This window comes from Enhydra lutris, unplaced genomic scaffold (genome assembly GCF_002288905.1).
Source record: "Enhydra lutris kenyoni isolate GAN:26980312 unplaced genomic scaffold, ASM228890v2 scaffoldscaffold24, whole genome shotgun sequence".
Taxonomy (NCBI): domain Eukaryota; kingdom Metazoa; phylum Chordata; class Mammalia; order Carnivora; family Mustelidae; genus Enhydra; species Enhydra lutris.
Genome location: NW_019154108.1, coordinates 26,164,144 through 26,236,232, shown reverse-complemented (window position 1 = coordinate 26,236,232; position 72,089 = coordinate 26,164,144). Strand labels below are relative to the sequence as shown.

General features: G+C 40.3%; 1 pseudogene; it reads right to left on the bottom strand.

The window, feature by feature from the left end:
- Positions 1-30,917: 30,917 nt before the first annotated feature.
- On the bottom strand, positions 30,918-50,891 carry LOC111150696 (annotated as a pseudogene).
- Between the last annotated feature and the right edge of the window lie 21,198 nt (positions 50,892-72,089).

Below are 72,089 nucleotides of genomic sequence, written 5' to 3'. Positions count from 1 at the left end.
GAACACAGCTCAGTCAGAACCTCGATTTAATGTGGATCTGATACATTTCTAGCACAAAACAAGGAAACCTGGCCGTTAATACCCCCCCAAAAATGTGCAATTTCTGGTAGTTTTTTGGAATATCAAAAATTGAATACAGATTTTCATTTTCCATTTTAAGGATCCTCAAGATTCCGGGGGATACAAATTAGAAACAACAGGGTAATTTTCGGTGCCCCTTCCAGCTCTGTCATCCTGTGGTTCCTAGAGGGAAAGATCCCAGATTTAATTCTGTCCTGTGAATTGAAGACCTTTCCCTAGGAACCTTTATCCATGCTGAAGGGACAGAACCAGGGAAGGGCCTAGATGAAGGCCCAGCAAAAAGACCTAGCCTTTCCTCTGAGCAGTGTTCCATCAAAAAGCTGTCATCCTCAACTTTGACTTTACCGCTTACCTTACTATTACCAGCTCACGTTTCTGATCAGAATATGATATAGGAATGAGCTTATCAGATCTCCAAGAATCACCCTCCTTGTGTGAACATTGCATTACCTAAACACTTAATTTCACTTTCAAGATCCATCTGAAATATGAAGCCTTAAGGACACCTCAGCAGAAATATTTACACTTCACTTGGTGCTAGGGTATTTTTTTTCTTTTTTGCACTTATAACATTGTTATTTTCCTGGTTTATGTGTGATTCTCCTCTGCTAGCTTATTAGCTTCAGCTTTGTATTCCCAACATATAATATACCTATGATAGGTGCTTATTAAATATTTCTTGACTAACGAATAAAGCAATTGGTCTCATTTTTAGTTTAATTATTTGCTTATGGTCCATTTTTCCAACTAAATTGTAAGCTCTATCAAAGACAGGACCATATTGGTTCTCATTGGGGAGTCAATAATTTCTTGATGAAGGAATGCATTAATAAGTAAGTGTAAAGAATCTGATGAATATTTATCAAGTACTTAGTATACATAGACCTACACTGGGCAAGAAAGAGATAAAGAAGTTTATAAAACATTGTTTCTGCACTCAAGAAGCTTAAGGAATAATTGAAGAACTAGAAAAATGAATACAAAGATAAGTAACACTACCAAAGAACACATACTACGTGCTTAATGAGTAAAGCAGAGAAACACCATAGGAGCAGAAACAAGAGCACTTGCTAAAGGCCAGCCGTGTGTGGCATTGGAGGAATGTTTACATCAAATTCAGATACCTGTTTTATAGGGGGGAAAGCTTATTCAGCAAAAATTCATCTGGGGACCAGACTGTGAAAGCCTTGAATCCACTTCTGGAAATAACCTACAGGCAATTGGAAACAATGAAAGCATTGCAAGGGGGTAAAATATATTCAAAGTGTTGTTTTTAAGATTAAGTTTTCACCAGATTAATCTTTCAGAAGAGGTTGGAGATTAGGACCAAAGAAACTAATTAGGAAAAAATGATGGCAGTCCAAACATAGGTGAGGAGATTCTAGATTAGTGTGATGACAAAGAAAGGGAGTATTCTGAGAAAAATACTAAAGAATCTATAGAATTAAGTTACTCTTTATAGAAGAATCTTCACCATCCCTGAGGGCATGACCCATGATCTGTCTTGTTCATTATTCTTTTCCCCAGTACTTGGCACAAAGGCCATTAAGTCGATTAAGTAAAAAATGATGGAATACAGGGGCACCTGGCTGGAGGAGAGAGTGAGAGTGTGACTCTTGTTTTCGGGGTCATGAGCTCCAGCCCCATGTTGGGTATAGAGATTACTTAAATAAAACTATTTGTTAAATGATGGACTACAAAGAAGAATGACTGTAAAGATGAGTCCAGGGATTTCAGCATGATGACAGAATTGGAGAAGGCCAGTGGCCAGTGGATGTTTTAGTTTTGGACGTGTTCAGTAAGTGGATGAAAATATATTCAAGGGGGCACTGCAGTGACTCAGTGGGTGGAGCATCTGCTTCCGCTCAGGTCATGATCCCAGGGTCCCAGGGATGGAGCCCTGCACTGGGTTCCCTGCTCAGGGGGAGCCTGCTTTTCCCTTCTCCATGGCCCCCAACTAGTGCTCTCTCTCTCTCTCTTTCTCTCTAATAAATAAATAAGATCTTTAAAAATACATGTGTGTGTGACTATATATACATATATATATATATATATTCAAATAAACAAATCCAGGCAGTGACCAAAAATTCAGGTTAAGACACAGGAGAAAGTTCAACACATGAAAAATAAAACTGCAGGTTCCTGAGATTCTGACTCTAAGTCTGGGGTGGACCTATGAATATGTATTTTTTTTTTTTTAAGATTTTATTTGTTTATTCGATACAGGTAGAGATCACAAGTAGACAGAGAAGCAGGCAGAGAGAGAGGGGGAAGCAGGCTCCCTGCTGAGCAGAGAGCCTAATGCAGGGCTCTATGCGGGGCTCGATCCCATGACCCCGAGATCATGACCTGAGCTGAAGGCAGAGGCTCAACCCATTGAGCCACCCAGGCGCCCCTGAATATGTATTCTTTTTTTTTTTTTTTTTTTTTTTTTTTTAGAGAGAGAGAGGGAGAGAGAGCAAGCACAGGCAGACAGAATGGCAGGCAGAGGCAGAGGGAGAAGCAGGCTCCCTGACGAGCAAGGAGCCCGATGTGGGACTCGATCCCAGGACGCTGGGATCATGACCTGAGCCGAAGGCAGCTGCTTAACCAACTGAGCCACCCAGGCGTCCCATGAATATGTATTCTTAACAGCACCCAAGTGAACCTAACGCTTTGAGAAACACTGATCATTCTGTAGGGAATGCCCGAGAAATATGTAAAATGGTCTCTTTCTTCCAAGTAGCTTATTGAAGAGACTTCTTAGCTGAGAAGCCTCCTAGAAAAAAAAATCATCAGTGCCTAGTATTACCTCTTTGGGAACTAGGTTCAGTAAAATCTAAATTTAAGAAAGGAAATGGAGGGAATAGGAGATGTGATGCAATGGAATTTCCCTTTCATATCAGTTAAATCTATAAAGACTGTTCTCAAAGTACACAGTCCTTATTCTTTTCTACAGGCAAAATGTTCTGGAAAAGCAGAAGAGAAAAGAGGAAGCATGGCAAAACACACACACACACACACACACACACACACACACACACACACACACCAAGGAATTCAGACATCAGGAAAAGAAGCAAATAGAAGAAGACAAGAAAACATTATGAAAATGAAAGTAATGTAAAATAAAAACTAAGCCTTAATAATTGAAAGAACTCCATCACATTGTTAATTAACCCTATAAATGACAAAAATGACAAGACAAAATCCAAGTCTTTTATGAAAATGCTGTTACCGAAGTAAAATACAAAGGAGTTAAGATGGAATGGAATTACCAAAAAGATTAAACTTCGAGACCTATTTCCAAAGGGGCTAATCCAGGGGTGCCTGGCTGGCTGAGTCAGAAGAACATATGACTCTTGATCTTGGGGTTGTGAGTTTGAGCCCCACGTTGGGTGTAGAGACTACTTAAAAACAAAATCAATCAAAAATAAATAAATAAATAAATAATATCGATCAATCAATCAGTACAAAGTAACTTATCCAAGTATAATCTGTTAGGGCAGTAAGACTGCTGGTTTCTACCTCCAGCTAGTCCTGCCCTTTGCTAACCAATCTCTCAAAAAGATCCTTTCTAAAAAGCTTTATCTGCCTGATTCACCAGAAGAGTTTGCCGCCTGTTTGCCCTGTTTGCTGTCCAAGCAAATCTCTTAGTGAATAATAGTTTCCTGTTAAGTTTTTTCTTTTTAATTTAATGGGATTACCTGTTCTAAAAAAAGAGAAGAGAGAGATGTGAAGTAAACATGGTATTAAAAAGCTGAACTAACAGAGGAAAGGAGAAAATATATTTTTTTGTTAGTGTTAATGGACAGGAGAAAAATAGAAAGGTTTCTATAATGCAATAGCATAATAATACATCTAGAAGAAAATAATCCATCATCTGCTGGTAAAATGAAAAGCTCCAATTTATAAATTAAAACCAGAGATAGGGGCGCCAGGGTGGCTCAGTGGGTTGAGGCCTCTGCCTTCGGCTCGGGTCATGATCTCAGGGTCCTGGGATCGAGCCCCACATTGGGCTTTCTGCTCTGCCTGCCTCTCTGCCTGCTTGTGATCTCTCTCTCTCTCTCTCTCTGTCAAGTGAATAAATAAAATCTTTAAAAGAAATAAAAAATAAAACCAGAGATAGACAGTTACCTATGGAGAACTATAATTTCTTAAGAGTTACTGTTCGCAAACAACTTTTTTCCGAAAACGTGTATCACACTGTTTTCGTTGCTAGAATGGCATTGTCAGCTTTTATTCTGTTCTTCCAGTCTTCTGTGTAAAATTGTAAGCATTTTTTAGGGAAGATAAGCTAATAGCACTGATACCTTGGTAAGTCAGTCAACATATTAAAAGAAGTTCATTTCCTGGGGCACCTGGGTGGCTTAGTGGGTTAAAGCATCTGCCTTTGGCTCAGGTCATGATCCCAGGGTCCTGGGATCAAGCCTGGGATCAAGCCCCGCATCGAGCCCCGCATCGAGCCCCGCATCGAGCTCCTCATGGAGCCCTGCATGGAGCATCGAGCATCATCTGGCTCTCTGCTCAGCAGGGAGCCTAATTCCCTTAATCTCTCTGCCTGCTTCTCTGCCTACTTGTGATCTTTGTCTGTCAAATAAATAAAATATTTTTTAAAAAAAGAAGAAGAAAAAGAAGTTCATTTCCTTTATTAAAGCACCTCTTTGGCAAGCTACTGCTAGCAATTTTAGTCAAGGCAGTTGTAAAAATATGTCCTGGACCAATCAGAAGTACTCTAACAACGAAAGATTATAGGCAGAGCTGTGTGAATGTGAGTGCAACTTACTGAATAGGGTTAGTCAGTTTCCAAAAAAAAAAAAAAATTGCCCGAGACTGGGAAAAACCATTTTGGACTAGAAAAACATTTGTTCGGGTGCCTGGGTGGCTCAGTCAGTTGAGCTTTCAGCTCAGGTCATGATCCTCAGGGTCTTGAGGTCAAGTCCCGCATTGGGGCTCCCTGCTCCAGCTCTCTGTCGCTCTGTCTCTCTCACTCAAGTAAATTTAAAAAAAAAAAAAATCCTTAAAAAAAATTTGCTCACCTGATATATGGCAATATGTATGTATTTTATGAATATATGGGTAGGTTTAGATCCACTTGAAAGTAATAAAACAAAACAAAAGGAGGTCTATTGAATTCTAATGAATTCAAAAAAGAACAATTGGAGTCATCTTGAGGTAGAGACCAGGTAATAAAGGGCAAAAAAGGAAAAAAAAAAAACAACACTTTGTGTTGAAATTAAAGCATGTAACATAGTGAATCTTTTGCTCCATGGATTTAACCACTCATGCATGCAATGTAGCATAACTAAACAATCTGGGAAAGCGTATATAGCTAGAATCAAGCACTGTTTAAAAGAAGAAATTATTGGGGCACCCGGGTGGCTCAGTGGGTTAAAGCCTCTGCCTTCTGCTCAGGTCATGATCCCAGGGTCCTGGGATTGAGCCCTGCATAGGGCTCTCTGCCAAGCAGGGAGCCTGCTCCCCACCCCCCCACCGCCGCCTGCCTCTCTGCCTACTTGTGATCTCTCTCTCTGTCAAATAAATAAATAAAATCTTAAAAAAAAAAACAAACAGCAAATTGTTCACTGTGACTTGCATCAAGACTCCTTCCTGAAAGAATAAATGAAACAAGATGGGATCGGGAGGGAGCCAAACCATAAGAGACTCTTAATCTCACAAAACAAACTGAGGATTGCTGGGGGGGGGGGGGCGCAGGGGGTGGGGTGGTTATGGACATTGGAAAGGGTATGTGCTATGGTGAGTGCTGTGAAGTGTGTAAACCTGGCGATTCACAGACCCGTACACCTGGGGCTAATAATACATTATATGTTAATAAAAAATTAAAAATTAAAAAAAAAAGAATTTGGAAAAAAAAAAAAACCCTCCTTCCTAGACTGCAACTTTCTTTCTGTCTAGTACCCTGGGCATTCGGGCAAGTCATACTGTGATATCCACTGCAACACATGCTCCTATCATCTTCTAAATTCTGTTAAAAAAAAACTAAGAATGCTAAAGTAGCTCTGGATTGTGAAATTGTGTAACCAACCTAGAATGAAGGGTGAATAGTATTTGGTTATAATCATTGTAATTAGATTTATACCAGGTTGCAAGAGAAGTTAGTGTGGGAACCTATTGTTAACCTTATTTTTTTAATTTTTTAAAAATTTTATTTATTTATTTGACAGACAGATCAAAAGTAGCAGTGGGTGGGGGGAGCAGGCTCCCCACTGAGCAGAGAGCCCAATGCAGGGCTCAATCCCAGGACGGCGAGATCATGACCTGAGCCGAAGGCAGAGGCCTCAACCCACTGAGCCACCCAGGTGCCCCTATTGTTAACCTTTAAAGGTGAGGTCAAATAAAACAAGGATTCATTCTGACCTATTTCCTCTTATTTCCTGAGTCCACATGGTAATTCTTACATTTTTAATTTGCTCTATTCGGATAACAACAAGTATTTCTTACCTCAGCCTAAGTCCTCCCACCCAGAGCCTCAGGCAGATATCTTCCATTAAACCAGTTCATAAACTGCCTTTGCACTTATCAATTCATTGTGAGATAATAGAAACTGGTATTATCTCATCTCCAGTTGGGAAAAATGAGGTCAAAGCAGTAAAGTTGCTGGCCAAAATTCTAGCACTCCACCCAGTGTTCAAGGACTGAGGGTTGCCCAATCTGGGTAATCTCTGTCCAACAGTAGTTCGACAGATAGAAGAGTGTATGTTAGTTCTGAGTCATTACACCAAAGTCACAAGTAATTGAGTATCATACACCACGCCTCCTTCTTTCTTCCTTCACTGTTTGATATGACCTCATTCTCAAATACTTGATTTATACCAAGATATAATCAGTGTTAATAATACATCTGAAGAAATTACAAGCTGAATCCCATCCTAAAAATTGAATTCTGTATTGATATCCACTGCAGTGTCAACAGAAGTGTATTATTTTCCATTGTTACCATAACAAATTACCACAAATGTAATAGCTCAAAACAACAGAATCTAGGCTTGCTGGTTTCACTGTTGAATCTCACAAGATTCAAATCAAGGTCTCAGGGGAGCTGCTTTCCTTTCTGAAGGCTCTGGGGAATCATCTGCCCCTGCGCTCCTTCAGATTGTTGGCAGAATTGAATTTTGTGGGTCATAGGATTGAAGTCTGTTCTCAGCTTCTGTGCACCTGCATTCCTTGGCCGGTGGCCCCTTACCCCTCTCACCAGCAACAGTGAGTCAAGACCTTCTCACACTGCATCTCTCTGATTTCTTCTGCCTTCCTGCTCCACTTTTATTTATTTATTTTTTAAAGATTTTATTTATTTATTTGACAGAGAGACAGTGAGCAAGAGCATGAGCGAGGAGAAGGTGAGAGGGAGAAGCTGACTCCCATGTAGCTGGGAGTCTGATGTGGGACTCGATCCTGGGACTCCGGGATCATGACCTGAGCTGAAGGCAGTTGCTTAACCAACTGAACCACCCAGGCACTCCCTGCTCCACTTTTAAAGGGCCAATGGGATTACATTGGACCCACCCAAAAAATCAGGGAAAAATGTCTCTAAAAGTCAGCCAATTACATCTACGAAATGTCTTTGTCTTGTAACATAACATATTGGCATGTTCCAGGGATTAGGGTATGACATCTTTGGCAGGGCTTTTCATCTGCCACCTGGGTGGCTCATTTGGTGAAGAGTCTGCTTTCTGCTCAGGTCATGATCCCAGGAGGCTCCCTGTTCAGTGGGGAATCTGTTTCTCCCTCTCCCTCTGCCCCTCCCTTCTTTATCTCTCTCACTCTTTCCCAAATGAATAAATAACATCTCTAAAACACTACAGTCTTGGGGCGCCTGGGTGGCTCAGTGGGTTGAGCCTCTGCCTTCGGCTCAGGTCGTGGTCTCAGGGTCCTGGGATCGAGCCCCACATTGGGCTCTCTGCTCAGCAAAGAGCCTGCTTCCCCATCTTCTTCTGCCTGGCTCTCTGCCTACTTGTGATTTCTCTTTGTCTGTCAAATAAATAAATAAAATCTTTAAAAACAAACAAACAAAAAACCTGCAGTCTTTAGTTAATAATACTGTTTCAATATTCACTTCATCAATCATGACAAATGTAGCATACTAATGCATTATGTTAATAATAGGAGAAACTGCTGGCAGGAGGGCAGATATGGAATTTATGTGTACTCTTTGCTTAATATTTCTGCAAACTTAAAACTGCTCTAAATAATGAAGTCCATCAATTTTTAAAAAAGATGAAAATTTTAAAAATGAAATTTTCAGAGGTTTGAAGAATAGATAAAGGAAAATTAAAGGGAGAAAATAGAGGAAGAAATGTTTTTTTGTTTGTTTGTTTTAAAGATTTTATTTATTTATTTGACAGACAGATCACAAGTAGGCAGAGAGAGAGGAAGGGAAGCAGGCCCCCTGTGTTTCTCATACTCCAGTAACCCCCAAATTGTGTGTCAAATCAGTGTTCTCCTTACTCTTCAATGCTATTTGAAGATATTTTTTCCTTTTTTTCCTTTAAGATTATTTATTTATTTATTTATTTGACAGAGAGAGAGAGAGAGATCACAAGTAGGCAGAGAGGCAGGCAGAGAGAGAGCGGGGATGTAGGATCCCCACTGAGCAGAGAGCCTGAAACAGGGCTCGATCCCAGGACCCTGGGACCATGACCCAAGCCGAAGGCAGAGGCTTTAATCCATTGAGCCACCCAGTTGCCCCTCTTTCTAAGATTCTTATGTTGAAATCCTAACCCCCAATATGATGCTACTAGGAGGTGGCTCTTGGGGGCTGATTAGGTCAGAAGGGGAGAATCTTAGTAAATGGGATTAGTGCCCTTATAAGAGACACGAGAGCTTGCTGCCTTTATCTCTCCTCACTGCCATGTGAATAAACAAGGAGACGACCATCTCCAAGCCATGAAGTGAGTGCTCCCCAGATAGGAAATCTACCAGCATCTGGATCTTGGACTTCGAAGTCTTCAGAGCTGTGAGAAATAAATGTTGTTTAAGCCACCCAGTCTATGGAGATGGTTGTGGCAGCCAGGCTGACAAAGGCAGATGTATTATAAGCAACACTAGATGTTAATAGAAAAAATGCCTACACTGTTCTGAGGGAAAACTTTTTTAAGCCTAAAATTTTAAAACCAAACTATGAGTCAAGTTTGAGGGCAGAACAAAGTTATCTTCATACATAAAAGTGCTTAAAATGGTTCCCACCTATATCCCAATTCCTTTTGCCTGGCCCAGTCACCTGGCTGCTGAGTACAGTCCGCTAAGGCCTTGTCCTACGGACGATCGCCCTTGGGTGGCTGGAGCTGGGAGTCTGCTTTCTAACCTGCTTCTCTCCTTCCACCCACCTCCCAGGCCAATAGCGAACAGCCGAGCACTGACACAAGGCTACCCAAAACTCCAGCTTCCTTGGGACCAACCTTGCAGTGTGGTTAGTGAGCCTTGGCCCCCTGGAGAACTAGACTGCGATTAGTCGCCACATGAAAACTCATTCTGGCCCAGCTTCCTCCCTGAGCCCCATCCTGCTTCCCTTGCTCCCCTCCTCCCCAGGGAAAACCCTCATTAAATCACTCTCCTAAGAATTCCCATCTCAGGCTCTGCTTCTAGGGAATACGATATAATCCCCTACACATTCCTTGAAAAAGACTGCTTGAGAATGATCTCCAACTTACAAAATAACAAAAAAGAATCCAAGGGACCTCTACTTCTTTTTTTTTTTTTTAGAAGATTTTATTTATTTATTTGACATAGAGAGAGACAGAGAGAGGGGGAACACAAGCAGAAGGAGTGGGAGAGGAAGAAGCAGATTTCCCACTCAGCAGTGAGCCTGATGCCTTGATCCCAGGACTCTGGGATCCGAAGGCAGATGCTTAAGGACTGAGCCACACAGGTGCCAACGGGACCTCCACTCCTGACCAATATGGAGTAACAAGGACTAAGTTTTCCCTCCCACATAAAACCACTGAAAAAACAGGCTCACTGTGTGAAACTGTACTTTTAGACATTGGATAGCGGGTAACACAGAACCGTGAACCCTGCAAAAAAGGGTGAAGAAATGAGGCGAGCCCTAGAATTACTCCAGCTGAGTGCTTGAAAAACATCTCCAGTCCACGCCACTGGGAAAGGGGACCCAGGAAGTGCCAGATGGTCTCTCTTGATTGAGGAAACGTAACTGGAAGTCTGAGAAGTGGCTAAAAATGCAGTGGCTAGAGTTTTTAGGGCAGAGCTGCAGAAAGGAAAGAGCTATACAGAGACAGAGTTCCAGAGACCTAAAGAATATCTTTAGGGGTGCCTGGGTGGCTCAATGGGTTGAGCCTCTGCTTTCGGCTCAGGTCCTGATCTCAGGGTCCTGGGATGGAGCCCCAGGTCCAGCTCTCTGCTCAGCGGGGAGCCTGCTTCCCCCTCTCTTTCTCTCTCTGCCTGCCTCTCTGCCTACTTGTGACCTCTGTCTGTCAAATAAATAAAATCTTTAAAAAATTTTTTAAAAAAGTATGTTTAAATCTTCGGCTGAATACTGATTCATGACTGCATGTGAAAGAAAGCCTGAGGTTGGGGCAAGAACCACCCAAAGGGGCAGGAGGAATCATCCCCAAAGTTCGCCCTGATCTAGGAAGAGTCACTGAAATGTGAGGGCTGTTTTTTTGCCCCAACTCGTGCAAATTACTCCAGCTAATTCACAGGAATTTTATCATGGTCTTTAATTCCTAGCAAGCACTGAAAAAATTTAAAAAACTAGACACATACATATTAGACAAAGAGGCAGTGCTATCATTATTTAATAAATAGTGCTAGAAGCATGCTCCATTTAGAAAAATTATAAATTAAACCTCAGTTTGTGGCATGCAAAAACATATATTCCAAATAAACTAAAGTTTCAAATATAAAATAATAATGATCAAGTAATATTTCTGAGCTTTCATATTGAGCCTAATATAATCTTTACCACATCTTTATTTTTTTTTTTAACATTTTATTTATTTATTTGACAGACAGAGATCACAAGTAGGCAGAGAGGCAGGCAGAGAGAGAGGAGGAAGCAAGCTCTCCACGGAGCAGAGAGCCCGATGTGGGGCTCTATCCCAGGACCCTGGGATCATGACCTGAGCCGAAGGCAGAGGCTTTAACCCACTGAACCACCCAGGCGCCCCTTTACCACATCTTTATGAAATCAGTATGCTATAACATTTGGATCATAGTGGAGTGGGATGCAGGCTTAGGAGTAAGACTGTGTCATTCCCCACCTCCAGCCCTCATTCTCTTTTAGCAGTGAAACCTAAGATCATGTCCTTTATGCATATCTCTTTTTTTTGCCCCTGTAAGGGCCTTTTCAATCCGAGTTATTTTTTTTTCCTTTATTCTGGGAAATGAATCTTCACAACATATTATTTCATCATATAGTTCCTCCTTTTTCTTTCCTTTTGAGATTTCAATTAATTGGATTTGGCACTTTTGTTTCTCTTCACTCTACCCTTTAGTAATACACACAAACACATATACATAAACATACAGATAGTTAAAATTTGTGTATCTATTAATATACACACATTATATATATATATTTATATTTATTTATATATGTAAAGTTCATATGTTTTGTATATATCTATAATTTACATATTTATATAATTTATATATTTATATTTTTTCATTTTTTAATTTTCTAATAGAGTTTCTCAATCTTATTTCACTAATTTGCATTTATGTGCGTTCATGTGCTATTAGCCTATCAATTATTTTTTTTTATTTTCTTTTTAAAGATTTTATTTATTTGACAGAGATCACAAGTAGGCAGAGAGGCAGACAGAGAGAGAGAGAGGGGGAAGCAGGCTCCCTGCTGAGCAGAGAGTCCGATGTGGGGCTCCATCCCAGGACCCTGGGATCATGACCTGAGCCGAAGGCAGAGGCTTTAACCCACTGAGCCACCCAGGCGCCCCTAAACTATCAATTATTATGTTCTCTACCAAATAGTTCCACTTGTTTAGTCTTCATTTTTTTAAAGATTTTATTTATTTATTTGATAGAGAGAGAGAGAGAAAGAAAGCACAAACAAGGGGAGCAGCAGAGGGAGAGAAGAAGCAGGCTCTCCACTGAGTAGGGAGCCAATGCCAGGCTTGATCCCAGGACTCTGGGATCATGACTAGAGCCCAAGGCAGATGCTTAACCAACTGAGCCACCCAGGTGCCCGTGTTTTTGTTTTAGTTTTTTTTTTTTTTTTAAGATTTTATTTATGTATTTGACAGAGATCACAAGTAGGCAGAGAGGCAGGCAGAGAGAGGAAGGGAAGCAGGCGCCCCACTGAGCAGAGAGCCCAACGCAGGGCTTGATCCCAGGCCCCTGGGATCATGACCTGAGCTGAAAGCAGAGGCTTTAACCCACTGAGCCACCCAGGTGCCCCATTTTTTTTAATTATTTTTGTTCCATGGGCCCCTGGCTGGCTGTCAGAAGAGTACGTGATCTCTTGATCTCAGGGCTGTGAGTTTAAGCCCCATGTTTTACTTAATAAAAGTGAAATAGTAATGATTTCTGGTTCCTGAGAGACATATGATTAGCAGATAATATCCAATCATAAATTATTTACTCATTTGTAGAAGATTCAGTGGGTCAGTCTTCCTCTATTCTTCAGGAAAAACATTTATTCATTTAACAAACATTTATTGGATACTTCCCATGTATCAACAACTGTATCAAGTTCTAGAGACGTGGTAGTTACAGGAGTTTCCCTCCTCCTAAGCTTTATTTGCTAATATATTAAGTCAGTAGATAGACTCTGTGAAACAAAGTTCACTGTTAGAAGTGATATTTTGATTAAATTGGTCAAAACCATTTCTAAGACTAATGTTTGACCATAGACCTGAATGAAAAAAGGAAGTGGGCCAAAGGAACTGTAGGGGAGGATCATTCTAGGCAGAGATTATCATATATATGCAAAGGGCCTTTGTAGGGGGAATGCTTGGTAGTTGAAGCTCAAAAACCAATGTGGGGGTGCCTGGGTGGCTCAGTGGGTTAAGCCTCTGCTTTCGGCTCTGGTCGTGATCCCAGAGTCCCGGGATCGAGCCCCGCATTGGGCTGTCTGCTCGGCGGGGAGCCTGCTTCCCCCTCTCTCTCTCTGCCTGCCTCTCTGCCTACTTGTGATCTCTCTTTCTCTCTATTAAATAAACAAAAATCTTTAAAAAACACAAAAAACCAAAGCGCTAGAACAGCCTGTGGGAAGTGTGGGGGAAAGGGAGAGAAAGAGAGAGAAAATATAAAGTCAGAAAGGTGGTGTTGGGGCACCTGAGTGGCTCAGTTGGTTAAGTGTGTGCCTTTGGCTTGGGTCATGATCTTGGACTCCTGAAATTGACCCCCATGTTGGGCTCCCTGCTCAGTAGGGAGCCTGCTTCTCCTTCTCCCTCTGCCCCTCACCTGTCCCCATGCTCTCTCTCTCTCCCTCAAATGAATAGGTAAAATCTTTTAAAGAAATGAATAGGTAAGTGGCACCTGGGTGGTTCAGTGGGTTAAGACTCTGCCTTCAGCTCAGGTCATGATCACAGGGTCCTGGGATCAAGCCCCACATGGGGCTCTCTGCTCAGCAGGGGGCCTGCTTTCCCCTCTCGCTCTGCCTGCCTCTCTGCCTACTTGTGATCTCTGTCGGTCAGATAAATAAATAAAATCTTTTAAAAAAATAAAAATAAAAATAAAAGAAATTAATAAGTAAAATCTTGAAAGAAAGAAAGGTAGGTGGTGTTACAGGCTAAATTGTAACACCTCCCCCCCCACACTGCCCCACATTCATATACTGCAGACCTTAATCCCCAGTCCCTCTGAATGTGACTACCTTTGGAGATAGGGTCTTTAAAGAGGTGAGTAAGTCAAAATTAAGGTCTTTAAGATAGGCTGTAATTCAATCTGACCAGTATTTTTGTAAGCAGAGGAAATTTGGACAATAGAGGGATACCTGGGGCATGCACAGAGAAAGACTGTGTGAGGACACAGCAAGAAGGTGGCCATCTGCCCGCCAAAGAGGTAGGCCTGAGGAGAAACCAACCCAGCCAACACCTTGATCCCAGACTTCCAGCTCCCATAACAATGCGAAAACAAACACCTGTTGTTTAACCCACCCAGTCTGTAGTATTTTGTTATAGCAGCCCTAGAAAACTAATACAGGAAGCCAGGAGCCATTTTTAACAGTCAGCTGTTACAATTTAATTGAGATTTTATTCATAGAAACTATACAAAATGATATGTCCTTGTTTTAGTGGTGCACTTGGTGAGACTTTCTTGAGAATAATATTAAGACTCTGTAGGGGCCGAGGGCAGGCTGCCCCCAAATATGTCACTTTGACATATTGATTATTTTAAATAAAAGTTACTTAAGAGATAAGTTATGCCAAAAGGACACTCAGACCTTTCTCCATCGCTCTGAATGCAGGAAATAAATTTCCCATGTGAAAGGTAATCTCCCTGTACCAGGAGGTGAAGAGACATCCTTCTTACCAGAGATAGGAAACTGAGAACTCAGAAGGTTGTATAAATAACTCTTATTATTATGTTTTTTAGAAGCTTTTTTTAAAAGATTTTATTTTTAATACACCTAATATGGGGGTTGAATTTATAACCTCAAGATCAAGGGTCACATGCTCTACCAACTGAGCCAGCCAAGCACCCCAACTCTTGTCACTCTTTACTAATTTACCACCCAAGCCCAAATTCTGTTTAGAATTTCTTACTAAGCAAAACTCCCTAAGTAAAGGGTTTTGTTTTGGTTTTAATCCTGTCAATTCAATTAATTGTTTTTCTGACTTAAAAAGTATAAAAACTGCTTGCCTTGGTCATTTCTTTAGGGCTTGATTTCATTACTGGGCCTCTGGGTACACCTATTAAAACTTTTTTTTTCTCCTGTTAATCTGTCTCATGTAAATTTTATAATGTTCAGTCCAGCTAGAAGACCTTGGGAGTAGAGAAGCATTTTTCCTTCCCTTCAACTCATGGTTTGTTTCCATTTTTTCCCCGTGAGAAAAGAAAACATAACCAGTAGTGTGGTGAGAATTGGCTAAAGGTCCTGAAGTAACGACAGAGATTCACAGAGACTCACAGAGAAAAAGATGGATGAATTTAACAACAAGAAAAATACAAATTTAACTCCTATATTTCAAAAATTAAAGTAAAAAGGCCAATATAAAAAGGCAAACCATAAACTGTGGGTAAATTTTTGTAGTAACTAAGAATGACAAAACATAGATAGTCTGTAATCTACAGTGATTGTGTTTTGAATACCATCATCTGTTTACCTTACCTCTGGTGACATGGGGAGAGCTGTGTCCAGTCTCATTTTCAATCCTTGTGATTCGGGAGAGAACCCAAACCCCAAAACTCCAAGTTTAACATATAAACCAGACTTAAGCCAGTCAGCGAGTCACATTCTTAGCGCCTCTCCCTTCCCTCCAATAAGTATGATTGGTTCAGGAATGGATGAATTACTGAAGAAAGAGGAGATTTTGCCGGGACATCTGGGAAGGAGAGCTTGTTTTTTTTTCTTGATGGCTCTGAAGTCAAAGAGGTCATAGAGAATGAAACTGTTGGCACCATGTTAGTACCATCTTGTTATCATGTGGAATCCAAGAAAGAGACCAGTACAGGAGAATGCAGTATTAATACATGGAGAGAAAGTAAATTCTGATCACAGCATTTCAGTCTTGAAATCTAGTTCTGATATCAGCACTAACCCCAACTATTTATACAGGCAATAAATCCCTTACTGGTCATTGCTCTTAACATTGAAATTGTCTTTTCAACTAGATTGTTGGGTTCTTGATTGCAATGACTCTCATTTCTGATATATTCCTAGCATCTGGCAAAGGGCCTGGTATATTGAGGACAAGGTACATAGATTTTTACTAAGCGGATATTAAATTAAGATGCTATCATTAAAAAAAAAGATGCTGTCATATTTTAAATTTGCCTTAAAGACTACTGCAACTTCCTACGTGATTTTGACTTTTCACAACATCATGAAGATATTTTCTAGTCTAAGGTAAATGCATGACTCACAGAGAACTCACTAATATTCTCTCAGTATCACGACTCCATATTTTTGGTGGGCGATACATTTGATACATTTCCAAGCACCCCCATAGCAACTAAAGTTTTAAAAATACACTCAAAATCATATTTTTATCCTTGTCAGCTCATATACTATATATCATCTCAGATCGGAAGTCCTGGTTTGCCTTCCTCCTACTTAGGAAGGAACACAATCTCTAGGGTTTCATTATTAAGTGAACATTATTCATTTGTTCATTTATTCATTTGTTCATTCTTTCCTTCATATGTTCACTGTATTATTAATCTACTGCTGCTACAATCTACTACTGCTAATACCCACAAACTTAAAGACTTAAAACAAGACCACTTGGGGCACCTGGATGGCACAGTGGGTTAAGTGTCTGTGGATGAATTAAGCTACTCTATAATGATCTTAGCTGGGACACCAACAATCCATTCTCATTATTCCATCCTGAGCGTTAACTCAAAGTTAACCATAAAATATAAAACCCTTAGGTTCAGGATGTCACAGGGTAGGCGATATCAGGAGAAATTAGTGATAAGACTGGAATAAAGATCAAATGTGAATTTAATGAAGGTGAGACTGTATTCAAAAGTATTATTGTGGGGTGCCTGGCCAGCTCAGTTGGTAGAGCACATAATTCTTGATCTCAGGGTCTTGAGTTTAAGCCCCACATTGGGCATCTGACCCATTTTATTTATTTATTTAGCTTTTAAAAAATTTTACTTAAAAAAAAGGAAGAAAAGGATTTTACTTAATTATTTTAGAGAAAGAGTGCACGGGAGGAGGTGTAGAGGGGGAGCGGCAAAGACGAAGGGAGAGGAACAAGTAGACGCAGTGCTGAGCACGGAGCCCTATGTGCGGCTCAATCTCACAACCTGAGCCAAAATCAAGAATCGGATGCTCAACCAACTGAGCCACCCAGGCATCACTAGCCTGCTTAAAAAAAAAAAAGTGTTATTGCAAGAGAAAGATACCGACTACTGCAAGCGGGGGAGGCCGATTATTGCAACATGGGGAACGTTTTGACCACAAGGTGTACGAACGACACTCCAGACTTAGGCAGAAGAGAAGAGTAAACAAAGCTAGAAAGAACTAGCTGTGGGGACATGGGGTGAATGGGTGATGTCAAATATAATCATGAAAACTTTACTAAAAAGGCATCAGGAGGTTTCAGCCCCACTACTCACAGTCAGCTGCAGACCCAACAAGAGGAGAAAACTTGATTTTAAGACCTGACCATTCACAGACTTGACCTTGCACATGCATACTACCCTACTACTCCAGCCAGAAGAAGAGATGCTTTCCTCCCCGGCTCCCCTTCCCCTGCGACAGCTCAGTCAATGAGAAGCCGCCACACTTTGAGCTCCCATTTTATCCCAATGGATTTCTCATTTATAACAGCCTTCCCAACTTAACCCCTTTTCTCCTTTAAAAAAAAAAAAAAAAAAAAAAAGGTGCATTGAGTGAGTGCCCGAGTGGCTCAGTTGGTTAAGATACTGCCTTTGCCTTAGGTTATGGTCCTGGAGTCCCAGGTTTGAGTCCTTCACGCAGCTCCCTGCTCAACAGGGAGTATGTTTCTCCCTCCTACCCTTTCCTCTCTCATGTTCTCTCTCTCTCAAATAAATAAGTCAAATCTTTAAAAAAGAGAGAGAGAGAGAAAGAGAGAGAGAGAGAGAGAGAGAGAGAGAGAGAGAAAGGTGCCTCTCTTTTATTCCCTGGAATAAATCTTGGGTAAGGTGTTGCTACAGCTTGTTTGTTCCAGATTGTATTTTCTTTTATTCCCAAATAAACCCATCTTTGGATGGTAAAGTAACTGGCAGTTTTTATTTTTAAGGTTGTCAGTGGCACATTCAAGTAGTAGATCAGAGAATAAGCTATTTTATCCTCAAGGGAATGTATACTGGTCAGGCTGAGGATGGCCCAAAGTTTAGGAGCCTGGGGTAAGGAGACAGAGTAACAGGGGAAAAAATTTGTTTTTAAGTTATGTTTTAATTACTGAATGGGAGCCCCTGAAAGATATGAGACTCAAAAGGGGGACTAAAGGATTGGGGCTTTATATACCATCATGAGCCAAGGGAAGATTTAGGGGTTTGTGGCTTCAAAGACAGGAGGGTGAGTCACAGGAAGTTGAGAAAAAGTGTTTGGTAAACAAAGATTGTCCTGCCAGGCAGGTAATAGCTCTCTAGTAATAGCTCTCTTCCTGGTACAGACCCCCTTTCTTATGTAAATTACCTTTATAATGTAGCTTTCTCTTACAAAAGGGTAATTCCAGTTTTCAGAGCTCTCCTGGGCCGACAGTTTCTTCAAAATAATCAGTTCAAAATAATCCTTCTGCCCAAATAGCACATTTTGGGATGGCATATTCTCCCCTTCAAATTGTTAAATTGTTTTTATTATAATAAATCTCAGAAAGTCTTATCTTTTAGGGATGGATAAATACAATAAAGTCTGGAAGAAAGGTGATCCCTCATTCTGGTAAGTAAAAGCTTTGCATGTCAGTGAAGATATGATTATTTCATACTTTCCAAAGGAAAAAGGCAGGAACTTCTTCCAGCCTACATTAAGTTAACTGAAGCATTTTTGGTTGTGAGGAGGGAATGATTTTTAAATGTGGACATCCTGATGGCAGTAGGCAGAAAGAGAATGAACTAAGATGTTCTATTAATATCAAGGGAATGTGTGTGGGTGTCTATGATCCTGCTGGGAGTTAAAGGACTGCTGACTTGGGGGGTAGAGGCCACTGGGTGAGTCAGGTGTAATCCTGGGCCTCAGTCACAGCATGCTGAAAGGACTGGCATCCAATAGTTACTTGTCACACCTGGGGAGCAGTGGTTCCATGTCCGGAGAGGCAAGCCAAGGGGATCTCAGGCTGCTGCTTTCCCCACTTCACTGAGCACTCAGCACCCACAGCAAAGCTGGCACTTTGAGAGAAACATGCACTGTTCCTAACCCCAGCTCAGAAGTGTTGCCTGGGAAGAGAAACTTGTTCCTCATCTCCTCCTCAGGAGGAGCTGGAAGCTCCCAATCTGTTTCCAAAGGAGCTGACTGCATTCTTAACAGGGCTTGCAGAAGTTCAAGCCTAAGGGCTTCAACAGTGGAGGTTGTGGTGAAAGGCAACTGGAAAGAGATTCGTGCATTTAATGAGGATGCAGACTAGGCTTGTGGGCTAGAGAGAACAGAACAATTGGACAGCTGGGAGGAATTCTCTTGGAGACAGAAAAATATATGGAACACTAACTTCAGAAACTATGCCTTTAAAGGAGGCACGATTTGGGACACCTGGGTGGCTCAGTTGGTTCAACACTGGACTCTTGATTATGACTCAGGGTCCTGAGACTGATTTGTGCATCAGGCTTTGCATTGAGTGTGGAGCCTGCTTGAGATTCTCTCTCTCCCTCTCTCTCTGCCCCTCCCCTCCACAGTCACGATGTGTGTGCTCTCTCTCTCTCTTTCTCTCTTGCTCTCTCTCTCAAAATAATAAATAAAAGAGACACAATTTTATTGGATTACTTTGCAGAATAATTTAAGCTCATGGACAGACCCCCCCCAAAAAAAATCAAATAATAATAGAGTAATTGGCCAGAAATTAGTGTTTAACAGCTGAATGTGGGCAGGGAGAGAAAGGAAGAATGCAGGTGATTGTGATTGTAGGCTGTACCTCCTTCAGGAGCAGTATGAGAGGTTCAACACTGTGTGTATGTGTGCATTGAGGGGTGGAGTGGGGACTAGACTTCCCTAAAATGATCTCGCAAATTATTGAACAAATCAAGGGAGAGGTGCTTGCTTGACTAGGGTTGCTGCTAGCAACCTGGACCAGCACTGTGGCTGAACTTCATGCCCTTCTAAAGGTAGAAAAATTAGGGTACAAATACATGACAAGTGGGCAGAAGGAGAAATAATAGCTGAGCATCAAAGAATGCATAAGTGGGTTATGAAATGAGCGAAATCCAGCATTGTATTAATGCCTTGAGAGAGAGGCTCAGGGCAAGAAAATAGTATTATTAAAATCTTAAAAAAAAAAAAAAAAAAGAAAAGAAAATAGTATTATCTCTTAGCATGATTGTACCAAATGTCCCGAAAATCGAAGCTATGTTTGAGGCTACCCCTGCTTTTGGAACCTGCCCAGGTCAGATGAAAAGTCTACAAACCTGAGTCTGGGAGACATTATGGTTGTACAGTCTATTGATGAACTAGAGCAACTGTTAATGACTACATTGAACTCTAATAGTGGGCTCGCATCTTTTGACTAGTATTTTCAGACAACATCTACTACAAAGGACATCATTTGGCAGAGAATTTCAGAGAACCGCTTCCTGTGGAGACCTTAAGCTATGTGGTCTGTTGCTCCCAGCACACTGATGCTGTGGAACTATAAACCCCCAGGATCAAATGCTTGCAAGGGTTTCTGGTTATAAAGGAAACAATGTAATGGTTGTGCCCAACATGCTACAGTGTGTTATGCACACACACACACACACACACACACACACACACACACAATCATCCTTATTTGGGGGGTTGGAAAGCTATTAATTAGAATAGAGGGAAACAATGGGCTCCTGAGGAGATGAAAACAGTGGCCATCTGAGATCCCCGAAGGAAGGGCCCCACCCTGACACCTGAAGGCAATGGAAGGCCTTAGGGCATACTCAAACTAAATTACATATGGTTTTGACTACCACTCATTTTTTTTTTTAAGATTTTATTTATTTATTTGACAGCGAGAGATCACAAGTAAGCAGGGAGGCAGGCGGGAGGGTGGGGGGGAAGCAGGCTCCCTGCTGAGCAGAGAGCCCGATATGGGACTCGATCCCAGGACCCTGAGATCATGACCCGAGCCGAAGGCAGAGGCTTAACCCACTGAGCCACCCAGGTGCCCCTGACTACCACTCATTTAACCCTTGCATGGGGTGCCCAACATTTTGGGACAGAAAATTTGTATGCTAACCACACCCAGCCATTAGTACATAATGGCAACAACCTACGTGGTATATTCAACAATGGCCCACAAGTTAGAAAAGAGCCTTAGGGGAGATAGATGCCAGTCTAGGTATCCTGGGACAAGGAGAATTTGCTTTTAATGAAAAGCAGCAAAAAAAAAAAAAAAAAAAAAAAAAAAAAAAAAAAAAAAAAAAAAAAAGCAACAGTCAGAGGGAAAGGATTAACTAGAATTCGCAGACTAGAGGGTGTTCTCTTCTTGGAAAAAAGTGAAGGATAGGAATCACCCTGGAGATATAATGAAGCATTAGCAGAGCAGGTCAGGCAGACTCAAAAAATAATGCTGGATAACACTAGGACGTAGCTTTGGGAAAGGGCCTATACACTGATCCAAAAGGTCCTCTTGACTAATTTAATACAGAGAGAAGCTGAAGTGGCTGTGGGGAAAGGGATCCTAGCCTGGGGTTTAATGGGTGCACTTGTGCAAATCTTAGGACCTCCAGGCTTATGGAAGTTCTCTAGGGGCACCTGTAATTTACATGGATGTGTCATGACGGCTCATGCCCCCAAACAGGTTGAAATAAAACATATCCTGCAGGATAATTAGTAGGGATGACGTAGTTTTGGAATGTTGGTGAGGTCAAGAGGTGACCGCCAAGAAAGAATTCTTAAGATGTCTTTGGTACAATGAGGTGATTTTGTTAAAGCATGGGGGAGAGCTGCTGCACTGGGGGGTGTGAGGAATGGCTGATTCTGTACTCTGGGGTTGGGGGAGATAAAGAAAAAGGGAGGTTTTCAAAAGGACTTTGACATGTTAAAGAAGATCCTCGGGATACTGGAGGCCTTGCTATTATCAGGCTAAGGTTGTTTTCTCTCTAGCAAAGCATTAAGAGAGCTGGAAGTTTCCTGGAGGAATGTCACGCATATCCTGGGAGAGAGAGGTTCCAGTGTTAAGTCAGCCTGTGCTTTGTCCTCAGTTTGCCTTCTGCTCCCTCATGAGGGATAGGGAAACTGCTATAGAAAATGTAAAAATGGGTGCATATTAAGATGGACACACTAATGCTTCAGGAAAGCTCAACTTTAAAATGAATGAATTTTTCTCTGCCTCATTCTTGAAGCCCCCACCCCTTCACTTGCTTTTCTGTAGAATCCTTTGTTCCAGGTACTTGGTATTAATGTTGATACTTAGTAAGGAGACTCAGATGGCTGGTGGCCGCACCAGTCAGGAGACCATCTCAAAGACACAAGGAGCCTGGTGGGCAATATGTACCAGATCCTATCAAAACCCAGGGGCACCTGGGTGGCTCAGTTGGTTAAGCATCTGCCTTTGGCTCAGGTCATGATCCCAGGGTTCCTTGCTCAGTGGGGAGCCTGCTTCTCCTTCTCCCTATGTCTCTTTCCCCAGTGCACTTTCTGCCAAATAAATAAAATCTTAAAAAAACCCAAAAAGCAAAAAAAACTACCCAAATCCTGTATTGTCCTAGAAAATCCTTCAGCCTTTTAGCTTAGGCTAGCTTTCGGTCTTAGAGGCATCAGCCTGCTCCGGTCCCCTTTGCCTGGCACAGTGACGAACTATCTTCCTTTTTTATATCCAAATGTCGACTTCATGTTACGTATGTGAGCTCCGGACACAGAGGTCAGTTTCACAACCGTAGGAACTATTTGAATTACTACATATATCCTACTGTTGGAGGAAGGTGGTCCCCACTGTATTTACATACGAAAACCCGTCTCAGTGTAAGCCTATGAGATGAGGGTGATTGACTTTTTCTTAATTAAATTGAATTAACCCATGTGAAGCTGAATAAGGAAAACCTTATTTAAAAGGGATTCAGGAGGGACACCTGGATAGCTCAGTCAGTTAAGCTCAGGTCATAATCTCAGTGTCCTGGGATCAAGTCCCGCATCGGGCTCCTTGCTCTGTGGGGAGCCTGCTTCTTCCTCTGCCTCTATCTGCCACACTGCCTGCCTGTACTCACTCTCTCTCTCTCTCTCTTACTCTAACAAATAAATAAATAAAATCTTTAAAAAAAAATATCTGTTAGATGGGCAAGGGTAGATTCTGCTGGGAATGCAAAGTAAGTACCTCTTACTGATTTGTTTGGTAATGAACCCAAATCACACTATGACCATGTGGCAATAGGGTATAATGTGGCTATTGTTGGGAAGATGTAACTACCTCAGTTAATACTGACTGATGGTCAAATGTATTGGGAGATTGAGTCAAAGCCTACTCAGATTGTAATATCTATGGAAAATGCCCAGAAGAAGGAAGGAATTAGACCTAGGAACCCATCAGTGGGTATCCATGCTAAACAGTTCTGCACAGGTTTAGGGGCGGAAATCAACTAGTACAAGAATATGAAAATGTTTATAATAGCTTTGTAGGAAAAAATAAATGTTTCTTTTCTTCTTCTTCTTTTTTTTTTTTAAGATTTTATTTATTTATTTGACACAGAGAGACACAGGGGAAAGGGAACACAAGCAGGGGGAATGGGAGAGGGAGAAGTAGGCTTCCTGCCAGGCAGGGAGCCTGATCCCAGAACCCTAGGGTCATGACCTGAGCCGAAGGCAGATGCTTAACGACTGAGCCACCGGGTGCCCCTAGATATTTCTTTAAATCTATCCCTGGCCTCCCCAAATGTTGGGCATATTTGTATTGGTTCTATTGCTAGATCTGTCCTATAAATGCTATACCCAATATAACTGTTCTGATAGGTATGGCTCATTTTGCTGTCAGGAATATGTGCTAAAAAACAAACAAACAAACAAACCACCCAGGGTGTGGTTTGTGATACTGTGAGATATAAAAAGAAGTATGTATTTTGTCTTCATCTGTGGCTCCTGGCTCATAGCTCACAAGACCCTTGTTATTTCCCAAGAGGTTAGAGCAGTCAGGGAATCTTGTGTTATGATTATTAGTTTTTTGTCTTTGGTTCCTGAAACAGTTTTAGAATAGTGAATTTTGTTGTTGTTGTTGTTGTTGTTATTCATAACAAACCCTTTCAATCAGACTTGAGTTTATATTAATGAGGTGATGTTGGAAAGCCCCTAGGTAACCTAAGGGTAGGAGCTGTTGTCAGGGGAATCCACCAGTGTGATTAGAGGGTTGAAACTTTTTTTGGGAGGGGTGTTATTTATTTGATTGAGAGAAAGAGAGAGGGCGCACAGGCAGGGGGAGTAGCAGGCAGAGGGAGACGGAGAAGCAGGTTTCCCGCAGAGCAAGGAGCCCAATGTGGGACTCAATCCTGGGACCCTGGGATCATGACCTGGGCCGAAGGCAGACGCTTAACTGACTGAGCCACCCAGGTGCCCTAGAGGGTGAAATTTTAAGCCTCACCCTCCAGCCTCCAAGGGGAGAGAACAGGGGGTTACATCTTTTAATGGCCAATGATTTAATCAGCTGTGCCTTTGTAAGAAAGTCTCCATGAAAATGTTAAAGAATGAGGTTCAGAGAGCAGGTTGGTGAAAAAGAATGCATCCATATGTCAGAAAGATGGCGCACCCCAAACTCCATGGGTACAAAAGCTCCTGAGATCAGGACCCTTCAAGACCCCACCCTATGTATCTTCATCTAGCTATTCATTCATATCCTTTAGTATCCGTCTACAATCAACTGTCAGTCTAGTAAGTAAATGGTTTCCCCAGTTCTGTGAGCTGCTCTAGTGAATTAATTGAACCCGAGGTGGGAGTTGTGAGAACCTCTGACTTATAGCCTATTGGTCAGACGTACAGATAATAACCTGGACTTGGTGATTGGTGTCTGGAGTGGCATGTGGGTGGTCAGTCTTGGGAGACGGAGCCCTTAACCTGTGGCATCTGATGCTACAGTAGGTAGATAATGTCAGCGCTGACTTGAACTGTAGGGTGCCCAGCTGGTGTTGCAGAATTGCTCCGTGTGGGAAAAACTCCCATATAGTTGATGACTGGAAGGGAGGTAGTACCGACAATACAAGAGTATTTTGTGAGTAGTAAGAAAACAGTGTTTTCTTTACACAATCAAACAAGAAGATAACAATAACAGGCTGGAAAGGGGGCAGGAGGACCAGTATGAGAGTTGCTAAAATGTATTACCAAAAATGTCCATTTGCAGGGCGTCTGGGGGGCTCAGTTGGTAGAGCATGTGACTCTTGATCTTGGCGTCATGTGTTTGATCCCCATGTTGGGGCTAACGTTTACTTAAAAAAATAAATTAGAAACAATTTAGGGGAGCCCGGGTGGCTCAGTGGGTTAAAGCCTCTGCCTTTCACTCAGGTCATGGTCCCAAATCCTGGGATCAGACCCCTCATCGGGCTCTCTGCTCGGTGGGGCGGGGGGGTGGGGAGCCTGCTTCCCCCCAACCCTGCCCCCGCCTGCCTCTCTGCCTACTTGTGATCTCTGTCAAGTAAATAAATAAAATCTTAAAAAAAAAAAGAAAAAAATTTTAAAAAAATGTCCATCTTCCAACAGAAATTTTGAGGCATGCAAAGAAACAGGAAATTGTGATACAGGCCTGCAACAGAAACTGCCTATGAGACCTACTAGATGTCAGATGTAATAGAAAAACACTTCAAAGTGGCAAAATATGTATTGAAGGAAAGCATGATGAAAGAAGGAGGACACGACAACAATGTTGCGTGAAATAGAGAATATCAGTCAATAGAATGTAAAAGAAAAACGAAATGCTAATTCTGTTTGAAATTAAAGTTGAAAAGTTGAAAGAGTAATTAAAAGATGAAATAATAATTAAAACAAAAATTGACTACAGGGACTCAAGAAATTTGAATGGTAGAATAAAGAATTAGCAAAGTTACAGATTCTTGGTTCATAACCCTCCTGGGAGCTTCCCAGGTGTAATCTGAAACTGGCCCCCATGTTGGAGGGCAGGGAGAGACGGAAGAATGAGTGGTACGTGGCAGTTTCAAGAAGCAAAGGGAACTTAGCTATGAGGTTTATACTGGGCAGTAGAGAGATGAATGGATCTCCCTACCTGCTCTCCGAATCTTAAGTTAATAAAGAGGCCCTAACTCTTTCAGTCACGTATGCAATGCAGGTGTTTTCAGCATGTCACCATCTCAAGGCTCTGTCCTTGGAGCAGCCTCTGGGAGCAGGAAAGACAAGTGGAACCCATATTCCAGGGACAGGGGAAGGAGTTAGGAGCCTACATTTGAGTTCCCAGGCCCAGGTGATGGGTCAGTCAGTGGTCACATCTTTTTGATGACCCTCCCCAACAAAGATAGATTGATAAACTTCCTCTAAGTACTCTTTAGCTCTATCCAAAACATTTGATGTATGTTTACTACTAGTTTCAAGTACTTACCAATTTTTCATATGGTTTCCTTTCTGGCTATTTAGAAATTGGTTGGGGTACCTGGGCAGCTCAGATGGTTAAGCGTTTGCCTTTGGCTCAGGTGATGCTCCCAGGGTCCTGGGATGGAGTCCGCATTGGGTTCCCCACTCCTTGGGGAGCCTGCTTCACCCTCTCCCTCTGCCTGCTGCTCGACCCCCTGCTTGTGCTTTCTCTCTCTCTGTAGAATAAATTAAAAAATTTTTTTAAAAATTTGTTGTTTAACCTGTAAATCCTTGAGGCTTTTAAAAATATCTAATTGTTATTGAATTTCTGATTTAATGTGGTTGTGTTTAGAGAGCATATTCTATAAATTGCAAGCTTATAATATACTGAGCTCTTTTGTGTCCCACCCAGCAGAAGGTCTATCTCGCTTAATGTTTTAGGTGCACGTGGGAAGGATGTGAATCCTGCTATTACTGAATAAATTATTCTCCAAAGGTGAGTAAAGTTAAAGTGTTCAATAATTATTTTTAGATCTCCCACATCCTTCTAGATTTTTATTTAGTTATTAAAGGGGAAATTGATATTTCTACTTCTGATTGTAGATTTGTCTATTTGTCTCTTCAGTCAGATTTGCTTCATCTATTTTTAAGCTCAGTTATTAGCCACCTACACTTTAGGTTTGCTATGTCTTCTTCATTTATCATTATAAATGTCTCTCTCTATCTCTGATCATTCTTCTTGTCTTGAGTCCATTAAGTCTAACATTAACATGACTCTTTCAGCTTTCTTTTGCATACCATTTATTGACGTATCTTTTTTCATCATTTCCTTTTTTATCTTGTTATGTTTTTGTTTTCCATTTCTTTTTTTTTTTAAAGATTTTATTTATTTATTTGACAGAGAGAGATCACAAGCAGGCAGAGAGGCAGGCAGAGAGAGAGGAGGAAGCAGGCTCCCCGCCGAGCAGAGAGCCCGATGCGGGGCTCGATCCCAGGACCCTGAGATCATGACCTGAGCTGAAGGCAGCGGCCCAACCCACTGAGCCACCCAGGTGCCCCTGTTTTCCATTTCATAAAGTCATGGATATGGATGGATTCAGGTCTATTCTTTTCGTCACTTGTTTTCAATTTGCCAATGTTATTATTTTGTTTTTCTCTTTCTCCTTTCCTGACTTCTTTGGGGTTAAGAGAATACTAATTTAGTGTTCTAGTGTAATCATTACTCTGTTGGCTTTTCAGCTATATTTTATACATTATTTTTTAGGGTTGCCATCAGAATTATAATATGCATGCCAATCATAGTCATCTTGCAGTGAATATTATGTGATACTTTATATAAAATGTATGAACCTTGTAACAAAGTAGTTTCTGTTTTTTAAAATTCCTGTCCTTTGTACTTATATATTTATGAACATACAAATAGTTATTATATGAACTTTTTTTTTTTTTTAAGTAGGCCCCATGCCCAGCGTGGAGCCCAGTGTAGAACTTGAACTCACTACCCTGAGCTCAAGACCAGAGTTGAGATCAAGAGTCAGACACTTAACTGTCTGATCCACCCAGGTGCCCCTACGTGTATCTATTATAATAGATTGTGGATGCCATGCTGTTGACAGCCTGGATTATCACTTTTTCCTCTATAAGGAATACTGAATTTTATTTTGCAATCATTTGAATGACTGGTAGATCCTTTTGGTCTTGTCAGGCATCGGTTTTGAGTTTAGTCCTAGGATGTGTCCCTTACTCTGGATCATGGTTCTTTGAAATAGGAACCTTCTGAAGTTCCAGGGATGCTTCTGAGAAAGCTGGGTGGGGTCTTCAATGTAGGGTTGTGGTTTGGCTCTCAGCTCTGTGGCAGGTAACCCTTGCTAGGCCTTGAGCAGTCTTGTCCTGTATTCATGAACCCCTAGCCCGTGGCCCTGGCCCCATAGTGAGTCCCGACGTCTGGGCTCCCTCGTCTCAGATACTTTGCTGCACAAATTTGAGCCACTTTGGAATCTCTAACTTTTGTCTGTTTCCTCAGCTGAACAAGACCACTGTTCTGCCACCACTTCTTCTTCTCACTGAGCAAAAGTGTCTCCTGACAAACATCTGAGGTGATTGTGGGACCCCCTTTAAAGGTGTCTATTTTGGGGCACCTGGGTGGCTCAGTGGGTTAAAGCCTCTGCCTTTGGCTCAGGTCATGATCCCAGGGTCCTCAGATCGAGCCCCTCATCGGGCTCTCTGCTCAGCAGGAAGCCTGCTTTCTTTTCTCTCTCTCTGCCTGCCTCTCTGCCCACCTGTGATCTCTGTCTGTCAAATAAATAAATAAAATCTTTAAAAAAAGAAGTGTCTATTTTTGCAATGTTCAGTCATGTACTGACTGTTGTTCATGCCTGGACACAGGATTCTGTCCATATTTGGATTATATTTGGTAGTCTGGTATGGCTAGAAGCAGAAGTTTCTCTGTGATATTTTAGAAATGTAATGGATTTAACACAATGTGATATCTTGGATTGGATCCTGGAATAGAAAAAGGGCATTCATTTAATTTAAATCTTTTTTTTTTAAAGGATTTTATTTTTAAGGAATCTTTACACCCAGTGTGGGACTTGAACTTACAACCCTGAGATCAAGAGTCTCTCACTCCACTGACTGAGCCAGACAGGTGCCCCAAGGGTATTACTTAAAAAACTGGCAAAATCAAAATAAAGTTTGGAATTAATTTAATAATAATGAGATTAATCTTTTAGTTTTCTTAAATGTACCGTGGTTAAATCTGTTAAGAGGGAATTGAGTGAAGGGCACAAAGGAATTCTGTTATTTTTTAAAAGATTTTATTTATTTGAGAGAGAGAGTGAGAGAGCGCGAGAGAACCAGCATGAGTGGGGAGGGGCAAAGGGAGAGGGAGAAGCAGATTCGCCCCTGAACATGGAGCCCAATTTGGGGTTGATGATCCCAGGACTTGGGGATCATAACCTGAGCCGAAGACAGGCACTTAACTGAGTGAGCTACCCAGCTGTCCCTCTATTATTTTTTTTTAAAACTTGTATATCTAAAGTTATCTAAAAATAAATGGCTTATTAAAAATATAGCATTGGATGCTGTGGCCATTAATAACAGTAGCTAACATGGCACCACTATATGCTGGGTATTGTTTTAAGTTCTTCACATATATTAACATACTCTCTCCTCACCAGAGAAACAACCCTATATGGTGTTATTCACATCTGCATTTATAGAAGAAGAAATTTCAGCACAGAGAAATTAAGCTAGTAAATGGCAGAACTAGAATTTTTTTTTTTAAGATTTTTTCACTTATTTGCCAGAGATAGAGAGAGAGAATACACACAAGCAGGCAGAGAGGCAGGCAGAGGTAGCTAGAGAAGCAGGCTCCCCGCCGAGCAAGGAGCCCGATGCGGGACTCGATCCCATCACCCTGGGATCATGATCTGAGCTGAAGGCAGCGGCTCAACCAACTGAGCCACCCAGGAGTCCCAGAACTAGAATTTTTTTAAAAAAGATTTTATTTATTTGAGAGAGAAAGTGAGAGAATGGGCAGTCTGCCTTTCCCTCTGCCTCTGCTGCTCTCCTTGCCCATTCTCTCACTTTCTCTTGGGTCATGATCCCGGCCCCCTGGAATGGAGGTCTGAGCTCCCCAAGCTGAAGGCAGACACTTAATCCACTGAGCCACCCAGGTGCCCCAGAACTACAATTTGAATTTTGCAATCTGGTTCCAGGAGTCAGGCTTCTAACCACTACATAATACTTCCTCAGGTTACAGCAAGAAGTGCTGCTTTCTCATACCAACTGCCAGACCAGAACAGTGATGCTTCAGTAAATGCATAACTTGAAGATGCAGTATGAAAAGAGATTTACACAAAACAAGAGCCCAAAGTACCCAAGGAAGGTATCTGGACCACACATGTCTAATACCAGACATCACATAAGTCACCTAGAAATTTTGTTCCCTCTTAACAAAGGAGAAGGGCAGGAAAGGAAGAGGGGAAAGAAATACTAAATATTTACTCAAAGAAGCCGAGTTAATTGGAAAATAATTAAATTTTCCCCCCAGAGCAATTATTACGCTTAAAAATATGTATTTCTGCCAAGGGAAGACTTTTAACCTAGTTGTGTGACAGAAAATCAAGTTTTATTTTTGCAATGCACCATCCCGTATGAATTTCAAATCTGCTACAAATGCACATCTGGTTGAAAACTAGTGTCTTCCCACTCCTAGGTAAAGCTCGAGTTCTTTCAAAGCCAGAAGGTCCTTCTTCCTAGCTCTCAAGCCTCCTGCCATGTCCTCTTTGCTCTCCTTGCTCCAGTCATTTCTTTAAAAACTTTTTAAAGTTTTGATTGAATTTGTTAAAAGAAACGTCCCCTCTCCAGTTGTGTGCTAATGGTGCGGTGGGGGTGGCAGTGTGTGAGTCTCCACCCAGAGAGGGTGAAGTTGTATTTGTGCTTCATTTTTCCCCTGCAAAAAGCTTGTTTCCATTTGGCCCACCGTGCTGGAGAGGGTGCAGGGTGGTCACACAGGGAGAGGCTCAGGCAGAAGCCCTGGCTCCGGGGAGGGTGGGGGGAGGCCAGCGGGGTCCCCCCTGAGGCTGCTGGGCTCTGGGGGCTCCTAGCCGTGCCGGAGGGGGGTCCTCTGGAGGAGAAACCCGCCCGTGCAGGTGGAAGAGGAGTCAGGTGCGGGGCATCTTCCTGATGAGTAGCACCTGCTCATGCCGGAAGTGGCCTTCCGGAAGTCGGCGGCCCGGGACCCGCAGGTCCAGAGGGTCTGGTTGGGTCCTGCCACGGGACCGCGCTTGCTCCGGCCTGCAGGGTGTGACCCATGCCCTCGGGAGCCACCCCGTCGCTGCGGTCGAGTGGAAGCCCTGAGACAGGTGGGCGCGAGGCCCGCAGGTGCTGGGGAGCAGGCGGTGGGACCCTTCCGTGAACCCGGGAGCTCGTGGTCCATGGCGACGAGGCGGAAGCTCAAGATACTCTGCTGGCTGCTCGCGGGGGGCAGAGGATCGCGGAGAAGGGGGTTCTGGAGGCTGCGCCTGGAGAAGAGGTTGGAGGCTGGTGGGAGGCGGGAAGAAGGGGCGTCCCTGGGTCGGTGCCGTCCAAACTCTGGAGAAGCCAGAGACAGGTCCGTGGGTCTGCTCGGTGCTTTTATTTTTTAATTTTTTTAAAAAATTTAAAAGATTTTATTTATTTATTTGACAGAGATCACAAGTAGGCAGAGAGACAGGCAGAGAGGGGGGAAGGGAGGCAGGCTCCCCGCTGAGCCGAGAGCCGGATGCGGGACTCTATCCCAGGACCCTGTGATCATGACCTGAGCCAAAGGCAGAGGCTTACCCCACTGAGCCACCCAGGCGCCCCTGCTCGATGCTTTTAGTAAACTTTATTATTTAGAACTTTATTATTTATTATTAGTTTTAGAAAAATTTAGAAAAATTAGGGGCGCCTGGGTGGCTCAGTGGGTTAAGCCTCTGCCTTCGGCTCAGGTCATGATCTCAGGGTCTTGGGATCGAGCCCCGCATCGGGCTCTCTGCTTGACGGGGAGCCTGCTTCCCCCTCTCTCTCTGCCTGCCTCTGCCTATTTGTGATTTCTGTCAAATAAATAAAATATTTTAAAAAAAAGTTATGCTTACAATGCTTAAAATGATATTTAAAAAAAAAAAGGAAATCCCACTTCTGGTCAGTGTAGTAAACAGCGACCAATTTACTCTCCTGCCTGAACAACCAAAGGTTTCAAATAAATGAAACCATGGTTGTAAAGACACTAGACGTCAGACTGCAAAGGACAGTAACCCTGAAAGACCTTCAAGAGAAAACGTTTTCTCCAAAACTGCCCCAGCTCGTTTCCCTGGAAGTTACCAGGTCTGCTCTGCAGAACCTGCTGGACTCTGTGAGTTGAGGAGATGGAAAGGAGGGTTGTGAAAAATGAAATGGCTAAAGTGGGCCAGAGTACCAGGGATTGCATAGAGAGAAAACTTAAAAGTTTATCTGCAGGGATATAAAATAAAATTTTAAAAAAATATATATCAGTGTTGGTTCATTAATTATAACAAAAGTACCATACAATGTAAGATGTTAATAACAGGGAAAGGTGCATGTAGAGTGCATGGGAATTCTCTACTTCTACTTATAATTTTTCTAAATTTTTCTTTTTTTTTTTTAAGATTTTATTTATTTATTTGACAGAGAGAAAGAGATCACAAGTAGGCAGAGAGGCAGGCAGAGAGAGGAGGAAGCAGGCTCCCTGTCTGTCAAATAAATAAATAAAATCTTAAAAAAAAACAACAACAAAAAACTTCTTAATAGAATCCAGTTTATCAGTTTTTAAATGGATGATGCTTTTGTATTGTAAAAATCCATTGCCAAATCTAAGGTCACTGAGATTTTTTCCTGTGTTATCTTGTAGGAGTTTTCTGGTTTTGTATTTCTCATTTAAGTTTATGATTTATCTTGAATTAATTTTTGTGAAAAATGTAAGTTCTGAATCCAGTTCCTCCCCTACCCTTTTTGCATATGGACATTCAGTTATTGCAGTAGAATTTTTTTTTTAAAGGTTTTATTTATTCATTTGACAGAGATTACAAGTAGGCAGAGAGGCAGGCAGAGAGAGAGGAGGAAGCAGGCTCCCCGCTGAGCAGAGAGCCCACGTGGGGCTCCATCCCAGGACTCTGAGCCGAAGGCAGAGGCTTTAACTCACTGAGCCACCCAGGCGCCCCTGCAGTAGCATTTGTGGAAAGACTTATTTATTTATTTATTTTTTTCATTCAGTTGTCTTTACTTCTGACAAAGCCTCTTTCCTTAACTGAACCTTAGTCAGGCTACTCTTGGCCCTTTATTCTACTAGGCTTGTCCTTGGCCTGCTCAGTTCAGTTTTAGCAAGAATCATACCAGTTTGGAGCGAATCTCCATTCTTAGTAGTAATCACTCTTGATAGCTCATCAAATTCTCATCTCCCACTTCAGTATCTTATCACCATGACCTGCCTTTAGCAAGAATCCTCCTTTTCCTTGATGTTTCCTTTTCGTAAGTTTCCATCCTCTGACTCCCACCTGCTCCTTGGCTATAAATCTCCTCTTGTTCTTACTGTAATCAGAATTCAGACTGAGCTCTCTCCTCTCTGCAAATCCCGATGCAATAGTCCCCCTCAGATAATGTCTTGCTGTCTTTAACGAGTGTCATGAATAATTTTCTTTAACATTCTGTTGTCAAGATCAGTTGACAATATTGTATCGGTGTATTTCTGGTTTCTGGGCTCTTTGTTCTATTCTATTGCTCTATGTGTCTTTTTTTTTTTTTTTTTAACAGATACCATATCGTCTTGATTACTGTAGTTTTACTTTAAGCCTTGAAATCAGGTATTGTGAGTTCTCCAATTTTGTTTTTCAGTATTATGTTGGTGATTCTAGATCTTTTGTTTTTCTATGTAAACTTTATCTTTTTAAATTTAAATTACATTAGCCAACATACAGCACATCATTTTGTGTTCAGTGATCATTTTGTCACTATCTACCAAATAGCTTGAAGAGATTTAGGTTGGAATTGCATTGAATCTATAGATCATATTCTAAGAATTAATATCTTAACAATATTGAGTCTTAAAATTTTTTTTTTATTTTTAAAGATTTTATTTATTAATTTGTCCAAGAATGAGAGCACAAGCAGGAGGAGCAGGGGAGCAGCAGGCAGAGGGAGAAGCAGGCTCCCTGCTGAGCAAGGAGCCCAATTTGGGACTCAATCCCAGGACCCTGGGATCATAACCTGAACCAAAGGCAGATACTTAACCGATTGTGCCACCCAGGTGCCCTGAGGTCTTACTTATTTAAATAAATAACAGGTCAGAGTGGAAGGGAGAAGGACAAGCAGACTCTGCACTGAGTGTGGAGCCCAGTGTGGGGCCTGATCTTACCACCCTGAGATCACAACCTGAGCCAGAATCAAGAGTCAGACACTTGAGATGCTGGGTGGCTGTCAGTTGAGTGTCTGCCTTTGGTTCAGGTCATGATCTCAGGGTCCTGGGATCGAATCCCACATCAGGCTCCTTGCTTAGCAGGGTGTCTGCTCCTCCCTCTGCCTGGTGCTCCCCTACTTTGTGCTCTCTCTCTCTATCTCTGTCTGTGACAAATAAATTAATAAAATCTTAAAAAAGAAAAAAAGAGTTGGACTGTCAACTGACTGAACCACCCAGGAACCCCAGCAATAGCGTATGTTTTAATTAATGCATGTACCTTGTTCTTTTAGACATAATGCTATTGCATACTTAACTATAGTTCGGTGCAAACATCACTTCATATGCACTGGGAAACGAAAAAAAAATCATTTGACTTGTTTTATTGTCATATTTACCTTACTGCAATGGCTTGGGACTGAATCTGAAACATCTCTGAGGTATGCCTGCAGTTCCAGAAATTTGGGGTTTTTTTGGATTTTCTACGTAGGCAATCATGTCATTTGCAAACAAAAATCATTTTATTTCTTCCTTTCCAGTCTGCATGCATTTTATTTCCATTTCTTGTTTTATTGTAGTAGCCAGGACTTCCAATATAATATTGCTACGACTTGAATATTTGTGTCTTCCCCAGATTCATCTGTTGAAACACTAATCCCCAGTGAGATTGTATTTGGAGGTGAGGTCTTTGGGAAGTAATAAGCACATTCGCTTATGAGGGTGGGGCCCTTATGATAAGATTAATGTCCTTATAAAAGAAGAAAAGGAACAGCATCTCTTTTCTGGTATGCACCAAGGAAGGGCTATGTAAGGATATAACCAGGAAGAGGGTCCTTACCAAGAATCTTACCATGCTGATAGCCTGTTCTCAGACTTCCCAGCCTTCAGAACTATGAAAGATAAATGTTTCTTCTGTAAACCACCCAGCCTATAGTCGTTAGTTATAACAGCCTGAACTGACAGAGACAAATGTTAAATAAGAGTGGTGAGAAAGGACAGGCTTGCCTAGCTCCCATTCTTAGGATAACAGCATCTGGAAATGGGATGTGGTGTCAGCCCTGACATAGCTCTTTTAGTGCCTTGTTTGGAGCCTCCCCTGTTCTGTTCGGGCTTCCTGGAGACCTCCTCATGGGAGAGAGTCTGCACCTTGCCACTCTTCCAGCTGTCATGCACCGTTATTACATGGGAGGCCCGTGGGTGTGTGTGATGTGCAGCAAAGGGGAACATCCTGTCATCTTGGGATTAAACCTCAGCCTTTCAGTGGGCTTTTAGCGCATCTCTAGGTTAGGACCTTCCCGAGTTTTTCTTAGCTTTTTTCCTCTTCTGGTAGAGGTAGGAAGGGTGGATGGGGCTGGAGTCACACAATTGCCTTTGTTGTAGATGGGATACCAGGTTCCATGGTCTTTTCTCTTGGCGAGTAGCCTGCTGCGTTAGGGAGAAAGCTCTGGACTATACAATAATCTTCCTTTCTTCCCCGCACATCCTTCCACAACCACAAGAAGATCTTTCCTGGGTCTTCACTTTGAGAAACTGGTGGGGCTACTGGAGGTAAAAATGTGTGAAAACATGATAGTCTCCTCAAGACTGCAGCTCCCAGGATTTTCTCACTCTCATGCTGGCCCACATACAGCCCGGCAGCTTGTCCGTGTAACCATGTCAATGCTTCTAGCAGCTAACGGCTCCGATAGTTTCGGCTTCACCTAGGCGGATTTCAGCCGTGTCCCTGAATGAGCCAGTTTCTCCAGAATTCGGGGTGCTGATTTGTCCTGCAACCTTAGTTCTCTAAGGAGTCCAAGAAAAGTCACTGATTTTCAGTTTGCCCAACTTTTTCTTGTACTAACTACAGAGGGACAACTTCCAAACTCTTTACATGTCCTAGCTGAAACTGAGAATCTGGGAAATGTTTTATCACTGATACTGTTTAGAATTGCTGACTCATACTGCTGTTAAAACGTAGACTTTTTGTAGGTTTTATTTTTTGTTTTAATTTCTCTACAGGTGCACCTGGGTGGCCCCAATTGGTTAAACCTCTCACTCTTGATTTCGGCTCAGGTCATGATCTCAGGATGGTAAGATTGAGCCCTGTGTCAGGTCTGTGCTGGCTGTGGAGCCTGCTTATGATTCTCTCTCTCCATCTCCCTCTGCCTCTCCACCCTGCTTAAAAATAAATGAATGAATTAAAAGTTTAAAAAAATTGTCTACAGATAAACTTACTCCTTATCACTTCATCTGGGAGGACTACTCTCTCTCCCCACATGAAGCCTTTTGTGCACACTGGATCATCCCTGGTTTTTCTACCATTTTTCTCTCTCTCATCTTTTACCTGCTGACTCTTAACTATCCTTCAGTCTCAACTTAAATCTCATTTCTTCAAGAATATTTATTTCCCTCTCCCTTCAATGTAGGTTTAATCTAAACTTGGTTAAATTACTCTATTTTATATTCCTTTAGGCTCCTGCATACCACTTTTTGTATATTTAACGCCTTTGAAATTACTTTTTCAAAGTCATTCCTATAAGGGCAGGGATCATTTTTGTTTTCCTAGTACCTGGCACAATGTAAGTACGCAAAAATATTTCATTTGATTGGTAATTGACTGAAAGATGTAACCCTAGGATTGTATATCTTGCCAAGTTGTCTTTAATGTGCAGCAGTAACAGAAAGTCATTAAAATGCAATATTTGAAAAACATTACTTGAATTTGTAATCCAGGATAAGACCAAACAAGTAATCATGCATAACTAGAGAAGATGTGCTATAAATAGTGAGTTGTCAACATTAAGTCCAGTGAATCAGACATGTTTCTTTTTTAAAGCACAGAACAGATTGCAGTTGTTAGGATCATTGAAACAAAAGCTCTATGCTGCGAAAATAATAATTTGGCAATAATAGAACAATATAAAAATTGTAGAGCATGACCAAAAATTGAGGAGTGTCAAATCTGTACTGTTTAGTTCTAAAGTTAATTGATTGAAATATATGTATGTTTAAGAATTTATTGAAAATAATAGACATTATCATTGGTTAAAGAAAAAAAAAGAAAACAAAAAACAAATTGTAACTTCCAAATTTCTTTAATAAAGGATGGGATTGGGAGCAAACAAGGTAAATAGAAACTGCATAATGAAAGAAGTATGAAAAACAAAAGTTGTGGAATAATACAGAATTAGGACCTACTTGGAGTGCCTGGCTGCCTCAGTCAGAAGAGTGTGTGTTCTTGATTATGGGGTCGTGAGTTCAAGGCCCATGTTGGATGTAGAGAGTTCTTTAAAAAAAAAAAAAAAAAAAAGAATTAGGACCTACTGTCTACACTGAAACATTCATACATGTATAACTTAAAAGGGGTAAAGTTATCTAATAAAGGAAAAGATGCTCAGATTGAGTAAAAAGATGTATACACACATATATGCTGTCTGTGGGGGCCATAATTTTGAAAAATGACTCAAAAATTAAAAATGAATATACAAACAGGGCACCTGACTAGTTCAGTTAGTAAGCATGTGATCCTTGATCTTGGGATTTTTTTTTTTAAAGATTTTATTTATTTATTTGTCAGAGAGAGAGAGAGATCACAAGTAGGCTGAGAGGCAGGCAGAGGCAGAGGGAGAAGCAGGTTCCCTGCCGAGCAAGGAGCCCAATGTGGGACTCAATCCCAGGACGCTGGGACCATGACCTGAGCCGAAGGCAGCCGCCTAACCAACTGAGCCACCCAGGCGTCCCTTGATCTTGGGATTTTAAGTTCAAGCCCCACTTTGGGCCTACAGTTTACTTAAAAAAAAATTGTGCAAAGAAGTGCAAAAAAGGGCATGCAAAAAATGTAATAAAAACTTATAATGACAGAAAAAATTGAATTTACTTATTTTAAAAAAAAGAATTTTTTTTTTTTTTTTTTAAGTAGTCTCTGCCCAATGTGGGGATTGATCTCATAACCCTGAGATCAAGAGTCCCATGCTCTGGGTGCCTGGGTGGCTGAGTCAGTTAATCATTTGCCTTCGGCTCAGGTGATGGTCCTGGAGTTCCTGAAGTCCTGTGGAGTCTCAGGATCGAGCCCTGCATCAGGCTCCCTGCTCAGCAGGGAGTCTGCTTCTCCCTCTGCCCCTCACCCGGCTCATGCTCTTTCTTGCTCTGTGTCTCTCAAATATATAAGTGAAATTTTAAAAAGAAAAAAAATATAGATTCCCATGTTTTCCTGACTGAGCCAGCAGGTGCCCTCAGAAACAGTTGAATTTAGAGAAAAATATCACTTGTGTTCTTTAAGGATATAGTCCGACATGAATATATAGCTAAAATATATAAACCAAAATGTTCTTTTCAAGAGTGTGAAGAAAATACATAGAAAATATTATAGTAATGGAAAATGTTATAATCTGTCTTAATCCTTGAATGATAAAGTGGACAAAAAATATGTGAGGCTACAGGGAAATAAAAGTTGGATTAATAAGATTAATTGATATGCATTTCTTCAGCTCTATATCTAGCAAACAGGTGATGCACTTTCTTCTCACTTTTAAAATATTTATAGATTTTGTCCATATAGTAGGTCAAAAAGAAACCTGAATTAATTCAAAGTAATACAAACCATGTTCTTTGCTCATGATGCAAAAAGTTTTTGATATTGTTCTTTATAAATGTAGGTGCGAATAAGATTCAAGTGTCTGGAAATGAAATGTTTCTTCATACACTTCATGTTAAAAAGTTGAACTCAGAAGGGGGACCTGGCTGGCTTAGTTGGTAGAGCATGCAACTCTTGATCTCAGGGTTTTGAGTTGGAACCCCATGTTGAGTGTAGAGATTACTTAAAGTAAAATCTTAAAAAAAAGTTGGACTTTGAAGAAAATTCATACACTTAAGTACTTTCATTATCAAACAAGAAACAATTAAATTAATATTGAACTCAGATCTTGGGAAAAGAACAATGAAATAAACCTAAGGAAAATAGAACAAATGAAGAGAGAAGTACTAATTAATGAATAAGAAAAAAACAGAATAAATATATGATCTAGGAACTAGTTCCTTAAAAACAAACCTTATTACATAATAGACCTACCAGTTGAACTTTATCAAGAAAGAGTGAAAATGTAAATATAGGGGCACCTGGCTGGCTCTTTCAGTAGAGTATGTGACTCTTGATCTTGGGGTTGTAAGTTCAAGCCCCACATTGGGCATGGAGCCTCCTTAATTAAAAAAAATTATAAATGCACAAAACTGGATGAAAAAGGAAAAACAGTAGCTTTGGGGGGAAAATGAAAGAAATTGTTAGAAAATATTTTGTGAGGCATTTGGGTGCTTAGTCAGTTAAGTATCTGACTAGCTCAGGTCATGATCTTGGGGTCCTACTCAGCAGGGGGTCTGCTTCTCCTTCCCCCTCACCCCCTCTTGCCCTCTTTCTCTCTCTCTCTCATATGAATAAATAAAATGTTAAAAAAGTAAGAAAATATTTTTCAAGTCTTAATAAATTTGAAAAATATGGAATGGTGTTGAAATTTATATGCCACTGTTTAAGTTTTATAAAACTCATTTTTTTAAAATTTTCTATAAGTGATCTGAATATTTTCATCAACTCACACTCCAATGAATGATAGAAAATTATATGTGGACTTGCCAATTAGAAATATCTCATTCTTTTCAGGATAAGAGTCTCTTTTCTTTGAAACTGTGCCTTTGGGATAAAAGCTCAGTCTCTGATTTCCTTACCACAGTTCTTCCCCAAAATAGGGTCTGGATGTGGTTGACTGGAAAACTGTTTGGTGATGGGGTAGGGAATAGCTTTGCACTGGCTCTTCAGTGACCTCTGCGGCTGAGCTCTGCTTTTGATGAAACTCCTGGTCTGCTCTCTCGATCTGGGGATTATTGGTGGGCACTTTGGCTGGCTTCCATGTGAGTAGGCCTTTCCTCAACCTTTGCTAGTGCTTCTGACCATCTGAGATCTGGCCAATAAGACTTCCATGTGACTACTCTTGGAGCCATCTGCCCAGAGGTTCTCGACTACAGTTTTTGCTCTGCCTCTCCTGTAGCAATCCCTTGGCAAATTCACTAATCAACTACATTCTGCATCTTTCCAGAGGGCACATAGGAACTTCTGGATCCTTTGGGATCTTGGCACTCTACCTGGCTATTCATTTTGTAGATTTCACTCTGGAGTGGTTGTCTTATTTCAGTGTGGCAACCTCTGAAGCCCATTCCTTGCCCTGACCTACACTGATTGAGGACATCTAAGCTTTCCACCAAATCCCGAGCTTCCATTTTGGGAGGAGGAACAGGAAAAGGGGAAAGGAGATATTTTAAATGGAAAGAGAATATTTTATTTTTATTTTTTTAAAAAATTAGTTAAGAGAGGGGCGCCTGGGTGGCTCAGTGGGTTAAGCCACTGCCTTCGGCTCAGGTCATGATCTCAGAGTCCTGGGATCGAGCCCCGCATCGGGCTCTCTGCTCGGCAGGGAGCCTGCTTCCTCCTCTCTCTCTGCCTGCCTCTCTCCCTACTTGTGATCTCTCTGTCAAATAAATAAATAAAATCTTTAAAAAAAAAAATTAGTTAAGAGAGGGAGCGCACATGACAGGAGGGCTGGAGGGAGAGGGAGAGAAAAACTCAAGCAGCCTCTTTGCTGAGTACAGAGCCCAATGTGGGGCTTGATCCCATGAACCTTAGGTCAGACCTGAGCCAAAATCAAAAGTTAGATGCTTAACTGACTGTGCCACCCAGGTGCCCCAGCAGAGAATATTTTAAATCAGGAGAGAATAGACTACTTTAAACTGGCTGCTTTATCCTCTTCTTGTACTGCTCACTTGGATGGGTACCCATGAGCGACATGGGCTTAGATAAAATAAATGATAAAATAAACCTATTTGTTTTTCACATCTCATTGGCAATTATTAAATTTTTTGGATCACTACATTTGAAGTATTCTGGGATGTATTCTCATCTGTTGTAAATCTTGTTGCCCAAAAGTTGTTCCGTTCAAGCTCAAGTCAGATTCTATCTAGAACAAAGGAGACAAGGAGCTTAAAGTTTTACAACTGACTTTTTTTTGGAGTCTTTGGTTAAATACTAGTACGATGGCCAGAATTTATTAACTGTGTGAAGAGATTTCTAAAGAAACACATCCTTTATATATCAAAAGCTAAGTTTAGGGCTTTGACTAGGAGTTCTATCATAAGTGTAAAATGGAGAAAATGCCTGGGTGGCACAGTCGGTTAAGAGTCCTACCCTTGGTTTTGGCTCTGGTCATGATCTCAGGGTCCTAAGATCAAGCCCTGTCAGGCTCCGCCCTCAGCGTGGAGTCTGCTTAAGACTCTCACTCTCTCTCCCGCTGCCCCTTCCCACTGTGCTCTCTTTCTCTCAAATAAATAAAATTTAAAAGTGGCATTTTGCAATTTCTTTATAAAATGTCTACATGTATATTTCTTTTTTTTTGTTATCCAGCATGGGATTCACTGGATTTCTGTATATTGATGTTTTTTATAGTTATAGAAAATCTCAGGTATTATCTTTTCAAGTATTTGTATAAAAGAAATTAAATAGAAAATCTTCTAAAGCAGCTAGAGAAAAGAATCAGATTAACTAAAGGAGTTAGGTTTACAGATCTCAAAAGGAGCAATGGAAAGCAGAAAACAGATGATTGATATCTACAAGGTGATGAAAAATATGACAGCCAACCTAGAACTCTCTACAAAGTGAAAGAATTCTTTGGCTATAAGAAAAAATATACATAGAAATCTTTAGATAAACAGAAACTAATCACACAAAAGGGAATTCTTATAGATATTCCTGATATTGACCCTATCTAATAGATATTCATGAAAAAGACCCAGGATGTATGTCAGAGGTATAGAAGGAAATGAAGAGCAACAAAAGTGGTCTATTTAAATGAACGCTGTATAAAACGACAATAAAACTTGTGGTGTTCAGGATTTAGATATCTAGAGAAATAAAATACATGACAATGTTGAACATGTAAATTGGAATAAGGGTATGTGTAGTAAAGGATTCTCAGGCCTTTGCATTGTCCTGGGAGTTGAAGTTATTGATTATCAGACTTCGGTGAATGAAGGATGCATGTTCTAATGTCTAGTGTAACTATTAAAAAATACAGAAAGAGAGTCTGCTTCTCCCCCTGCTTGTGTTCTTGCCCTCTCTCTTGCCCTCACTCTCTCTGTCTCTCTCTCAAATGAATAAATAAATAAAAATCTTTAAAAAAATACAGAAAAATATAATTTACAACTTAATAGAATGATAAAAAATGGTAAATATGTTCAAAAGAAGGCTATACCATTCTCCTGAACTTTGTAGTATACCTTTTATTATGAACACATACCAGTATTTCTTCATCACTTACAGGAAAAGTAGAGTGTGTTACCTTAGGAGGAAGAAAGAATGTCTTCGGGGCACCTGGGTGGCTCAGTGGGTTGGGCCTCTGCCTTCAGCTTGGGTCATGATCTCAGGGTGGTGGGATTGAGCCCTGTGTCAGGCTCTCTGCTCAGTGGGGAGCCTACTTCCCCCTCTCTCTGTGCCTGCCTCTCTGCCTACTTGTGATCTCACTCTCTCTCTCTCTCTGTCAAATAAATAATAAATAATCTTAAAGGAAAGAATATCTTCAAATAGCATTGAAAAGTAAGGAGAACACTGATTCGACACACAATTTGGGGGTTACTGGAGTATGAGAAACACTGATTTGTGAAGAATTCAAGAGAAGGATGAGGAGTTCAAGAAAAGAAATGTCCATGAGGAATATTAACTGTTGGTAATGTAAAAAAAATTTCCATGGCATGGAGGTTTCTGCGGGCACAGGTGAAAGGTTTGGGAGAAAGGATGGCAGTGGGAATGGGATCAGCAAGGAGGAAGCTCTGAGCAGTAGAGGAATGCAGAGATTACCAGAGACGCTTCCTAGTGTTGGGTCCCCCCAAAATTGGGGAACCCCAATAATGGGTCCGTGATTAAAGGAGCGAGACTGATACAAAGCGAAGGTCAAGCAAAGCTTTATTTCGCGCCAAGCACCAGGAATCATACTGACCATCTAACAGAACGGTCGGGGCTGCCCCTACAGAGAGGACGACCCCTTCCTGCTTTCCAGACTAACTTTTATAAAGCAAAGGCCATGTGGTTGGGCCTGGCCACACACAGGTGGCCAATGAAATTATAACACACAAAGGAAACTCCACAGTGATGCTAGGTGACCAACTGAATTACAATTTACCCTAGTAGACATTTGAACCAGCCTATCACACCTTGGTTAGGATTGGCGCTAAAAGGCTCCCAAAGGGCGGGGGCCCCTACTCCTTGGTAGCTAGGAGACAGTATGCGCCCCCACTGACTGAATACCTCCACCTGGACTGACCCACCCTTGTACTTGGACTTTGTTACCTGGGACTGGTTTCCCGGACTTGCTTTTTTAAGTAAGTTCCCCTGGGCCGGGGGTGGGGGGGTGGGGGGGATCAGTTTAAGCTTTACAGCAAAATGGCAGTTCAACCGGGGTGGGGCTGCTCTGGCTGAATAGGCCCTTACACTAGGAAGAAAGCAAGCGTATCAGGGGTGGGTGACATACTGAATTTAGCTCACTGGAAGATTGTCTGGTGAGCTGGTCTCATAAACCCCTTGGTAAATGTTAAGACTTGTCAGATCAGAAACCTCAGCAAGTGTTGGGTAGCTGGGCTTCTGAGAGAGTTCTGAAAAATGGCCTTCAGACAATCTTGGTGGTCCCCATGACTTGTGCTGTGGAAACAGCAGCAACTGTTTGGACTTCACGTGACATCGATTATGTATCTGACTTGAAAGTTTGGAAAATTGTACTTATTTCTTAAAGTAATATGTCTGTTAAACAAATTGAATTTACCCTTCCTCAGAAGCTAGGTAGTTTTGGCCATATAGACATTCCAAAACTCAAGAGTCGTCTTTCCAGAAAGAACAGAAGAGTCCAGTAAACAGCCAGTTGAATTATGTGGCTCTAGAGAGCTATATAAATCAGCATAGAATCCAAAGTCTGTTCGGCATGCATAGTAGTTTCTTATCTCTTCCTCCCTTTTGAAATTCTGGTTTGTGCTCTGTGTTCAGTAATGATGGACTTACCTTGATTTCCCACAAGTCATCTCATAACTCAGTGTTTTAATAAATTCATCCACAAAGCTCATTTTAGAAATTATGTATTCTATCCAATATATATTCTGATTCTGTCAATGGCAAAAAGTACACCATGAACTTCACTCCTCTGGGGTTCGAATCTTTGGAATAAATGGTGAGACCCTCAGGAAGGGTAGTTAAGGAAAACAAAGGGCATACTCCTGTGGTCATTAAATGAATTGGGTATGGATGGAGTTTTGCCTTGGGAGTAACAGCTGTTGATACCATGATTAATCATTATCACCAACTCTGCAGTGGAAACTAATGAGGCATTTGAATGGTTTTAAATTCTTATTCTAAAATAAAAACATTTAATTTGAAGTTGAGAATCACAAACTGTTTGAAAAACAGCTGGCAAAATGTCAAGGGTCCGGTTTCTCCTGCTTTTTTTTTTCTTCTAAATGGAAATGGAGCTGAGAGGTGGTGCATGGAAAGAACATAGATCATTTTACCACTCCTTGAAAAGCTAACTCCTCTTTCCCAATGTATTTTTTTTTCTCTGCTTTCTGTGAATCTTAAAATAGAGGCTCCCAAAGGCAAAAACATGGGACAGCGAAAGGATTTATCTCATACTGAGAAAAAGTTACATGTGAATAGAAGAAACTTAATATATGTGTGTACACATACACTTGTAGTCTTTGGAAAGGCTCAGGAAATTAACCTAGCATCACTGTTGGGACCAATGGAAGAGTAAGCAAACAGGCATGCAGATGTTCATCTGCAGGTGGAACTTGGTAAACAGGCAGTGTCACCGTTGGAAGGCAGGTGTTCAAGACCCCTCAGGTAGTTTGTTTTGTTGTTTGAGCTGCTTCTCCAGCTCTGTGTAGGTCTAGCTTGGACTTGGATTATTTTCTTCCCTTTTAAACAGTTAAAAATATTTTTTGTACTAAAAACATTTAAAAATAAAAATTTATATTAAAAATAATGATTACAGGGTAGAAAATTATAAAAGTGCACAAAAATATAAAATGCCTTGTAATGGGGCATTTATACCCAGTTATAGCTGTCTTAACATTTGGAGTGTTCTCAGGGCGCCTGGGTGGCTCAGTGGGTTAAGGCCTCTGCCTTCGGCTCAGGTCATGGTCCCAGGGTCCTGGGATCGAGCCCCGTGTCTGGTTCTCTGCTCAGCAGGGAGCCTGCTTCCCTCTCTCTCTCTGCCTGCCTCTCTGCCTACTTGTGATCTCTGTCTGTCAGATAAATAAATAAAATCTTTAAAAAAAACCCAAACATTTGGAGTGTTCTTATATTTAAAAATAAATCTTATATACACACACACACACACAGATACACACCCCTATAAGAGTGTATTGGAGATTCTCAGTCCTGGCTACACATCAGAAATCATCAGTGTGCTTTATGTAAGAGAGAAGAACTGAAACTCTAGTCATTTAAATAATGCTTAAGGAATAATCGTTATTCCTACCTCAAAAGAGTCATAATATATACTTATTTACAACTTAAATTAAGTTTTAGAGGGTGTATATATGTGAATATACATGTATAAAATTGTTTATGAAAAATGTATATAGCTTCTCACTTTGATTTTTCGCCTAATATTTTAAGTATTTCCATGTCATCAAAATTCTTAATAGTCATTACCCATAATGGCCACAAAAATTCCATCCTATGAAAACAGAAATTCCTTATTACTTTTTATTTATTCTCTTATCATTGAACATTATTTCCAATAAATACACAATGGTGAGCATCATGAGCTAAATGTGTATACATTTATCTGATTATTCCCTTAGGATAGTTTTCCCTAGATATGGATCTAAAAAAGGAAGGGGCAACATCTGGATCAAGAAAACATGGGGGTGGGTGATGGACTCAGTCCCTTGTGCATCTGACTCTTGATTTTGGCTCACGTCATGATCTCAGGATTTTACACTGCAGTGTGGAGTCTGCTTATCCCTCTCCCTCCGCTCCTCCCCTAGTCTTGCACTCGTGTCTGTGCTCTCTCTCTCTCTCTCAAATAAGTACATAAATAAAATCTTTAAAAAAGAGAGAGAGAAAAAAAGAAAACATGTGGGGTGCCTGGGTGGCTCAGATGGTTAAGTATCCGACTCTGGATTTTGGCTCAGATCGTCATCTCCAGGTTGTGGGATGGAGTCCTGGGCTCCGTGCTGGGGGCTGAAACTGCTTGGCATTCTATTTCTCTTTCTCTTCTTTGCCCTCCCCACCCCTACTTTCACTCACTTTCTCTCAAAAAAAAAAAAAAAAAAAAAGAAAGAAAGAAAGAAAGAAAGGAAAAGAATGTTTTCCAGGGCATCTGGCTGGCTCAGTTGGTAGACCACGCATCTCATGATCTCAGAGTTGTTAGTTTGAGCCCATATTGGGTGTAGACATTACTTAAAAATAAAATCTTTAAATTAAAAAAAAAAAAAAAGAAAAAAGAAAAAAGGCTTTCCTAGGAACGCTACAGCAGATTCCCATTTATATCTTATTGGCCAGACAGTGTCAAAGGGGCATTCCTGAGTAGAAGGTCAGAATGGAGACAGTGCTGGGTGAGCGAACAAATGGAGTCCATCCTTACTGCTGTACAGGTTTTCTACACATTATTTGTCTTTTTTTTTTTTTTTTGGCACTAGGGTTTTGTAAGCTGTGCCTCAGTACGTATGGGTGCTGGAGCTTGCCCAGGGTGCTCTTTCTTGATGTGTAACACACAGAGGTTCGGCCAGTTCTTCTTCAACAGTGACACAAGGAAATAGCTCAGTGGACATCGTATACAAGCTCATCATCTGCCGTCTTCATGTGGCTGAGGGACCACTGCCAGACACAGCACCTTCTTCATCTGGAACTTGATCATGGTATTCACTTTATCGACTTTGGCCATCATGTTCTCATTGTGGGTCGGCAAGAAAGGGAACTTGCTAGCCTTCTTCAGGCCTGGGCCTGGGATTTGTGGGATCTGTTTGATCAAAAATTCTAAGACCAAAATTCATCATATTTCTTGACCAGCTTCTTATTCTTGTTGAGTTCCTTCAGCACCTCAATGTCCATGTGGGGGATATTCTTATGGATACAACCTTGGTGTCCTCACAGTGCTTCTGGTCTCCTAAGACACACATGGAGAACTTAGGGAGGGGAGTGAACTTAAAGCCTGATGGTGCCCAAGAAATGTTTGTCCTTGTGAGTGTCATACTTCTTCAAGCTGATCTGCAGCTCCACTGTCTCCAAAAACCTCTAGTGCTTTTGCTGGTTCCTAAGTAGGATTTCCTATGTAGTCTCATAGCACTGTTATTCTTTTTCATGAGTAATAGTCATCTCTTTCCCAAGGTTTTTGTTTGGGGGGAAGGCAGAAGGAGAGAGAGAATCTTAAGCAGCCTCCACACCCAGCATGGAACCTGATGTGAAGCTTGATCCCACAACACTGAGATCATGACTTGAGCTAAAATCAAGAGTTGGACACTGAGCCACCCAGGTGCCCCATCTCTTCCCCAAGTTTAACAACCCTGAAGTCACATGCAATTACTGCTTCCAGCTTGGAAACCTTGATCTCTGAGTGGTAATTCTGTCTGGTCTGCATGGGGTTTAATTCAGTAGATCTGGAGTCCAGCCCATGTTTTTATTTCTTTTCCTTTTTAATTTTATTTCTTATTTTTTATTTTTCAAAGATTTTATTTATTTATTAATCACAAGTAGGCCGAGATCACAAGTAGGCAGAGAAGCAGGCAGAGAGAGAGGAGAAAGCAGGCTCCCCTCTGAGCAGAGAGCCTGATGCGGGGCTTGATCCCAGGATCCTGAGATCACGACCTGAGCCGAAGGCAGAAGCTTAACCCACTGAGCCACCCAGGTGCCCCTGAGGTTTTATTTTTAACAAGTTTCAGGTAATGCTGCTGGTCCAGGAATCATACATATTACTTATCTGTAGTATGATACCATAATTAAGAAATTGATACTAATATAATCTATTGACCTTATTCAGGTTTCATCAGTTTTATACGCTCTCATGGTTGTGTTTCTCTGTGTGTGTGTAATTAGTTCTGTGCAGTTTTATTACACGTGTAGATTTGTGTGATCATCACCTACAGTGAAGATACAAAGTATTTTCATCCAAGAAATGGTTTATGTTATCCTTTTATAGCCACCAGTATCTCCCTCCTTTATCCTATTACCCAGCATTTGACAACTGCCAATCTGTACATCACCTCTATAGTTTTGTCATTTCAAAGATGCTTTCATAAGTGAAATCATAATCTTAAACTCCCCATTTTCCCCTCCTCCCAGCCCCCAGCAACCACTATTCCACGTTCTGTTTCTGTGAATTTGAGTACTCTGCATACCTTATGTAAGAGGAATCATGCACTGTCTTTCATGACTGGCTTTTGCATTTAGAACAATGTCCTCCAGGTTCATTTCAATTGAAGAATATGTCACACTTTTCTTTTTAAAAGCTGAATAACATTCCATTGTATGCATGTATTGCATTTTGTCCATCCATCAGTGGACACTTGGGTTGTGTCTACTTCTTGACTATTGTGAATAATGCTGCTTTGAACATGTGTGTATATGAATATCTTTCCAAGACTTTATTTTCCTTTTCCTTTTTTTTTTTTTTAAGATTTTATTTATTTATTTGACAGAGATTACAAGTAGGCAGAGAGGCAGGCAGAGAAAGAGGGGGAAGCAGGCTCCCCTCTGAGCAGAGAGCCTGATGTGGGGCTTGATCCCAGGACCCCGAGATCATGACTTGAGCCGAACGCAGAGGCTCAACCCATTGAGCCACCCAGGCCCCACCCATTGAGCCACCCAGGCCCCTCAAGACGTTATTTTCAATGCTTTGGGGCAAATATGCAGAAATGAAATAGCTGAATCATATGGTAATTCTACTTTGAATCTTTTGATGAAACACCATACTATTTTCCATAATGGTTCTGCCATTTTATGTACTGACTGAACACAGGGTTTGTAATTTCTCCATGCCCTTATCAGCACTTGCTATTTTCTTTTTTTGACAGTAGCCATCATAATGAGTGTGAGATGGTATCTACTTGGGGGTTTTGTTTGCATTTATCCAGTGATTAGTACTGTTGGACATCTTTTCATGTGCATGTTAGCCATTTACATATCTTCTTTGGAGAAATGTTTATTCAAGTCCTTTGCCATTTTTCAATCAGGCTTTTTGTTGTTGTGATTGAGTTGTAGGAGTTCTTTATGTGTTCTGAAGCTTAATCCTTCATCAGATATATGATTTGCAAATATTGCTCCCATATGATAGGTTGCCTTTTTACTGTACTGTGTTTTGGTGCACAGTTTTTAATTTTGAAGTAGTCCAATTTATTTTTACTTATGTTGCCTGTGCTTTTGCTGTCATATTCGAGAAATTATTACCAAATTCAATATAATGAAAGTTTTTCCCCATGATTTCTTTTAAGAGTTTTATTTACAGTTTTAGCTTTTATATATAGTTTCTTCGATCCATCATGTGATATCTTCGATTTGTTGAACCCTGTGAATGTATCACCTCTAAAAATTTCAAATAGAAAAACTGATAAAGGAACAACTTTGAGGCTTTTATTGTGTTAGAGTCAAACTAATACAAACATTTGGAAAAAACTGGCAACTCTGTAGTATTCAGACTTCACATATAAGAAATTATTATGTAAGTTTATTTATTCATAGTTTTAAAAAATGTGGCTGATTAAATATTTGAAATTTTTTCAAGCAGGATTTGCATGTTTCACTATTTTTCCTAGGTACAATATATTTAATTTCTGTTCTAAGTATTACATGTCCCTGTTATGTTTTCTCACTGTTTTTTATTGGCTTTAAGGAAAACTATGTTAAAAATTTTGTATTATGTATTCACTTCGATGAACTCTATTAGTTATAATATTTCTAATGTATTTTCCATTTGTTTCTATAGAATTGAATGCATGGACTGATCTCTGTTTCCAGATGATATGTTTATCTACTGGTATAACCCTAGAGCATCAATTTAAGATTGTGGGAGAGATCAGTAAGGTGGTTATCTCTAAAATGAACATAAGCATAGATGGTTTTTCTTCATATCTAGAAAACATATTAGAAAATCCCCTGCCAGTCATAGGAAAAATATATAAAAACTAAAAATAAAATATTCTCCTTCCATTTAATTTTATTTTTTAAATCTTTCTTGTATTATAGAGCTTAGGTACTGAGAGCGCAGACTTTATACAAACTTGACATTTAATAACCATGTAACTCTGGGCAGTTAACAACCACTGTGATCTTCGGTTTCAGTATCTGAAGACTGTTGTTATAGTCCCTACCTTATGAGGTTATTGTGATGACTGAATTAAATGATCTTAATTAAATGCTTAGTTTAGTGTATGACACATAATAAACATTAAATACTGTTATTCTATGAGCAAGACATCTAGAACAAGGCTATATAGTGAGGTTATACCAGGCATTCCTTTATTCTCTATGGCACTAAAGAGGATGTTAGTATTTCAAAATGAAGCATCATGCTTACCAGAGATGAATTTACCTTGAATGATGCTTATGTTTGCACTTACCCTTGTCCCTTGCAAGGGTTTGCACTTACCCATGTCCCTTCCAAGGGTTTGCACTTACCATGTCCCTTCCAAGGGTTTGCACTTATTCATGTCCCTTCCAAGGTTCTGGACAATGTGTTCACATGATCACATGATTATATACTTTTATAAAATCTGCAAAAGTAAAATATTTATTTATTTATTAATTTTTTTTTTTTTTTAAATTTAAAGTTTAGTTAGTTAACATACAGTGCAGTATTGGTTTCTGGAGTACAGTTCAGTGATTCGTCATTTACGTACAACACCCAATGCTCATCACAACAAGCAAAAGTAAAATATTTAAGCAGTTTGCTAAGATTGCCACCATTTCTTTTCGTGTTGGCTTTCCCTCCAGCATAATTGTGCTACTGCCAGTTGGCATTGGAGTTACTGTGGCATATCAGTTATTTATTGCTATGTAAAGATACCACCTTCCAAAATTAAAACACAACCATTTATTAGTTCAAAATTCTGTGGGTGGGCAATTTTGCCTGGTCTCTACTGGATTGCTCTGCTGGTCTCTCCTGGGCTCGCTCATGTGGCCACAGAGACTGGTAGGGCAATGAAGAGTTTCTCTTGGCTTTCCTCATATGTCTGGGAAGGTGAGGAAACTGGACTTCATGTCTCCAACATCTGTCAGTTTATCATAATAAATATATTCTTTTTGCTAACACCACACTGACTTGTTTCATTATGATTTTGACTCCTCCAACTTTGCTCACCTTTTCACAATTGTTTTGGCAATTCTAGTTCCTTTGCTTTTCCATACAACTTTTAGAAGAAGCATGTTAATATCTACCACATAGCTTGCTAGGTTGTCTACTAGGATTGCACTGTACCTACAGATCAAATTGGAGAGAATTGGTATCTTAACAATATTGAATCTTCTAGGGGCACCTGGGTGGCACAGTCAATTGAATGTCTCTTGATTTTGGCTCACATAACGACCTTGGGGTTGTGAGATCAGGCCCTGCATTGGGCTCCATGGTGGGAGTGGAGTCTGCTTGGGATTCTCTCTCCCTCTCCCTTCCCCCCTCCAGCTTGTACACTCTCTCTCCAAAATAAAAAAATAAATCTTCTAAAAAATTGATTCTTCTAGTCCTTTCCTGTGGTATATCTGTCCATTTATTTAGATCTTCCTTGATTTTTAATGATGATTTATAATTTTCAATATATAGAACCAATTAATATTTTGTTAGATTTATTCCTAAGTATTTCATTTCTTGTGTGATATGGTCATTGGTATTTTTATTAATTTGAAATTCCAGTTACTCATTGGTGACAAATAGGAATATAATCTTTAAAAAATAGATTAAACTTTTTATTTTATAATGGGAAGGTTAGTATGTACAGTTAACTATTTTTTTTTAAAGATTTTATTTTATTTATTTGATAGAGAGAGAGAGATCATAAGTAGGCACTGGTGTTAGATCTAGGTTTAACAGTTGGGTTCTATGATTTACCAGGGCATAAGATGAAATTTTTCCCCTGGTATAATGTGGGATGAAAAATTGTATCTCCAATAGGGTTTTTATTTAAACATACATAGGCAACTAAAAATGATTGGATATAATATACCTCCTGATACCCTGTCTGCTTTCTACTGCACTGAGCACTAGAGATGGTAGTCCTTGAATATATATAAAAAGAAAAGAAATAATAAATAAAAGAATAAAAAACATGGCTATTTTTTATTCTGGCTTTGGCTGATATAATTGAAATATAGTCATTTTTTTTGCTCGTTATTATATTCCTTGTATCTCAGAGTTGGAGACACATAATGAGAGAGAGGCAAAGCCTTTTCCTCCCTTTTTTGGCATTTTTATGATATTTTATTTAGATTGTGGAAAATGTGATTTATAGTTCAAGAATGTCTCTTAATCCATTTTGACTGACAATGCAGCTAGTGGAAATTCCCCTTGGAAATGTCATGTGGTCTTCTTATTTTTAGCTTACAGTGTTATAGCCAATTTTTATCATTTTGTATATTGTGATGGATTTTTTAATGGTGAATTGAATGTGAGTTGAGTTGTATCAGGCAATGCCAGTGTGTTGCTATACCAAGAAATAGCCTGAGGTTTATGGAATAACTCTTGTAAATTCATATGGCCTGTAAATATAAAAGTTTATATTTAAAGTTAGTTTTGTTTTCTCTATAATTCAAAGTTCTGGGATCGTAATGAAGGTTAAGAGAGTTCAGGGGTGCCTGAGTGGCTTAGCCAGTTGGGCGTCTGATTCTTGATTTTGGTTCAGGTCATGATCTCAGGGTCGTGAGATGGAGCCACACTTGGGGCTCTGTGCTGGGCATGGAGCCTGCTTAAGATTCTCTCTCCCTCTCCCTCTGTATCCCCCCGTCCCCTGCCCTGCTTCCACACTGCTCTCAATCTCTCTTTAAAAAAGTTCAATACAAGTGAGGGAATGAAAATGTATAGAGGAACCCAGATTTTATGAGTTTGGAGCCATTTTACAAATAAAATCCGAAGTGTGGCTGTGCCGTCTTATAACTGAAGTGAAGTGTTAGTGGATGCATTAGAATCAACGAATTTTGTAGCCAGGGAACTAGGTGTTAAATCAGTAAGAATAAGAATGGGATTGGGTAGGGATGATCAAAGGCATCAGGAATGAGCGTATGACCTGTAACTAATGGTAACAAGAGGGTAAAAAGCTGTCATGAGTTGTTGGTAGAACAGTTGGAGCAAGGAACATCTGAAGCCATATTTCCTCTTTCCCAATTAATGAAATGGACTTTGAAAAAGAATGGCTTCCACTGGTGGAAAAGGTTGAGCTTGTTATGTTATCACAGCAAAGCAGTGTTTCAGTTGAGGCAACATTTGTGGAAAGTTCTGAGATCTTATGGAAGTTTCTCATAATTTGAGTAACTCCTTAAGGCTTCTTTGGTTCCTGTGGGAGTATACACTTTGGTTTCAGGTCAAAACTATCTTAAAGTCAATGGAATCCTGCACTCAATTCCTATCTTCTTATGAGTCTATCTACATGGATTGAACTTCTTTCCATTTCCTTGGTATGAAAAAAAATCAGATCCCATGAATTCCTTTATTTTTGTTCAGCCTATCTTGGTTGTACCCAGCTAGCTTACTTTTTCTGCATCCCTTGAACCTCTTTCATTTTTTGAGGAGTAGCAAAATCCCCTAGCTTTTGATTCTTTTTGGAGGAAGATAGCATAAAAGAAATTCATCTGCAAAGCCATTTATAGATGGCTACAGGTATTATAGACTTTTAATATACAGATTTATGAATTATAGACTTTTAATATACAGATTTATGAATTCAGAGTGGAGAGATGCTGGTGGGTGGGGGATGGAAACAAAGTGGAGAATGAAATTCCCATCTGTTTTGCCTTCTAATAAGTTGAGAGTTCATATAGTGATGTACTTTGAAAATATTTCCCAACTTTATATATGTCTTTTAAAACCAGGATTAAAGTCTTTTTCTCTTCTCATTCCATCAGTAATGCCTGGCAGTCTGTCATGGGCTGATACCACATAGGTCTGACTGATTTATCCTTCCCAAAGTCCTGCTTACTATTCACCTTGTGATCTTTTAGTATTTTATAAATGAAATGCTTGATGAGTTTGGTCTTTTCAGGTATCAAAGTTAAGGTGACCAGGCTATAATCTCTAGAGTTATTAGTTTATTTTCTTTAGAGGTAGAACTTACATGTGTCCTTTCTCTGTTTTTAGGCTTCACAGTTGTCCATCATGTGTTCAGAAAGATTGTTTCTGTGGTAAATTGAGGATATGAGGACATGTCTTCAATATTGCTGGATCCATGCTACCAGAGCAAACTGATAGGAAAACAGCTACTATCTTTAATCTCTGACTCATTTATCTCTTATTCTGAATGAACTTTGTATCCTCTGGCAAAGTGGTTGAAACTTTATTTGATCACAGTTGAACTTTTTATAGGTTTCATACTCAGAATCAGCTTTAGGACAAAAAAAATTACTCAGCTAGGAGCTCTGTAATTCACAGGTCGTAATCTCCCTGTTCTGAGATTAGACAATAGAAGGTATTAGAGGTATTTGGGAAAACTTGGGGAAGATGCTGAATAGTGTAGCAAAAATTATTATTTTTCTGTGAACCTCTAATCTTCTGTTGCCATAGATAATTAGAAACTGGTCAAGGAGGCATCATTTCACTTTACTTTTCACATCAAAGAATCCACAGCAGTGTTACCCTATTCTCCCAGTAAATCTAATTCAGAAGTTTTCCTAACTGTGAATTTCTAACTTATGAAAAGCTAAACTTAAATGAAACTAAACTTATTAAATGAACTGAATAGACAGGCAGAAAGCCCTTCATTTTTCATTTGTTCTTTGGATTAGTTATTTCTAGCCCTTGGGATAGAAACTTAGTAAGGTCCCAAGGTTTTTCTGTCTCAATAAATAATTAAAAGTACATCACAGACAAGTATCAAAATCCAAAATCTCATTCATTTAAAAATCTCTTCTCCCCCAGTTTAGGTCTGCTTCGGTCTTAGAGGACTGAAAAGGTGAGGTAGGGAGGGGTTTTGACCTAACTTTTGTCTTTTCTCGTTTCACTGCATTCTACACTTAATCATTGCTATTTGGGGGCCCTTTAATGTTAGAATAGAGGGAGAAGTAAGGGGCAGAAGAGTTCTTCTGGTCTGGTAAAGTTGCAAGGTGGTAGTGATACCACCTGAGCATAGTAGAATCCAAGGCTTGTCCTTTTTTCCCTGTGGTACTTCTTTCAGTTTAGTGATTGTGTCCCTACCATGAGGTTCCTGGCATGAGAGACGCTGCTTCCTCGTGGACAGTTTCTTCCCTCCACTCCACTTCTGCATCCGTGGGTTGCCTTCATCTTCTTGTTGAGACTGACCTGCTCTTGGCCAGAAGTTTTGGTGGGAGTCAAGGTCAGCTGACTAACTGGACTATCAGGCAACTCCATTCTACAGGGTCTGTGCTTGATCATTGGGAAACAGACCCTTAGCCCTGCTCTCAACAGATATGTAGCTTACTGTTGTACAAACTTATTCTCCTGTGGGAAGCTCTTAGCTATACTTATTTTCGCTTCTTTGTTCATCCATGAATCAGCTAGCTTCCCCTATGTCTATCAGATTCCAGAAAGTGTGTATTAGCTCTTCAGATGGTCCTTTTGAACCTTCAGCGGGGTTGAGGTGACCAGGGAAATTTTGTTCTCTTCCATGGGGAGAAGGAAATGTATAACACTAACAACAGTCTTCCCTCCACACCCCTGCCGCCCCCCACCCCGCAAAAATTCTTATTAGCAACCTCCCAATGGATTTTGTGTTAAGTGAGCGAAGAAGTGTCTTTGATGTCCACTGCAGTGTAAGCAGCAATAAAGCAGGCATTTTTGTCTGTTTTGTATATTCCTGTATCAGTAGGTTTTAAAAGAGGGCCTAGTAAGCACTCAGGAGTTTCTGTTGAACATATGAAGGAATGAATGAAGAAGTAGTCAAGCACCTTGTTTTATGATGTATATATGACATCTGTTGTATAAGAAAAAAGAAACCGAAAACAAGAAATGTCAGATTTAATACCCTATTAAAACAATTTAAAAATTGTGTTTACAAAGAAAATAAATGGCCAAGTTTTGGGGTTATCACCCAATTGCAATGTCCAAAAATATGTGTATTTTTCAGAGAGCAAAGGCTCTAAGTTCAAAGCTAAAAGTTTAACTAGTTGTAGACAGTCCAGAATGAATAGGAAATTTGGTTTGTTTTAGTAATTTATTCCATCCATTTGCAGATTATAAATTTCAGCGAAAACCTTAAGAGTCTTTGAAGAGTGTGCTCAAGTAGAACTTAAACTAGATTGTGGCTCACAGGTGGAAAGATGCTTTAGGGTTAACATCTGGTATAATGTTCTTCTCTTAGATTTCTCTGATATGTGTCTGTGCCTTTCATTCAGAGGATTTAAAATGTGTTCTGACTGTGGATCATGTTGGAAGTAAAGACTAGGAATCAGTGTGAACTTTTGGGAGTCCAGGCATCAGCAAAGATGATCTACCAGTGATGTCATTGGAACAATTTCCCTAAAATTTCCTGGACAAATGATACTATTAGAGGTTATAAAGGAGGGGTTTCACAAATAAATTTTTTATTTATGCAAGATCACAAATGTAGACACAGAATGGCAAATGATTTTTTTTTAAAGATTAAAAAGTTTTTAAAAATAATCACTACACCCATTGTGGGGCTCAGATTCACAACGCTGAGTTCAAGAGTCAGTGCTCCAGGTGCCTGGGTCGCTCAGTTGGTTAAGCATCTGCATCTTGATTTCAGCTCAGGTCATGATCTCAGGGTCCTGGGATGAAGAGTCCTACCTCAGGCTCCATACTCAGTGGGGAATCTACTTGAGGATTTCCTCCCTCTTCCTTTGCCCCTCCCCCCCTTGTATGCACATGCCTGCACTCTCTCTCTCTCAAATAAATAAATAAATCTTTAAAAAGGAAAAAAAAAAGAGTTGCATGCTCTACCAACTGAGCCAGGTAGGTACCTCTGGCAAACGATTTTCTTGTCATGTGCCAACTTTCATTAGTTGATAGTGGTTCCTGGAAAGCTAGACTGAGAAGGGTTTTGGGACTAAATCCAGTCCCAGTGCTTTATCAGAGGCAGCATATGGCACTGAGGAGATAGGACGGTCACCTTTCTCTTTTGCTCAACCATGATTAGAACATTTGAAGCGTCCATGACGGTTCAAATGCTAATTATGAGGGAGTTATGGTTAAGCAATGATAGAGTAAAGGTAATTCTGCTCCATTCTTGTCTCTGAAATAAAGTAATACAAAGTTTAAATAAACAGTAGCAAACAACTGGTGGAAATAGCAATCACACCCTGAGATTAAAGAATAACTGGGAAAGGAGTCAAATCAAGCCAAAGGGAAAATGTCACAGCGATAGATATCTCTGTATTTTGAGCAGTGTTCAGGGTTCCCCAGCGTAGATGGTTCAGACTTGAACAGTACAAACAGCAATCTTTTAATTGGAATAGCAAAGTCTTAGATGTAGACAGGCTTAGGAAGAGCCCTCAACTTCATTCTACACTGATCAAGTGGCAGGGGAGGCAGAATTAAGGAACTTGAAAGCAAAGCCATCTCATGAAGAGTGTTGCTATGACATGGTGGAGGAGTGAAAGTGAGTGACAGTCAGCTTTGTGTCAACCCATCACTGAGCTGAATTAGTAAATGATGGTATCATACAGAAATCATCCCATTTATGTGGAATGAGGCACAGTGAGAGCATGGAGATGTGGTCTGGAGTACCCAGCAGCATGGACAGATATCTGAGAAAAACATGTAGTTATTGAACTTGTCTGTTGTGCCAACTTACTTCCCTGGTTTTTCCTTCAGCAAATAGCAGGCATAGAAAGAATGGCTTAAAAGTGAGGCAGCACTGGGCTTAAACTGAAGTACAACAGGGAAAGGAGGAAAGGAGCCAAAGGCACTCAAGGTAGATGGTGAGTTCACATCAGAAAAAGATACGTTAAGCAGTAGTTGAATATTTCAAATAAACACCTGTTTGAGATATCAAGGAGATTTAAAAAAAATTATTTTTAAGTAATCTCTACACCCAGTGTAGGGCTCGAACTTGACCCTGAGATCAAGAGTTGCAGGCTCCACTGACTAAACCAGCTAGGTGCCCTTTAGGAGATTTTTAGAGAGGTGTTTACAAAACAAGAGCACAGGAAGAAATACTGACTTTAAAGAAATAATTATTAAGACAACATAAAGAGATGAAAAGTGATTTGGAAGCCTACAAGAAAGAAATGGAAAGGGGAAAAAAAAGTATTCCAGGAATGGAAGTAGTATTAAAAAGCAGAAAAAGACAATGAGGTGTATGGAAGACAGGTTTGAGAAAATTTGCAAAATTAGGTATAAATAAAAAGTTAATTATAAAGAATAAAGAATTAAGAATGTTTAAGAAAACTATGAATGGAGACAAAAACTAGATAGTAATTGTAACTGGAAAAGTATAATATAATGAGTTATTAACCATAACAAGAGGTTGGAATAATGGGCAATTGATTAGTGTATAGTAACCAAGGGCTGCCATATAACAAGTACCACAGACTGGGTGGCTTCACCAAAGAAATTTTTTTTTTTTCCCACAATTTATGGAGAGATCAGCAGGGTTAATTTATTCCAAGGCCATCCTCCCTGGATTAGGGATGGCTGTCTCTTCCCCCCACCCCCGCCCCATCTTCACATGGTCTTCCTTCTGTGTCTGTGTCCACATTTCCTCTTCTTATAGGGACACTAGTCATATTTGATTTAGGCCCACCCTAAAGACCTCATTTTAATTAATTACCTTTCTAAAGGCCATTATTTTCAAATATATTCACATTCTGAGATATTGGGAGTTAAGACTTAACAATACTACCTTATAGAACACAATTCAGCCCATAACAATTAATAAGGAGTAAAAAGGAATGCTAAATTCATAAGTAGTGGGTATAGGTTAACACCTACCACCCCTAGGAATCAGGTATATTGTTAGTCAAGGAAGATATGTTATCCAAACTCTGGAAAACCTCCTTCCCTTTCACCCAGGTCTGAGATCCAGATCTTGTGAAGAGGATGTGCTGTGGTTCACTGGCAGGGGAAGTTCGCTGAGGCTGTGGAGTTGTGCACCAGGAGCTGCTGGGCTGGCAGAGAAGATTCTAGGGAAGTTTATCAGGGGGAGGTGCCTTGGGCTTCTGGTCTCTGAGAGCTCTTGGTACCTGCTGCTCAGAAACTGTGTGTGCTGCAGAAGTCACCTGTACTGCAGGGGCCTGCCTTCAGGAGCACACTGGAACCTGGAAGGGACACCTCTTTCTTCCCCAGTGTCTTTCCAGTGCCCTCTCCTGGCACTGTGCCAGCCAATGAAGGAGAAATGTTTATCAGGTCCATCTTCATTATCACAGGACAGGTGGAAGGGTAAATCTGAAGAGGAAAGGCAAAGGAGGTCCAACTTATTTAACATTGGTGTCCCTGAAGTAGAAATGGCAACAAATGGGATAGAAAATGTAGTACAAGGGGTGAACCGTATAAGGACAGGCATTCAGCAAGTTATAAGAGTATAGTATTTATGTATATAGTCTGTTGCATTGAATTTTTCACATACAAAGTAATTTTACATAATCGAACATGTTATTTAAGAAAAGTTATACTTTACATGCAAGGAAGGGGAAAAGGCATTTGAAGATGTCAGTAGGTTAGATCCTGAGATTTTACAGGACTTGTTTTGGGCAAATTGTTGGCGTTGAGCTCTGCCAACTAGTGTGTGTCTTTGTAGTATGTAGGGATCTGAAGATGTCAACAGCAAGCTAAATCCAGTCATTCAACATCTTTTTTTTTTTTTTTTGCCCTATTTAAAAATTGAGTTTGAATCTCTCTCAAAGTAATATACATGAGTGTGATTACTGGAGTGCTACGGGTAAAGTTCCCATTACATTGGGTGTTTAAACTACATTCTGTACTGCATTAATTGCCTACAGCAATATTGGGTAGAGACTCAGTAAATTTTTGTTCACTGAGATAATTATCAGATCCTGAAAGACTAAAGGGGATACCTAGAAAATTCCAGAGTTTTTTTGGTTTATTCTGCTCAGTTATAAAGTTATTGTTTTGTAACCTCAGTAGATTTATTGAGGGTTTAGAGTCAATGTTAGCTTATAAATTTATACAATTGAATATGCAACTTCACTGTATACAGGAATGGAAAAATCACAATTAGAGGAAATTGAAAGAACTATCATAGACTTCCTTGATCAAGTCTGAACAAATAAATCTGAAAATCTGCTCAAAATAGATGTTTTTCTTTTTTTAGGAAAACATAAATGAGCAAAATTGATGAGAGAGAAGATATAAAATGTAAACAGATGGCTTTTCTTAGAAGAAATAGAGGAAGTTGTCAAAGAGTAACATACTGAGTACCAAGGTCAGAGATCTTCACATGTGGTATCTTTCAAACCTCCAGAGAATAAATAATCCCAATGTTATTTCATTTATTCTGGTATACTGAAAAAGCTTTTGAATATTCTCTATGGTGCCAGAAAGCACTTAATTCAAACTTGATAAAGGTGGTACAGTAAGAAAAGAAAATCATTGACAAATATAACTTTTGGATGTCAAAACTTAAAAAAAAATTCTAATAGCATCCACTAGTGATTTAAAAGAATAATACATACTAAGCAAATTTCCTGCCAGGAATGACCATTTGGCTGAATATTAAGAAACCTGCTGATTTAATTCAAACATTAATAGGTGAAAGGATTAAAAATGTAGTGCTATCTTCTTCTTCTTTTTTATTTTTATTTATTTATTTATTTGACAGACAGAGATCACAAGTAGGCAGAGAGACAGGCAGAGAGAGAGAGGGGAAGCAGGTTCCCTGCTGAGCAGAGATTCAGATGCGGGGCTCGGTCCTAGAACCCTGAGACCATGACCAGAGGTGAAGGCAGAGGCTTAACCCACTGAGCCACCCAGGGGCCCCTTTAAAGTAGGCTCCACACCTATCATGGAGCCCAATGCAGGGCTTGAATTCACAACCATGAGATCAAGACTTGAGCTGCGATTGAGTTGGATGCTCAACCAGCCACCCGGGTGCCCCCACAGAGTATTGTCTTTTAGATGCCGAGAGGCATTTGGTAAAATTCAGCATCCATTCCTAATAGACAATCATAGCAAACTGTTTTAATTCTATTTTAAACAAGGTGAATTGATAATTCACCCAAGGTCACATGCCAGTAAAGATGGATCCTGGGTTTGAGCCTTTTGTGGAGGTCGTTTCATCTTACACGCCTGAAAACGCTGGTGGTTCACAGACTTCTTTATGTTTGGGTACACATAGGAATTGAAAATATTTTCATGGTGCACTGGGAACTCAGAACAAGGCTGCATGCAGAACCACCAGTTCAAGACTTGGGCTGCCTCAGTCCTGACTAAGCTGCCTCATGGACCAACGTGGCACATCTGTAACTTGTAGAGTTCTGCGTATCCTAGGCTGACTGTGGCAGAGAGAAGAGCCTACATATAGACTTAAAACAGTATGGGGATTTTATGTGGTAAAGGTGACATTTCACATCAGTGAGAGAACAGAGATTATTAATTTGTTATTGGAACTTTCCATTTGGGGAAAAACATAGCTGAGTCTGTCAGCTTCTAAGTTGTCAGAAATAAGTGGGAAAAAATAAAGTATTTAAAGGAAAATGTGTGCGTGTGTGTGTGTGTGTGTATGCATATATGTATATATATATATATATATATATTTTTTTTTTTTGAGAGATTGTGAGAGAGCATGAGCAGTGGAGAGGGGCAGAGGGATAGGGAGAGGCAGACTCCCTGCGGAGTAAAGCCCAATGTGGGACTCAATCCCAGCACCCTGGGATCACGTCCTGAGCCAAAGGTAGGTGCTTAACTGACTGAGCCACCCAGTCACCCAGGAAGATGTAGATCTTTAAAAAATTAGTAATTTTGGTGTAAGAAAAAATTTTCTAATGAAGATATAAAAACACAAAGGTAAAAGAAAATACTCATAAATGTCTATATACCAAAGGAAAAGAAGCTTTCTGGGGTGGCTGGGTGACTCAGTCAGTTGGTTAAGCATCTGACTTTTTTTTTAAAGAGAGAGAGTGGGTGAGTGAGTGTGTGGGGAGCTCAGAGGGAGGGAGAGAATCCTAAGCAGGCTCCATGCCTAGTGAGTGGCCTGACACACGGCTCTATCTTAGCACCCTGAGATCATGACTTGAGCCAAAATCAAGAGTTGGACCCTTAACCAACTGAGTCACCCAGGCGCCACCTAAGCAACTCGCTCTTGATCTTAGTTCGGGTCTTGATCTCAGGGTTGTGAGTTCAGGCTCCATGTTAGGCTCCACGCTGTTCATGGAGCCTACTTAACAAAAAGGCATTCTGTATAGCAATAACTGTTATAAACAGTCAAAAGACAATTGGCAAATTTTAAAAATATATGTGACGTTTCAGGCAAAATACTAGCTTTCTTAATACAGTATTCTTTTTTTTTTTAAGATTTTATTTATTTGACAGACAGAGACCCCAAGCAGGTAGAGGGGCAGGCAGAGAGAGGGGAGAGCAGGCTCCCCACTGAGCAGAGAGCCCAACTTGGGGCTCGATCCCAAGACCCTGGGATCATGACCTGAGCCGAAGGCAGAGGCTTAACTCACTGAGCCACCCAGGTGCCGCTACAGAAGTATTCTTTTTTTTTTTTAAATATTTTATTTATTTATTTGATAGAGACACAGCGAGAGAGGGAACACAAGCAGGGGGAGTGGGAGAGAGAGAAGCAGGCTTCCAACTCAGCCCGATGTGGGGCTCGATCCCAGGACCCTGGGATCATGACCTGAGCTGAAGGCAGATGCTTAGCAACTGAGCCACCCAGGTGTCCCCAGAAGTATTCTTATAAACTAATAGGAAAAATGCAAGTTACACACAGAAAAAATAATTAGCAAATAATATAACCAGGTACTTTACAGAAAAATATATGCAAAGAAATGCAAAAGCATATCAAAGTGCTCAACTTCATTTTTAAACAAGGAAATGCATATTGAAACAAAAGAATACAAAAGGAATTATTTTTAATTTCCCAGATTATTGGAAAGGATTAAAAATTGGGTAATATAACATTAACGAGGCTATGGGCAAGGAAATTTTTTCTCTCTTTTTTAAAGTTTTTATTTAAATTCCAGTTAGTTAATGCAGTGTAACATTAGTCTCAGGTCTACAATATACTGATTTAACCCTTCCAACACAACACCCGGTGCTCCTCACAACATGTACACTCCTTAATCCCCATCACCTGTTCCACCCATCCCCTTTGTCCCCTCTGGTAACCAACAATTCTTTATAGTTAAGAGTCTTTTTTTTTTTTTTAAGATTTCATTTATTTATTTGACAGAGGGAGATCACAAGTAGACAAAGAGGCAGGCGGAGAGGGAGAGAGGGAAGCAGGCTCCCTGCTGAGCAGAGAGCCCGATGCGGGACTCGATCCCAGGACCCTGAGATCATGACCCGAGCTGAAGGCAGCGGCTTAACCCACTGAGCCACCCAGGCGCCCTATAGTTAAGAGTCTTTTCTTGGTTTGCCTCTCTCCTTCCTTCTTTTCTTTTTTTTCTTTCTTTCTTTCTTTCTTTCTTTCTTTCTTTCTTTCTTTCTTTCTTTCCTTTCTCTCTTTTCCCTTTGCTCGTTTGTTTTGTTTCTTAAATTCCACATGTAAGTGAAAGCATATGGTATTAGTCTTTCTCTAACTGACTTATTTTGCTTAGCATAATCATCTCTGGCTCCAGCCACGTCATTGCAAATGGCAAGGTTTCATTTGTTTTTATGGTTGAGTAATATTCCATTGTATAACTATATCACATTTTTTTTAATCCATTCATTAATTGATGAACACTTGGGCTGTTCCCATTGTTTGGGTACTGTAGATAATGCTGCTCTAAACACTGGGGTGTGTGTATCCCTTTGAATTAGTATTTTTGTATCCTTTGCATAAATATTTGGTAGTGCAATTGAGGATCGTAGGGTAATTCTATTTTTAACTTTCTGAGGAACCTCTATACTCTTTTCCAGAGTGGCTATACCAGTTTGTATTCCCACCAACAGTGCAAGAATGTTTCCTTTTCTTCACATCCTCAGGAACACCGAACACCTGTTTCTTGTGTTGATGTTAGCCATTTTGATGGGTGTTTAGAGATATCACATTATAGTTTTGGTTTGCATGGGAAAGAGGTACTTCCATCCACTGTTATCTTGAGGACAGATACGTGCAAATAAACCTGGAAAGGACAATTTAGCAATATCTATTAAAATTAACCAAACAGAAAATTTCTCATGCAGATATTCTACTTTTAGGAATTTATCTAAATGGATATAAATTCTCAAGTAGGAAAAGAGGTGTAAATTGTAGTATAGCATGTAAGTTGTAGCATAGCATGTAAGTTGTAGCATAATTTATAATGACAAAAAATTTGGGAACAACCTAAATATACAGTAGGGAAATATGCAGCTCTTTAAAAATGAGATAGATATATTGTTAAAAAATACAGAGTAAACCACAGTCCTCCATTTGTGTCAAACAACAGAATTAGATAGATTACTATTAAAGCACATACACATATATAAATGCATGGAGATTCTGGAAAGTAACAGACTTCTACTGGAGATAATTTTGAGAAAGAACTGCCCAAGGGCTGTAATAGGAAGGAACTCCCTGTTTTGTTTAGTTTCCCCTCCTGCATTTGTGCAATTTTACTACAAAGAAGAAAGAACAGTAAATTGCTCCTAACAGTACTGATCATCTAAAGTCCAGTGTCCTGTGGGGAGAAGCCATCCTGCTGACCTTTTCCGGAATGGCTGCTCTCCAAATAAAGCACACCATAAAATATCTCAGTGACTCATTTATACCTTTGTGGTTCTAACCAAGTTTTTCTGGTTCACTTTCTACTTGACCAAATATGCATTTGGGTTTGCCAGAAATGGACTTTGGAGTCTAAGACCAGACTTTTTACACTAATCCTCTTTCCTCTCAGACTTGTAGAATAAGCTCACATTTGGTGTGGTTCTGCAGAGGAGAAATTCATCCAGATAAGATGATTAGAAGGTGGGGCGAGAGTGCTAGTGATAGAAAGAGAGAGCTGAAGAAAGTCTGTATGTTAAGTGTCTTTTTCTGACCCCTTGCTGTCAGCCTATGGGAGGTTATTTCAGGACTCAAGGGGGGGGGGTTGGCCATTGGACTGCAAACATTGCTCCATTGTTAGGGAGACTTGAAATTTGAAATAGAGATGATGGGGGGGGAAATGTGTGTGTTTTAGGGATATGTGTATATGGTGACATAGCCCTCTCTTTTAGTGTGCGGAATATGAACTCAAAAGAGAGGGAAAAATTGGCATTTGACTGAATTCAGCATCTAAAAAAATGGAATTTATCTTAAACAAGTTTTTTCTTGTAGGTAAATCCTTTTGCTGTTGAAGCCTTTTTTTTTTTTTTTTAAACAACATGGGCATATGAAACAAAAATGCAGTCATTCAGTCAAAATAGTTTGCAGTTTTAGATTTTGTATTTTTTCGCTTACTGCTCCCTAATCTTCCTCCAAGTGCAAACAGTACAGGCATACCTTTCATTTTTTTAAACCAAAATATAACTGACACACATTTTAGATGTGCAGCATGATGATTCCACAGATTTGTAAATTATGCTATGCTCCCAAGTGTAGCTACCATCTCACGCCATACAGTGCTATTACAATATATTCCTTATGCCGTGCCTTTTATCCCCATGACTTATTCATTCTGTTACTGAAAATCTTTACTTCCCTCTCCCCTTTATCCATTTTGTCCATCCTCCTTGCTCTCCTCCTCTCCAGTAGCCATCAGCTTGTTCTCTGTATTTATGGGTTTCTTTCTGGTTTTCATTTGTTTGTGTATTCATTTGTTTTTTACATTCCATATATAAGTGAACTCATGGTATTTGTCTCTCTCTGGCTTATTCCACTTAGTGTCATACCCTTTAGGTCCATCCATGTTGCAAATGCAAAATCTCATTTTTTATGGCTGAGTAATATTTCATTGAATGTATATGCCATCTCTTCATTACCCATTCATCTATTGATGGGCCTCTGGGTTGCTTCTATATCTTGGCTGTTGTAAATAATGCTGCAGTAAGCATAAGGGTATAGATATCTTTTCAAATTAGTGTTTTTGTTGTCTTTGGCTAAATACCTACCAGTGGAATTACTGAATCGTGATATTTCTGTTTTTAATTTTTTTAAAAAGATTTTATTTATTTATTTGACAGAGAGTGATCACAAGTAGGCAGAGAGGCAGGCAGAGAGAGAGAGAGGAGGAAGCAGGCTCCCCACTGAGCAGAGAGCCCAATGCGGGGCTCGATCCCAGGACCCTGAGATCATGACCTGAGCCGAAGGCAGAGGTTTAACCCACTGAGCCACCCAGGCGCCCCTGTTTTTAATTTTTTGAGGAAACTCCACACTGTTTTCTGCAGTGGCCGCCCTAATTTACATTCCTACCAACAGTGTGTAAGTGTTCTTTTTTTCCCCACATCCTCACCAACACTTGTTATTTCTTGTCTTTTTGATTCTAGCCATTCTGACACGTGTAAGATGATCGCTTATTGTGGTTTTAACTTGTATTTCCCTGATGATGAATGATGGTGAGCATCTTTCCATGTATCTGTTGGCCATCTGCATGTCTTCTTTGGAATAATGTCTATTGAGATCCTCTGCCCTTTTTTTTTTTTTTAAGATTTTATTTACTTGACAGAGGGAGAGACAGCAAGAGAAGGAACACAAGTAGGGGAGTGGGAGAGGGAGAAGCAGGCTTTCTGCTGAGCAGGGAATCCAATGCGGGGCTTGATCCCAAGACCCTGGGATCATGACCTGAGCTGAAGGCAGACATGTAACGACTGAGCCACCCAGATGCCCCTTTCTGCCCATTTTTAAATTAGATTGTTCTTTTTTTTTTTTTCTTTTTGGTGTTGAATTGGATATGGTCTTTTGTATATTTCAGATACTAACTGCTTATTGGATACATTATTTGCAGCTATTTTCTCTCATTAAGTATGTTGTTTTTTTGTATTGTTGATAGTTTCCTTTGCTGTGCAAAAGCTTTTTATCTTGGTAGTCAGTAAAGTTTAACAGACATACTTTAATGAATGTATTCCTGGTTCGATTTTCTTCTGGTAGAATGCCTCCTTTTTTTTTTTTTTTAAACATTAAAAGATTATTTATTATCCTGTTTCTGAACCATCTGTCTCTTTTTTATTTATCCTCCCCTAGAGTCACTCTCTACACAGAGGAGGTTATTTGGAGTGGGGTCACAGCCTGGGATTTGGAATCTCAAATCTGAAGTACCCCTTCCCTTCACTTTATGGCTTAGGTGGGGCCTGAACCATTGAGAACCAGTATCTTCTCTTGGGTACTGCAGAAAATGACCTAAAGATAGCTAAACCTAGAAGGGTACGGCTGGTCAGCAGACCACAGGCAAATAACCCCGATTAAGATGCTTTTAGCTCAGTAAGGGGCTGGTAGTTGGCACGGAGCATTGTTGGCAGTGGAAGGAGTTATTCGGAAGGAGGAGTTACTTGGGGGTTGCAGGGAACTGAGGGCGTTAGCCTATTGTTCATCATCTGCAGTCAGTGGAGGCTACTGTATGTTTTTTTCCCATAGAAGAGTAGAGACCCCTGGTGATAGGTACCCTGGTGACAGTTTTGGAGGGGTTCCCTTGTTTACTGGGGACAGCAGTGGACATGGTCAGCTCGTGGTTCACAACAATGAGGATTCAGAAAAAAACGCTTCAGGGCTAGTGGATGAACTGCATTTTGGTGTGCAGGTCGTACATGTATATGACAGAAGAAGGTGAGGACCATCTCAGCCACTGACAGGGAGTGCCCTCAGGGCTGTGTCAAGGCACTGAAGCAGATGAGAATCACCAGGCACGATATAAGATCAGCAAGAAGGAAAGTTCTTTCTGGGTGCACAGGAAGTTGGTACGGAGAGGCTCTTGGAATTCTCCTTAGTGCTGGTGGGAGTGCCTGGCAGTGCCTGGCATCTTCTGGCTTGCTCTAGGTTCAGGGACTTACCAGTCCACCAGCAGTGCCGACCATCTGCCCAGGATGTCTCTCTCTCTATCTCTGCCTATACCTTTGTCTCTTCCTTTGTGTCTCCATCTGTATCTCTGTGTCCCTATCTCTGTCCCTGTCTGCATCTCTGTCTCTATCTGCCCATCCCTTCATCTATCTCTGGATCTCTATCTATCTCTGTGTCTTTATCTCAAATTCTCTCTCTGTCCTTCTCTCTATCTTCATCTGTGTATCTAGGTATCTATTCAGTGTTAAGACTAGACTGTACAACATATCTGTCTATCTTCTTGTAACCTATTTTGGGCCATTGTTTACAGACACATAACAAACTACCATATTAGGATATAAAATGCTTACAACATCTTCCCAGTCACCAGATAACTAATGTGGTTGTTAACAAGCAATTGCTTTGAATGGAGTAACATATACAGTTTATGTGCTATACCATAAACTTTATGTTCACAACAAGCAGCAATAAACACAGCCATAAGTAAATTTGTTATAAAACGCAGACAACATTTTACAATAAAAAAACAAGACCGTTTTTGATAATGAACTGTTACTTTTCAAATATAGTGGAGATTTGAGGCTTAAAAAAGATTGAGAAGGAGAAATGGAAGGAGAATTTGAACAGTCATTATTGTTCCCCAGTAACCAAAGGCAATGATATGAGTGTGCTTCATAAAAAAAGGAGACAATTGCAGGCAAATTATCATGATTCGGTAAAGTCAGTCTGTTCTTGGAAGCATTATTTCTCTGCCCCCCCCTTCTAGATAAGTATGTAGGATCATATGTGTTTCCAAAATAATCCCATCTCATCTCTACTGAAAATTGTTTTAGTGAATAGCTGTCCTAATCCACAGTTTTGTGGATCACATGGGGCAGTCGACGGATTCAGGAGTATAGAATATCAAATAACGGCACATCAATCCCAAACCCACAATTCCTTTCGTATAAGGAACAAAAACATTTTATTGTGCTATCTAGGACTTTGAATACAATGTTGAGTAAAAGTGATGAGAGCAGATATTGTTGTCTAATTCTTAATCTTCCAAGGAAAGCATTCAGTGTATCCCTATTGGATTTTGGTGGTTGTCCTTCATCAGATCAAGAAGATTATTTTTGATTCCTAGTTTCTGTGATTTTTAGCAGGAATAAATATTGAGTTTTTTCAAATGTTTTTTTCTGTGTTCTATTGAGATGATTATGTTTTTTTCTCTTTCTTAATCTGTAAATGTACTGAATTACATTGATTGATTTTCTCATGTTGATCCAACTTTGCATTCCTAAGACAAACTCTACTTGGTTATGGTATGTTATCTTTGTTCTGTGTTGTTGAATTCCATTAGCTAATACTTGATGAGAATTTTAAAATCTGTGTTTATAAAACATACTGGTTTGTAGTTTTTTTTTAAGATTTTATTTATTTATTAGACAGACAGAGATCACAAGTAGGCAGAGAGGCAGGCAGAGAGAGGGAAGCAGGCTTCCCGCCAAGCAGAGAGCCCGATGCGGGGCTCGATCCCAGGACCCCGAGATCATGACCCGAGCCGAAGGCAGAGGCCCAACCCACCGAGCCACCCAGGTGCCCCTGGTTTATAGTTTTTTTTTTTTTAAAAAATGTGCTCTTAGGCTTTTTATCAGAGTTACACTAACCTCATAAAACAAGCTGTTATGTTTTTCCTTTATTTTATGGCAGGGGTTTATGTAAGATTGGTATTCTTTCTTCCTGGAATATTTGTAGAATTCAGCAGTGGGGTCATCTGAATGTGGAGTGTTTATTTTGTGAGATGGTTTTAAATGACGTATTTGGTTATTTAATAGACCTGTGCCTCCACTTCTTACTCTCTGTAATGTATTAATCTTTTTCTTTTATGATCATGTCCTTTTTTTTTTTAAAGATTTTATTTATTTATTTGATAGAGAGAGATCACAAGTAGGCAGAGAGAGAGGAGGAAGCAGGCTCCCTGCTGAGCAGAGAGCCCGATGTGGGGCTTGATCCCAGGATCCTGGGATCATGACCTGAGCTGAAGGCAGAGGCTTAACCCACTGAGCCACCCAGGTGCCCCTATCATGTCCTTTTTTAAAAAATTTTTTTATTAACATAACTGTAATCTTAGTTTCAGAGGTAGAATTCAGGAGTTCATCAGTTGCATACAGCACCCAGTGCTCATTACTTCAAGTGCCCTCCTTAATGCCCGTCATCCAGTTACCCCATCTCTCCACCTACCTCCCCTCCAGCAGCCCTGCCTTTGTTCCCTATAGTTAAGAGTCTCTTATGGCTTGCCTCCCTCTCTGTTTTTCTTATTTTATTTTTCCTTCCCTTCCCCTATGTTCCTGTGTTTTGTTTCTTAAATTCCACATATGGTATTTGTCTTTCTCTGACTGACTTATTTTGCTTAGTGTAGTACCTTCCAGTTCCATCCATGTTGTTGCAAATGGCAAGATTACATCCTTTCTGGTGGCTGAGTAATATTCCATTGTATATATAAACCACATCTTCTTTATCCATTCATCTATCATTGGACATCAGGGCTCTTTCCATAGTTTGGCTATTTTGGACATTGCTGGTATAAACATTGGGGTGCATGCACCCTTTTGAATCATTATGTTAGCATCCTTTGGGTAAATACCTAGAAGTGCAATTGCTGAGTTGTAGGGTAGCTCTATTTTTTTTTTTTTTTTAAGATTTTACTTATCCATATGAGAGAGAGAGAAAGTGAAAGAGCACAAGCAGGGGGAGCAGTAGAGGAAGGGGAGGAAGCAGACTCCCCTCTGAGCAGGGAGCCTGATGGATCCCCTGGGATCATGACCTGAGCCGAAGGTAGACGCTTAACCATCTGAGCCACCCAGGTGCCCTGGGTAGTTCTATTTTTAATGTCTTGAGGAACCTCCACACTGTTTTCCAGAGTGTTGCACCAGCTTGCATTTCCACCAACAGTGTAGGAGGGTTCCCCTTTCTTCACATCCTCTCTAACATCTGTTGTTTCCTGAGTTGTTAATTTTAGCCCTTCTGACCGGTTTGAAGTGGTAGCTCATTGTGGTTTTGATTTGTATTTCCCTGATGGCAAGTGATGTGGAAAATTTTTTCATGTATCTGTTGGCTATTTGTATGTCTTTTGGAGAAATGTCTGTTCATATCTTTTGCCCATTTCTTGACTGGGTTTTTTTGTTTTTTTGGGTGTTGAGTTTGATAAATTCTTTATAGATCTTGGGTACTAGCCCTTTACCTGATAAGACATTTGCAAATATCTTCTCCCATTCCATGGTTGCCTTTAGTTTTGTTGACTCTTGCCTTTGCAAAAGCTTTTTATCTTGATGAAGTTCCAATAGGTCACTTTTGCTTTTATTTCTCTTGCCTTTGGGAAAGTGTCTAGCAAGAAGTTGCTGTGGCTGAGGTTGAAGAGGTTGCTGCTTGTGTTTTCCTCTAGGATTTTGGTGGATTCCTATGTTACATTTAGGTCTTTCATCTATTTTGAGGTTATTTTTGTGTATGCTGTAAAAAAGTAGTCCAGTTTCATTCTTCTGCATATGATTGTCCAATTTTCCCAACACCATTTATTGAAGAGACTGTCTTTTCCCCATTGGATATTCTTTTCTGCTTTGTTGGAGATTAGTTGACCAT